Source organism: Manis javanica, chromosome 13, assembly GCF_040802235.1.
Source record: "Manis javanica isolate MJ-LG chromosome 13, MJ_LKY, whole genome shotgun sequence".
Taxonomy (NCBI): Eukaryota; Metazoa; Chordata; class Mammalia; order Pholidota; family Manidae; genus Manis; species Manis javanica.
Window position 1 is genome coordinate 99,838,321 of NC_133168.1, and position 68,537 is coordinate 99,906,857.

A 68,537-nucleotide genomic window follows, 5' to 3' on the forward strand; every position below is an offset into this window, starting at 1 on the left:
GCATAGGTTAGAAAAGAAAGTTTAAATTCAATGATTGAAGCTTTCGTCTTACCAAACTACAGAGAAGAGTAAATTCAACCCCAAAAAGGAGAAATAACAGAGTACCAAGACCAAAGATGAAGCAGGAAAAAAATGAAATACAAAACAAAACTAGCTGGTTCTTTGAAGAAACCACAGCACAACCTTGAAAGAAGAAGAGAGAGAGAGAGAGAGAGAGAGAGGAGACAGCGCCGGCATCAGCAGAGGAAGGGAGACACCACTACAGTTTCTACCAGACACTGAGGAGAGAATCGGAGGGGTTGGGTTTCTCACTAGGATATCACCTGTCATGGCAGACCCACAACGTTAGCTGTTTCAGAACAAAAACTAGAAAAAGTACAGATTTACTACAAGAATCATACATACAAGCAACCACTATGGAAAACAATATGAATGTTCCTCAAGAGGTTTGAAATAGAAGTACCATATGATACAGCAATTCTGAGTGTGCAGCCGAAGGAAATGAAATCAGCAACTCAGTTATCCCCATGTTCAATGCAGCATTATTAGTAATAAAGACATGGAAACCCTCAGACAGATGAATACAGGGAATTATACACACACACACACATTCTTCACCCTTAAAAAGGAAATCCTGTCATTTGCAATGACATGGATGAACCTGGACATTATAATGCTCAGTGAATAAGCCAGGTACAGAAAGACAAATGCTGTCTGATCTCACCTACATGTGCAATCTAAAATTAAAGTCAGAATCTGTGAATTGTGGTTGCCAGGGCCAGGAGTTGGGGAAGAGGGGAGATGCTGGCCACAAGTCCTCAGCGGTGAGATGACCGAGCATAGAGCTTGGCAACTACAGTGACCACGGCCACAAAGGTGACTGTGAGGGGGTGGACTTGCTAATGACCTTGACTGGCTGTCATTTCACACTGCACACGTACATCAGATCATTGCAGCAAGCGTCCCAAGTCAGAAAAAAGAATCTTAACAAAATCATATGTAACTGTAAACATATTAAAGACTTGTGGATGCTAAGAAGTCTACAGGGACTAAATCTCAAGAGAGGAAAGAGCGCCTCCCAGGTGAGCGGAGGCCACCAGGTGCCAGGGGCTGCTGGGGGCAGGGCATTCTCCTGAATGAACATGAGGCTGGGAGGCCGATCGTGCTGGGAGGACAGACCAGGACCTGGAGGCGCCAGAAAAGCTGGGAGGATCCCCCTCATAGTGTCTGGCTGGAGAGGAGGGGTGGGAATTGGGGCGGAAGGGCAGAGTGGAATCCCCTGTGGTCATTCCACACTTGGAGAACAGAGTCCTACCAGAATGTGGGGTTGGAACAAAAACAGGACAGGTCAAGACATAAATATTTGAAAACATTCGAACTAGAGGTGACCTGGAGCGGAGATCCAGCCTCACGGGCCAGCTGGAGGCCTAGGGGCCCGTCGCCCGGCTCCCTGGTCATGGAGGGCATGTGCTCTTGCTGGGGAAAAACGCAACTACTTTATCCTTTCACACACCCATCTGGAATGCAACAAAAATGGAGACGCAGTGAGGAGGAAATGTAACCCAGCATCAGAGGCAGAAGAAACAGCTGATTCAAGTAGACCTGCAGAGGACGTGGATGCTGAAATTAGATGTTGGGGCACATCAAATCACTGTAATCAATGTTAAAAGAATAGGAAACAAATGGGGGCAGGGGGTGATAGAAACCCTACCCCTATAAAGAGCAGGAGATGGAAAACAGAACTAAAAAATACCTAGAAATTATTTATTGGATAGCTTAGAGCAGGAAACAACAGAAAAGAGGATGAGTGTATTGGAGAGAAAAAAGTAGGAAAAAAATGTAAACATGAGCAACTTTTTCTTGAACACCTCTCCTCAGGTAAGGGGAACAAAAGCAAAAATGAACCAGTGGGACAACATGATGCTAAAAAGCTTCTGTACAGCAAAGGACACCATCAGCAGAACAAAAAGGAATCCTACAGTATGGGAGAATAAATTTGTAAATGACATATCCAACAAGGGGTGAACATCCAAAATATATGAAGAACTCACATGCCTCAACAGCCAAAAAAGCAAATAACCTGATTATAAAATTGGCAGAGGATATGAACAGACACTTCTCCAAAGAAGAAATTCAGGTGGCCAACAGGCACATGAAAAAAAGATGCTCCACATCACTAATTATCAGGGAAATGCAAGTTAAAACCACAGTGAGCTATCACCTCACACCAGCTAGGATGGCCAACATCCGAAAGACACAACAACAAATGCTGGCGAGGTTGTGGAGAAAGGGGAACCCTCCTGCACTGCTGGTGGGAATGCAAATTAGTTCAACTATTGTGGAAAGCAGTATGGAGGTTCCTCAAAAAAACTAAAAATAGAAATACTATTTGACCGGGGAATTCCACTCCTAGGAATTTAACCAAAGAAAGCAAGATCTCAGATTCAAAAAGACATATGCACCCCTATGTTTATTGCAGCACTACTTACAATAGCCAAGATAGGGAAGCAACCTAAGTGTCCATCAGTAGATGAATGGATAAAGAAGAGGTGGTACATATACACAATGGGATATTATTCAGCCATAAGAAAGAAAGAAATCCTACCATTCGCAACAACATGGATGGAGCTGGAGGACATTATGCTCAGTGAAATAAGTCAGGTGGAGAAAGACAAGTGCCAAATGATTTCCCTCGTTTGTGGAGTGTAACAAAGCAGCAAAACTGAAGGAACAAAATAGTAGCCGACTCACAGACCCCAAGAGGGGACCAGCAGTTACCAAAGGGGAGGGTGGGTGGGGAGGGAGGGAGGGAGAAGGGGACTGTGGGGTATCGTGATTGCTGCGCATGGGTGTGTGGGGTCATGGGGAAGACAGTGCAGCACAGAGAAGACAAGCGGTGACTCTGCGGCATCTCACTACACTGATGGGCAGTGACTGCAATGGGGCATGGGGGGGACTTGATAATACGGGTGAATGTAGTAACCACATTGTTTTTCTTGTGAAATCCTCATAAGAGTGTATATGAATGATACCTTAAAAAAAAAACTACCCAAGAACAAAATCTCCAGACCAGATGGCTTCACTGCTAAAAAAAAAAAAGAACAGAGTATTAGAGACCCATGGGCTCACATAAGACACCAGTCTGCCTATTAGTGACTGGAATCCTGGGGAAAGGAGAGAAAACAGGGAAAGGAAATATTTGAAGACATTAGTAGCAGGACATTTTCCAAAGTTGCTGAGAGACACCGATCTACAGATCTGAGATCTCAGCATGTGCCCCAAGGGATAAACATGAAGAGCCACGCAGCAGTCACCTAACTTAAAGACAAACATAAAGCGGCCAAAGGAAAAAGTAAAACTCCTTTGAAGCGAACAGCTCACCTCTCCTCAGAAACAACAGAATCTTCTTAAAATGCTGAAAGTAAAAAACAAAACGAAACCAACCACCTGCCAGCCTAGAATTCTATTCCCAGCAAAACATCCTTTGCCCAAACAGGCAAAATAACGATTTTTTCAGGCAACTGAAAGCCGAATTTGCTGCCAACAAACCTGCTACGCAAGAGATTAAAAAACGGCGGTTTGTTCTGACCCCGCTGGTCCTTGTTGACCCCACAGGACCTAGGACCCTCTGCAGCTTCCTGTCTCACGTCTGCAGTGGCATGATTTCTGCTTCGTCACAGGGCTAGGTGGTGCCCTGGCTCAGTGCCCGGGCTCACCGTCCCTTCAGCGCATACATCTTGTGCCATGCTCCCCAGGCAGCTCATCCCTAGTCGGACCCACAGGAGGAGTCCCTGGGCCCGCTGACCCCAGGCTCCAACACGGAATGCTGACCTCCTGCAGCCTTGGCGCTTTGACCCACGCTTTGGTCCACGCTAGCAGCACGTGAACCCCTCGGCCAGGCTTATCTCCCTGGGCTTTTCGAGGGGCTTCTCTCCTGTGCCTCGCCGACCTGGTTTTGACAAGTCTGGTGCCAACGTCTCTTGCCTGGCTAACTGTTCTGTCTTTGCCCACAGGGCTGGGGGAGCATCGCCGTCTTTAAAACGGAATCGTTTTCCTAGGATGTGCTTCGTACTTTGTCCTCTGGTTTCCCCATGTGTCCATCCAATGTGGAGATTTAGGTCATTTTCTCAATCTGTAAAGTTTCCTTGAACAAAAAAACTGCTCATTCCGATTAACCCCTTCAGAGACTGCTGGCGTGTCCCCCCTCTGCCGGCCTCCTGCCGCTCAGCCTTCCCTCCGAGGCCCCGCACATCGCATCAGGTCTTCTCATTCTCCTGTCCTGCTTCCGTGCCTGTTCCCACGTCTCTCTGGGAGGCTGGCAGCTTTGCGGTTTATTCGCTTCTGAAATCATGCTTCTCACCTTTCCTTCCTGAAGCTGATCAGTTGCTTCCAGGTCCACTTTCTGCCCGTTTCTGGCTGTCGCGTTTGGATTTCTGATCCCTACGTCCTCACACCCTGTGGGAACAAACCTTGCCGACACCCGGCCCCAAGGCTGCGCTTCCCCGTCTCTAGTGTGGAGGCGCACCCTCTAGTTGTCCTGTGAATTCACCCTCTGCTCTGGTACCCGTCCTGCTTTGCCCCCAGCATGGCCCTGCAGAGGGACAGGTGGCCGCGGCCCCACGAGGGCATTCAGGGACTTCACATCCTGAAGGGCGGGCAGTGATCGCGCACCCCTGGTCTCCCTTGTGGGGAAACGTCAGGAAGAGGGCAGGGCTTGCTGCTCGTCTTCACTGACCCAGAATTGCCATTAGGCTTTTTCCGCCAAGGGCTGTTGGTTATCGCTGCCTTCCTGGTCACAGCCTTGCACTGGGCCGCCGTAACAGAACACAGGGACTGGGGGCTTCCGCTGGCCTTTTCTCAGGACACTATTTCTCGAGGTCCTGGAGGCTGGAGGCTGGAGATTGGGCGCCAGCAGGGCTGGTTCCTGAAGAGGGGCTACAGATGCCTCTGTCTCCATGTCCTTGTGACCCGGAGAGGCTCTGGTGCGCCCGTCCTTGCCACAGCTCTCACCCCACCACGGGGGCCTGCCTTGTGGCCTCAGCACCCACAGAGGCCCTGCCTCCCCACAGCCTCCCGTGAGGCACCAGCAGGGCGCAGTCAGGTCCCCCAGGGGCGGTCCCAGGGTCCCACCTGTGAGGCACACTCAAGAGCCCACCACCCAGACACAGCCGCTACCGCATCCCCTGCACAGTCGCCTCAGTGTGCGCGCGTACAACCACCAGGGCAGCAGTTCTGCGGTGGCCGCCTTGCTTAGCCCTGCTCTCTGCCAGCCGCCTCCCCAGCAAACCCACGCGGCTCTTACATGGACTGGGCGTCTGTCACTTTGACCACCTCTGGGCCAGGGTGCCACTGTGCCTGTTCCTGGCCTGTCCCCCACCTCCAGGAACGCAGGCCTCTGAGCTGCCACCGGGCTCAGCCGAGCCTCTTGGAAAGACTGGACACCACACTCGAGATTTCCTTCTCCTTTATTTTTTTTATAAAAGCCCCTAAGTTCTATGGCTTCCAGGAAGCATCAGACAAATGAAGTGCCATTTCTGTACACTTTGTAAAGCAAGACCTAGACGCAAACGCCGCGCAGGGCTGCCCCCGGCCCTTCCGCCCCGTGCGGCTGCAGGCCTCGGGGGATCTGAGGCCCCCGCCCGGCAGGGCTGCCCAGCCCGCACGCGCCTCGGGGCTAGGACCCGGCTTTAAGGCGCTTGTCTCCCGCGGCTCTGCGCGTACGGAAGTGAGAGGCCCACAGCACGAGTGGCCATGCAGGCGGCCGCCCTGGGGCAGACCCTGGACGCGGGTCCATGAGGCCCAGGGCCGCCCCAAGGGGCCACCCCGCCGGCCCGAGCTTTGGTGCAGCGATTTGGTTGGGGGGCTGCCCCTACCCGCCTTGCCCTTCGGTTCAGGGAGGCCCGGGGCAGGCTCACCCCCGGCAGCAAGGCCTGTGGCGCCCCTCGAGAAAACGGCCTTTGGATCGAGGAGAAAAGCTGGATTTTATGACCCACCAGGTGGGCTGGCGTGCGGCCGCTCTACTCACTTCAGCGGGCGGGCCGCGTTTGCTTTTCCTTGTTTTAAAAAGTTAATGCTCTCGGAGGGGCGGCCTGGACGGGTGTGGGGACGGCAGCCGGAGTCTCGTGTGGAGGAAGAAGCGGGCGGCTCCGCTGGCCCGGCCATCCGCGCCTGGCTGCGGACCAGCTCGCCCGGCCACGGCAGCGGGGGTTCAGGGCACCACCGCCCCCGATCACTTGTGTCGCTGCAGGGATTTCCTCTTTCTCCTCTTGAAAAAGCAGCAGCACCTGCGGGGAGGGGTGCGGGCGGTGGGTGGGACCGCCCGGGGCACCCGACCCCCCCCCGCCACAGCCCGCGCCTTACTTGGTATCGTCGGAGACCTTCACGTCCGCTGGGGCCGTGATGGGCGCGTTGGAGTGCCCGGCCGTGGGGTCATCCGCGTTCAGCTCCCCGTTGGTGGAGTTCAGCGCCTGGTGGGGAGGGGCAAGGGTCACGCGGCTGCCCCACACCCCACGGGGCAGGGGGGCCTCGCCCGGACCTCACCTGGTTTTTGCTGTGTGGCTGGACTTTATCCCGGGCCTGCGGCTGCGAGGGCAGGTCGGTGTGGACCGTGCCGATGGGCGTCGGCTGCAGGGGATGGACATGGCGCTGAGGCCGGGCTGCCACTCTGCCCTACGAGCCAGGGGTTCCACCTGTGCGGAACGGGGCCCCCCCGCCAGCTACGAGGGGCCCCCTCTCCACAAACCACAGCTCTGGTGGTACCGGGGACCCCCATGTGCCGGAGGCCCCCTGCCTAACGAACCCCAGCCCCGGGGGCAGGGCCGCCCAGGGGCCAGCCGCGTACCAGGGGCTTCCCGGCCCAGTCGTAGTCGTAGTCGAACACGAAGCCGCTGCGGTCCAGGAGGTCGGTGAGCAGCCGGCGCAGGTAGTCGTAGTCCGGCTTCTCGAAGAAGTCCAGGCGCCGCACGTAGCGCAGGTACGTGGCCATCTCCTCTGCAGAGAGCCGGCAGGGCTCGGCGAGGGGCCGGGGGCGCGGGGCGGGGCGGGGGCACCGGGGGGCGGGGCCCTCACCTGGGAAGCCCTCGCAGAGCGCCTCGATGGGCGTGGCCCGCTTGGTGTCCCCGATCTTCTGGTAGCGCTCCTTGAGCGTGTCGGCCTGCGGGACGGCGGTCAGCTCGCCCCGGACGCGCCCCCCTTCCCGCCCCCGAGCGCCTCCCCGGCCCGCGCCCACCTTGAACCCCCGTGGGCGCCTCCCCGGCCCGCGCCCACCTTCCCGCCCCCGAGCGCCTCCCCAGCCCGCGCCCACCTTGAACCCCCGCGGGCGCCTCCCCGGCCCGCGCCCACCTTCCCGCCCCCGAGCGCCTCCCCGGCCCGCGCCCCCCTTCCCGCCCCCCCCCGGCCCGCGCCCACCTTGAGCCCCTGCCAGGGCAGGCTGCCGCGCAGGAAGTACATGAACATGTGGCCCAGCGCCTCCAGGTCGTCGCGGCGGCTCTGCTCTGCGGGGGGGGGAGTAGGTCAGCGCGGCCCCCGCGCCCGCCCGCGCCCGCCCGGCCCCCGCGCCGCTCACCCTTGCCCAGGTGCGTGTTGATGCTCATGTAGCGCGCCGTGCCCGTCAGGCTCTTGTGCTCGCGGTACGGGATGTGCTTCTTGGTCTCGGGGTCGATGTACTCCTTGGCCAGGCCGAAGTCGATGATGTGGATGGCATGCTGCCGCTTGGTGCCCGGGCGCCCCACCAGGAAGTTCTCCGGCTTCACGTCGCGGTAGATGAGGCTCTTGGTGTGCACGTACTCCATGCGCGTGATCTGGGGACAGGCCCGGGCGTCGCTGCGCCCCGCCCCGCCCCGCCCCGCGCCCCGCCCCCCACCTCCCCACGCTCTCCCGGGCCCCCAGGCTCCGCGCCCGCCCGCACCAGCTGGACGGCGACCATGAGCACAGTCTTGAGCGAGAACGTGCGGCCGCACAGGTCGAACAGGTCCTCCAGGCTGGGCCCGAGCAGCTCCAGCACCATGGCGTTGTACTTCCCGCACGGGCCGAAGTAGTAGACCTGAGGGACGCCCTCTGCAAGGACACGCGGGGACACGCAGGCTCACCCCTGCCCGCTGCCGCCGCCGCCACCGCCACCCCCGTGCCCGCCCTGTACCTGCGGCACTGAGCTGCTTGTAGAAACGGTATTCCAGGTGCAGCTGTGGCGCCCGGGACTTGATGGGCTCCTGTGGGACCAGGGGCACGGGACCAGTCACCATGCCCTCGCGCTCCCTCTTCCCGCCCAGACCCTGCCTGGGCTCGGGACCCCCGGGGTAGGCGAGAGAAGAGCCCTGGCTTGGGGGAGGGTGGCGGACTCACCAATTTGATTGCTACGTATTCATTTGTATAGAGATTCTTTCCTACAGAAGAAAAGACGAGTCACTGCAGTGGGGGGACAGGCAAGCGGCAGACCCCCGACCCTCTCAGGGGTGCTGCCCACCATGGGCTGTGCCCAGTCCCAGGTCAAAGTGCATGCCCACAAGGTCCCACCCACTGCCCTCCCCAGGCTCCGGACCAGCCCCCAGCTCACCCCCAGCCCTATTCCCCCAATTTCTCCCATCAAAAAAGCGAAAACACAACAAAGACCCCTAGACACCCCCTCCTTCTTCTTCAGCAACCTGTGCTGCCAAGCCAGAGATGCGCACACCCCTGACAGGTGCCCCCACTCATCCACCCCTTCCTCACTGCCCCTAGCCCTGGGCCGGCCCCTAATTCCAGATGGGACCTTCACCTTGACACCCACTGGGTCCCCAGCCAGGACGTGCAGACAGCTGGCAAGCAGCCCCAGGGCATCCCACTTCCCAGGGGGCTCATCCTGCAGGCCTCTCCCCCCGTAGACCCTGCCCCTGCCCCACCCCGCCCCCTCCTGTGGCACCCACCCTGTCAGAAGCCCCTGGCCAGAAGCCACCTGGGAAGACTGGTCATAGTCCTGTCCGGCAGAGGACTCTCCAGGGCTCCACGCCCACAACTGGCCATCAGGGCAGCAGGCCAGGCCAGACCCCCGGGCCCCAGCTGAGACCCTGCCTGGGAGGCCTTGGCTCACTCCTCCTCCCTCTGCAGTGGACAGTCCACGCGATGCCTGCCCTCGGCCATTCCTGCTCCACCCACGGGGTGGTGGGGACACCTCAGTGAATGACCTCAGAGGCGGAGGCAAGGTCCCCATGGCCACAGCCCCCGCCTGGTGTGCTCCAAGGTGTCTGTATCCTGTGTGCCCGGCGTGAGTCTTGCCATTTGAGGGCCTTTGTTTCCAAGGGTGCCTCTGAGCAGCTTGAAGGTTCCCCTGGCACTGCAGGAATGCCACCGAGTCCACACAAGAACCTGCAGAGGGACACGCCAACTCCAACTGCCCACTGACCACTCGGAAATCTACCTCTGGCCGCGCCCGGGTCCTCGCTGCAGAGCCTGCACACCCTTTGTCACGCCATCCCGCCGGCACTCCATGGGTTTGGGCGCTCTTCCCGCGACTGTTTCGACCTCCCCATCTTCCAGCTGTTCGCGCTCCAATAGAGAAATCCGTTTCTGACTACTTGCCGCGGGCCCCTCGGCTCTGCACGCGCGTCATGCTGCTCAGCTCGGGCCACTGCCGTTTCCTCTTCCCAATCTTTTCATCCTCTGTTCCCACTTACTGACACTGGCCAGAAGGGGTGAGCGGAGGGCCCGTCCCCTGCGCTCAGTCCTGACACCTAGACGCTGTTCACAGACGCTGGCAGGGATGGGAGGCTCCCTGGTCCTGGGTTTTGTCCTGAGTTTTCATAAAGAACAGGTTTGCTCCATGTTCGCCCCAACATTCTGGAGCCCCAAACACATGAGAGAGTGGGAAGCACTGTGTGGCGCACATGCACGTCCTCGCTGCCTGGATCGTGCAGGGAACAGTCTGTCTGCCCTGGGGCATCTGTCCCATTCACCTCCTATTTTCAGATGCATTTCAAAGCTGCAGAGGGTAGTGCCCTGCCCAGGACCATCCCAGAGGAGCTCAGTTTGCTTGCAGCTTGTCTTTGCCTGGGGAGGTGACATTTACCTGTAAAATGCACACACAGCTTAGGAGCAGCATTTGAGATTTGGCAGATGGGAGTCCTGTGCTGTCCCAACCCCACAAGGCAGTGCCGCCCCGGCCTGTCTCCACCTTCACCTGCCGAGAGGGGGCTCCTTTACGTGGCAAGACGCCTAAGGTTCCTCTGTGCCGCAGCAAGTGGGCTTCCTGTCTTCTATTGAGTAGCACGTATGCCACTGCAGGGACGCACCCTGGGTGGCTCACCCGGTCACCTCGGGGACACCCGGGCTGTCCACTGCAAGCAGAGCTGTGGTGCATGTTGTCACACCGGCCTTCCTGGGGGTGGGCCCGGGCCCATGCCAGCAGGGGTGCAGCACACCTCCACAGGTGACGGGGCAGGAGTGACCCTGGCCATTTGACGGTCTGCTCTTGGGAAGGGTCTGTTCATGTTTCTTGCTCATTTTTAACCAGAGTGTCTTTGTCACTGAGCTGTCCTTTCCTGTATCGTGGGAACGGGTGCTTTTTCAACGGTGCTCGGTAAATACTGCCTCCCGATCTGTGACTCGCCTATGTGTGGTCTTGACGATGCTTTCTGATACGGAGACATTTTACATTCTGATGATGTCTACTGATCCTTAATGGTAACGGACCGTTTTATTCTCCGACTTGTAGAAGAAACCTTTGTTCTGACTGCGGCTCTGGGTTCTGGGGGAGCCGGCATGAGATGCCATGGGCTCTGAGAGCCTCACCACTGTGAGCAGTATGAACTGCATGCGCAGGAGGCAGGAGCGCCCACAAGGCCTGACAGAAGGACTCCTGCAGGGCTGTCAGCAAAGCAGAAGGAAGGTCCCGGGGGCTGCAGAGAGCCAGAGCTGCAGCCATGAGCGTGTGGAGGCCTCCCTGAACTCACAGCTGAAAACCCAGAAAGCCCACGCCTTGACAGAAGGGCGACTCCAGGCTGAGTAATGTCTGCTCTCAGCCTGCTCAAGTGAAGCCAAAAACCAGCCCCTGACAGAGTCAAGATGAGTCTCCAGGATGAAGCATAATCAGACTTTAAACATGTTGCGCCCACCATGTCCAACATTCAAAACATCACTAGACAAGGGGAAACCAGGAGGAACATCGGACTGTAAGAAGGGAAACAAAGTCAGAGGCACCGAAGCTGCTGGCATTTAAAAGAGTTGTAAGTGTGTTTAAGGATTTAAATAAAAAGATGGGCAAAATGAATGCGCAGATGGGAAATCTCAAGAGAGAGATTAGGGGATTCAAATGGAAGTGAACATGTATAATTGGGGTCTGAGAATGTCAAGAGGGTAAGACTGATGCAAAAAACAGATCTGAAGAAATTATGGCTGATATTTTTCCTATTTTAATGAAAAAGTGTCAACATACAGATCTAAGCAGCTAAATGAATCCCCAGTATGATAAACACAAAGAAAACCACACCCAAATAATGCAAAATTAAAACCTAAAACCAAAGATAAAAAGGTAATTTTACGAACAGCTCCAGAAGACATTCTATGCAGGGGAACGATGCTCGGCAATGCCAACAGTCAGGGAAATGCAGAGTCCACAGGGAGACACCACTTCACACCCACAAACACGCTTCACACGGGAAAGCCTGAAACCCCAGGCCAGGTGGGGCAGGGGTGCGCAGAGCTCCCACAGTTCCCACAGGCACTGGTGTGGGGCAGTTGGTTGGAAATCAGCCTGGCAGGTCTCGTATGTAACACAGACTCCTGTGACCAGCGCTTCTGTGAAAGCACAGGTACACAGGACCTGAGGCAGGTGCTCAGGGCGGCTTCACTCAGCAGCCACGCCTGGGCTCAGACGTCCCTACGCAGAAGCACGGATGGTGGGGCCAGCCGCGCAGAGCCATAAGGCAGGGCCTGCCACCGACACGAGCGACACATACGCTCAAAGCCGTGCTTACGGCAGAAGCCATGGAAGAGGAGACGCACCTCAAGCCTTCAAGTGTTTTAAACTGAAACCTGACGCTCCCCCACGGCCCCTGTACACCCTCACCTGCCTGCACACACCTGTACCGTGTGAGCTATTGATTCTGACACCCAAGGACAAGTCCCCAAAGCGGGTACACCACCACCCCCGGCTCCAGGTCAGGCCTGGGCCTCTGCACGCACGCACATGTCCTAAGGGGGCGGCAGGGTCGGTTTGGGCCGGTGGGCTCCACCGGGTAAGCTGACGAGCTGGCCACCATGCTGCTTGGGGCCATGGAGCCCAGGCTGGGCAGGAGGGCATCCACCTCCCTGGTGCCTCACGCAGTGTCAGCTACTGAATGACACATGTCCACTAGAGGGCCCAATGCCACCCTGGGCACCCCTCCCACCAGCAGACTGTGTACCCCTAGCCCTTGATGGTCTTCTTGCTCAGAAACCCTAAGCCTGGGGCTTCCTGAGGTCCCGTGGCCCAAGCCCAGTCTCAGCAGCCTCTGGAATGGCCCAGCGGTGGCTCTGGCTCAGGACGGGGGCCCCTGAGCACGTCAGACCGCAGCAGCACTGGCCACTGGATGGGGCCCAGGAGCCCCCACCACTCCCAAGGTCTGGTGCTGGGCAGGGGCTGAGCGAGCACACACGCCTGGACCCACCAGCCTACAGACTGCCAGCTTCTGGCCCAGCCCTCCTGCCTGGGGCCCGGACACACCAACAGGACTGCCCTTCCACATGCAGGCTGCAGCCGGCATCCATCCCCTGCATCTGACTTCACCCTCGGGGAGCAGGCTCACACTTACCTGTGTGCCCAGTCCCGAGGGCTGGGGGTTGTCTGGGCATGGGGACAGCCCCATTTGGTTGGCCTCCAACCACCCCCCCCACGAATGCAAAGGGGTGTGGCTCACCTAGCCGGAGCTCCCCGAAGTTGCCAGAGCCGATCTTCTTCCCGACCCGGAAGTTGGGGCCCACCATCAAGACCCCTGAGCTGGTCCCCGAGCTCCGGACGCCGTGGCTGGCCCGGCTGCCGGTCTTGGACATTCTCCGGCCCTCCTCTGACTCCCCTTTCCCTCCTTTCTTGTCAAAATCCATAAGTTTGTGGTACCCTGGCCTCTCCACGGTGACTCTGCTGCCGTGCGAATCCCGGGTCTGTGGAGACCTGAGGTCACGGGCAGCTTTTCGGGGCTAGTGCCCCATGGCGGCCCAGCAGGCTCCCTGCTAGCGGGACGCGGGGGCTCCCGATGGCCCGGCTGAGGTGCTCATCTCGGTGCCCTCGGTGTCACATGCAAGGGGAGGCCGCATCCTGCTGGCAGGTCCCACTGCCTCAAATCTCACGGTTCCCAGCTGCTGGAGAAACAGAGGCACTGGTTACAAGGCTGCCCGCCTGCCATGTGGCCCGGGCTGCAGAGCACAGCCTGGCAGAGGGACCCAAGAGGGGACACCATGCAGGGCGTGAGCAGTGGGGCAGCATTCGGGGAGGATTTCTGAGGGCACGAGTGTGACCATGACTTTCTGAGGGCGAGGGCTGGGGTGACTCCAGCCGCTGCTAATGGCCTGTGTCCAGGTGAGATACGCTGTCACATGCCTGCACACCCCGACTTGAGGACCCTGTGCTGACAGCTGGTGGCCGGTGGTGACAGAGGCCCTAGCGCACTGAAGCCAGGTGGGGAGGCCCAAGCCTGGGTGCAGAGAGGGACAGGAGCCTCCTCCAAACCTCCCACCAGGCGGAGAGATACCCCTTAGAAGGAAGGAGATGACGAACAGTGCCGCAGAAGGCCCCCAAGGTCAGAAGACAGGCCCCACAAGGAACCCGAGGCCTTGGAGCCACCTGCGCCCCAGCCCCCAGCCCCCGCAGGGTCCTGGTGACACTGAGGCCCCCAGGCCTAGTTCCAGAGGCCTATGGCCGTGGCCAGGTGTGTGGCCAGCTACTAGGTGAGGGCCGGGCTGGCTAAGAGCAGTGAAACGAGGAGCTGTGGAGGGCCCTGCCCCTCACTCAGGCTTTGCCAAGGCAGGCAGGTGCGCTCGGAGCTTGGCAGGGCTGGCCAGGCCTGGGCAGTGCCTGCCACCTCGGGGAGGCCAGACTGGACCTGGGGTGCCAGGCTGTGGCTGTGGCTCAACAGGGACTGAGAAGTCCCAGGACACAGGAAGGTGGAGAGCCCCGCACTGGGCAGCAGAAGGCTGGGTGCTCTGAGAAGCAACGGGGCGCCTGCCTATGGCTCTGGCTCTGCCCTGGCCTCTAGGCCCCCCAGGCTAATTCTTGCAGCAAAGCCGAAGGAAGCTCCCTGAAAAGAACCTGAATCTGCTCCAATACATGACCCCCCTACCAACTCGGACCATGGCCGCCCGAAGGCCTGGACAGGGGGTCCTGCCTGCCCACACTCCTGTCAAGCCCCGAGCAGCCACCACCCAGCTCACGCCCATCCCCCATCCCCACAGTCAAGGCCTCTGACATCTGTGATGGCACAGTGCCCCCTCAAATGCTTGTGAATGGCTACAACGACATGGGGTGACTGGAAATGTGGGCACCAAATTGGCATGGGGACAGATCCTTCACCTCACCCACCAGCCCTAATTAAAGCTGAGGCTGGGGCAGAGGAGGCCACAGGTGCCTGGCCACAGCTCCCACATCGCCCAGGACAGCACAGGGGTCTGCCGCCCAATGCCATGCAGAGGGAGGGGTGGCATCACCTGTGTGGCCGCTAGTGCCCTCAACCACCATCGAGAGCCTGGCCAGCTGCAGAGGGACCCACGGACGGCTGGAACCAGGTCCTGCTGCTCACAGGACCAGGGCCAAGACGCCACAGAGCCCTCAGGAGCCTGCAGGGGCCCACAGTGGGCAGAGCCAGCCCACAGCGCAAGGCTGAGAGGCACGGGTATGCAACAGCCGCCTGCTCAGAGGGCCCTGTCCAGACTCACACCCCCCACCAGCCTCCTCAGGGATCATACTGCGGGGGACCTGGGGACCAGAGTGGGTGAGGAGGTGTGAGGGGCAGACCCATGAGGAGCAGGGCTGGACACGAGAGGGCACAGCTGGGCTGCAGGGACCTGCACTGTCCCAGCACCAGAGGCACCGCACCACGCTGGTACAGCCCGGAACCCGTGAGGGGGTGGGGTGGGCTGGGGCCAGTGGCCTCCCAGGAGGGCGCTCATGCTTCTTGGGCCTGTGGCGCCTGCCCCCCATATGCCCCTGGCAGCCTGCAGGAGTCCCTTCAAGTGCACTCGGGGTTGTGCCTGAAGTTGCCTCTACACAAACACACCAGGTGTTATTAAAATCAGAGCCATGGAGACTGCGGTGGAGGGTCCTCTTCGGAGCCCGGCCCTGCTCCGGGGCACGTCCTGGGGGCGGCAGAAACCCTACAAGCAAAGTCAGCCCCTCTTCTACTTGAGGGGACAGTATGCTTTGTTTCTAAGGCCCTGGTTTATTGTTACTTAAGCTATACAGCCGTAAAGCACGTACACTTCACCCTTTAAGTGTATAAGTTAGTGGTTTCTCATATATTCAAAGCTGTCCAACAATCCTGACTAGTTCCAGAACATTCTATCTTTTTCATAGGTAGATGAAGTAGCAGGGGTGCAGTTGGGGTCACCCCACCCCCATGAGTAGTAACCCTCCCCTCCCCAGCCCCCAGCACCCATGAGCCCACCTTCTGTCTGTGGACGTGTCACAAAAATGGGGTCCTTGTGTGTCCGGTGTCTCACTGAGCACCATGTGTTCAGGGCCCGTCCATGTGTAGCACATGGCAGGGCCCCACTCCTGTTTGTGGCTGTGTGATGCTCCCTGTGTGGGTGGACATGTGTGTCTGTCCACGGACACCTGGCTGTTTCCACCTTTGGCCATCGTGAGTCGTGACATGGTGGACACGGTGCAGGTCTTGTGGACATGGACTTTGGTCGCCTGTGGGCGGCCATCCAGAGGGTGACTGCTGGCTCGGACAAGACTGTCTGAAGCGCCTGCAGAGCGGCTGGCCGCCTTGCACTGCCGTGTCCTTCCCAGCTCCCATTCGCTGGCTCCAGGCAAGGCCACTGGGGGCGGTAGGGTCTGCACTTCCTATGGGCCGCAGGGGGCCTGCAGGGGCTGTGGGCACAGTGGCTGTGCGCACGGCTGGTCTTGGAAACACCCAGGGACTGGAGGAGTGGGAAGGGGCAGGAGGCTGACACTCCACGGACAGTAAGCAACAGTTTTTACAAAAAGTGCCTGTTTCTGGAAATCTCCAAGGGCAGAGAAAACTGAAGCCCCAGCCCTTGTCCATCCTGCAGAGACGGTGCACAGCCGGGCACCTCTGTTCATGGACAACACACCTGGCACGGCAGCCTCACTCCCTTGGAAACCCCAGCCGTAGCTGGTGAGGACAGGAGGCCCGGGGACTGGCAACACTCTCCTCCAGGAACCTGGACTGTGACCGTGCTGACAGGACACATGTGCTCGGTTGGGCTTGTCGACAAACACTTGCCATGCACCCCTCATCCCCCTAAGCTCTCTGTCCCCATGTCCTGGGGGGACCTGAGGCCCAGGGCAGCCAGCAGCAGCGGGCCGCATTCCCACCCCTCTGCGCTGTCTCCTCTGGTGTGTGCCTCCCCAGCAGGCCCCGTTCCTGGGGTCTCATTCCAGAGGGGGATGACTGTTTGTAAGCCTGCTTTAAGCAGCAGGCGGGGTGGAACCACAGGACGCCTCTCCAGGGGGTCGGCACCATGGAGTATCAAGTCTCGGTGTGCGGATACACAACCAACACAAAACCAGACGTGCACACATGCGCTGCCCCACCTGGGGCCTCTCGGCCTGCATGACCCCACAAGACACCAGTAACCGTGAGCACACGATGGCCGGGGCTGGCCCCAGGAGCCCGTACCCCAGGCAGGTGTGTGAGGGGCCTAGCCCCCAGCCCTCTCGGACAGCCCCTGCGCACACTGCCAACAGGAGCCACTGTCCCCAGACCTGGTGGGCAGTGCAGACGGGCAGATGCTCTGGAAGGTGGCCCACACAGCACAGCCTGAGCGGCCCCGCCCCAGGCATTCGGGTCCTCTCCTGGCTCTGCAGGCCGGGCGGGACTCGCGGGATGGTAAGATCAGGTCACACGCTGGCCTGTGGGGAGCGGGGACATGTGCCAAGCCAGGGCTAGGCCCAGAGCCGCGTGCCCACCGGCACTCTTGGTGGGAGCAGGGTAACCTGAGTCCTCCGGGGAGCCCAGTGTGTGGCGACAGCCCTGGCTCAGGCACCAGAGCTCAAAACAATGACCCCAGGGGAGGAGCCTCCCATCTCCAGATAAGCCCAGTGTCAACCCAGGCAGCACAGCCCCGTTCCACCGCCTCTCCCTGCCCCCCACAGGTGCCCCCACACCGCATGGGTCACACAGAGGCTGCTATGGGTCAGGGCTGTGTGTCCCGCAGGTGAGCCTACCTGCCGGGTTCTTCTAGGGATCCTTCATCTTGTCAGGGCCGGCTCTCCTGGCGGAGGCCCCATAAGCCCCACTCAGTGATGTCACGGTCCCTGGCTGACATCACCAATACAGCCCCAGCCCAGAAGCAGGCACCTCCCTTCCCGAGCGGGGGCACTCAGTCAGGGGTGCTGACATGGAAGCGCTAGATGCAGGCGGGATCCAGGCTGCGGCCCCTTCCAGGCATCACTGGATACAGCATGCCCCCTCAGCCCGAGCCCACCTCTGTACCACAGAGACCTATGGCACATCCTTACCCCGGATTCCCCCAGGCCTGGGACCGCAGCACCCCAGCAGCCACATGCCCCTGCACCATGTCTTGGTGTCTATGCACCGCTCCCCAAGAGGGACCCGGACCCTGACGCCACAGCTGAGAAGTCCTAGGTTCCTGCAAGGTCGTGTTCTGACAGAGAGGAAGTAGCCCCCGATGGCGCAGGGGAGGCAGCCCCTGGGAGGAGGCCAGTGGTAGAAGGGACTGCGCAGAAAAGGACCTAACAGGTGGAGCTGAAGGTGAAGGACCCCACCACTACTAGGCAGGGATGGGGAGCACAGCAGCATCGAAGGCGGCAGGTAACAAGCAGGACAGGGCGGGGAGAGCACCTGCGTGGACACCACCACGCCAGCCAGTGGGGTGCACTCAGAGCTGGGCACACATGCCCCCCGAGGAGGGCAGGAGGCCGTGCAGCCCAGCACAGAAGGCGGCTAAGCTAGCACTCCTGGGGAGAGAAGACGACATACGAGGGGCAGGGGACCAGGCAGCAAACGGCTCCTCCCACGCAGACGTGCGCACGTCCCAGGCAGGGGGCCAGGAAGAGCAGGTGGAGCGCAGTCTCCTTACAACCTTTGGTCAGATGTGAGGTTTCCTCAAAGTTAACTTGATTACAAAGGAGGGATGGGGTGCACAGCACCCACTCCGAGCTGGGACCGGGCACGGACAGCTGGGGGGCAGGGACCAGAGTCCATGGCTAGGGCAGGACTCCACAGAGGCGCTTCTGTGGCACGGGTGGGACAGGAGGGGACACCTGAGCCTGGGTTTTAAGATGCAGCCGTGCAAACGTGGGGCTATGCAGGGACCTGCCAGGCGTGGTGCTGGTAACTGCTGGACCTGGGTCAGGGTGGGCTCGTGTACCATCCTTATGTCCCCGTAACAAAGAGCAGAAGCAGCAAAGGGCCTGGGCGGAGGGCCTGGGGATGCCCGCCAGACTCTGCCACAGGGACAGTGTGAGGCACAGGATGACGGACGGGGCCTGCTGCACAGGCAGAGCTGACCCACCAGGCACCCCCAGCTCCACTGACCAAGGGCGGACCCGCTGTCGCACCACGTGGTTCCCCAGCTCAGCACCGCCTGGGTCTGGCACAGTCCTGCAGGAAGCACCTCTGGAAGCTTCCGCCGTCAGGGGCACTGGCCTCTCTCACAAGCCCTGCCCGCACCGAAGCACTGCACTAACAGCCCATGGAGGGTGGAGTGCGACGGCCCCTGAGCGACCCCATGCCGGCATGCCTGCTGGCCCAGGGACTGCCTAGCAGCCTTGCACTAGCCCCTGTGTCCTAACCCTCACTGTCCGGCAATGAGACCTTACTTGCAAATGAGGGGAGACCTAAGACTGGCACCCTCAGGGCCCAGGACACCAAGGCTGCCACAGCTCTGGACACTGGGAGAGGCAGGAAGGACCCTGCCCTCAGGAGGGGCCATGGCACTATGACCCCTGGCTTCTGGAAGGGGGCGGGGCCTCCCGCGGAGGAGCCTAACCAGGCACGGGACCAGCGGCCGCAGGGAGGCTCCGACACGGCTGGCGAGCAGGCCTGCCCCCCAGCGCGGCCATGAGAAGAGCGCCAGAAAACCCTGGCAGGCTGTCCTGCAGGACCCCCAGCCTCCCGGGTCACCCACCCAAGGGACCCGCGGCCACCCTGAGGGACCAGAGTGAAGTGCAGGCTTCTGTCAGTGAGACTGCTTGGGTGCTGACGCAGCGCTGGGGATGGGCGTGGGCACTTGGGGTCTCTAACCTATTCTCCCTGCAGGTCAGTGAGTCAAAAGCCGTTCTAAAATAAAGTTTATCTAAATATAAAACCCCCAAACCTCCATCTCCCCTGGCAACCCCCAACCAGGCTCCCAGTGGCTAGCAGGGCACACGCCTGCCTCAGGATCTTTGCACCTGCTCCCCCAAGCATGGACAACAACTCGGCCTCCTCATGGACCTGCAGGCCATCTGAGCAGGGCACCAGGCAGGGCTCAGGACTGCACAGGGCGTTCATGAAACAGGCTGAAAGGTCGAACAGAAATGGGTGGAGCACCGAGGAAGTATGAGCCCCCTCTGCCTCCTGAGCATCAGCTGACAGGTCGGTCGCAGAGGCCTCCACCAGGTGATGGAACAGAGCACGTGCCCACGCCGCGCCACACTCCCCACGTGCTATGTGCCAGAGGAAGCAGGCTTCCTTGTCTGGAAATGGGCTCCAGGCTCAGTTCTGCAAAGGCCAAGCAGGGAGATGACCCTGGACTGCCCCTCTGTCCCTCTTGCTGGACTCTTTCCCCTCCTGGTGACCACATGCCAACAACTCAAACACTGGGGAAGTGGTGGGGTCCTCAGCACCCCAGGGGCAAGCAGGGGAGCCCCTCAGAGCTGTCAGGATGAGTGGTGGATGGGAGCAGGTCAAAGCTGCAGCCGTAAGCCCTGCAGGAACAGCCGTGGGAGGACAGGAGGCGGCCCCGAGGGCCCTGCCAGCCAGCATGCCAGGGGAGGAACCCTGCCCTGCCCACCTGCAGGAGTGGTGGGGAGCTCCAGCTCCCCCTGGAATGGAGGTACTGTGCCGCCCACCCACACGACAGCCACCCTTCCGGCGCCACCACGGACCTTCCCACCGTCCTCACCCCCGGGTATCCCCACACACAGGCTGCCCCTCTTTCCCAAGTCAGAATCCCCACCCAGAATGCACAGAGAGCAGGGGAGGGCGTGGGGGCTTCATTTTCCAAGGCTCGGCTGGGATGACCTAGGCTCCCTGAGGGCGGTGGCCCCAGTGAGGGGCTGGCCCCAATTCTGCACTCCCCCTGCCAGCCTTTGGGAAGACGCCGAGTGTGAACAGAGCCACCAGATCCTGGATGCCAAGTGATTCTTCCCGAACGTTGCTTACATTTCGCTGTGGTTGCACTTTGCACATTATGCACGCGTAGCTTTTTGTTAGTTAAAACACCAAAACCAGGACCCATGCCTAGCAAGGCCAGCTCCAGGGCCTGTCACTGGACCCCCTGCTCAGAAGAGAGGTGACAGAAGTAGGGGGACCATGACCCCAGCCACAGGCCAGTATGCCTGTGAACATGACCACGTGCAGGACCCGGGCACCAGGTACATGCTAACGACTCTCAGCTTTCTAGGACATTAAGGGCAGCAGTCAGGGCTCCCAGACTCTGAGGAGGCAGAGAGGCCATGATAAAGGGTCAGACCCCAGGACAGGAGAGGCCAGAAGGCAGAGGCTGGCGTGAGCAAGTCTGGAGGCTGGGGAACAGCACAGCTGCTGACCCCTCAATCGGTTCAGTGCAGGACCGCCCGGTTCGCATCCAGGGAACCCGAGTCCCACGCATGGGTCCGCAGCAGTACGGGTCACGGGGGCCAAAAGGCAGACAGGGCCCAGGTGTCCATCAGCTGATGAGCGGACACACTCATGTCCGTCCACATGCAGAGCACCATGCAGCCACGAGGAGCAGGGATGCCCTGCCACATGCCACACATAGACGGACTCTGGCCACACGTGCTCAGTGAGACGCCACATCGGCCACAGGGTGTGACCCCTTTTCTGTGACACGTCCACAACAGGCGGATCCACCAACAGAACATGGGCTCCTGGGTGCCGGGACGGCCAAAGGGAACGTTCTGGAACTAGAAGTGCTGGTTACACAACACTGTGACGGCACAGCCCTTGGGGAGTCTCACGGTCTGTGAGCTGTATCTCCAAGAACGGGGAGTGTGGTACCTCAGCAAAGCCATGCAAGAGGACTTGGAGGACGGGGCTCCCCCGTGCAGACCACAGTCTGACACACAAGGCGGCCGCGGCCGGCCACACGTCCTGCAGTGGGGTGTTTGGCAGGCTTCCACGACAGACATGGCCCGACCGCATTTCAGAAGCACCAAGAGGGGTGTCCACACGAAGCACAAGGCAGACGGCAGCCTGGCAGCAGGCAGAGCAGCATGGAGCTCGCAGGCCCCCCACGACCTCAGGCCCCAGTGCCTTCCAGACCTGGCCCAGGATGCTTGAGAGGCTGCCCCCCAAAACCGTGGGCCAGGCAGCACTGGCGACGGTGAAAGAACTGGAGGGACCCTGCCTCTGGCCAGATGCCACAGAGCAGTCGGTCTGGGCCTCGTGAACAGGCAGCACCCCGACTCTAGCCCCACAAGGCCATCCTGGAGGCAGAATGGCCCCCACCGCCCCGCCGCAGCCCCACCCAGCCCTTTCCTGGTTATGTGGCCTGACGCCAGTCTAGGGGGGCCAGATGCAGCGGGTAACGCACAGGGCACCCAGGGTAATGCTGAACTTCAGATGAGCAATGAACAACCTTTGGCGTAAGTGGGTCCCGGGACCTACTGCTAATAAGCATTTTCAGTTGCTTCTCTGACACTGCAGCCCTGGCAGAGCCAAGCCAGCAAGTCCTCAGCAGAAGCCCCTGGTGGCAAGGGCCATGTTTTCTACTCAACTCTGTGTGTTTCTCAGAGTAATTCTAATGAAAACTTAGCTCCCATGTGACGGTGCGCCACGTGTTTGACATACACCTCAGCATCCCAGCAGTACTCTCACCCCAACCACAGGGCTGAGCGGCTGCCACGGACACACTGACTTAAGTAAAAGGAACCTCAGCTGCTGCTTCTCGCGTTCAACCATGTCCACTGTGTGTTGCCAGCTCCCCATGTAGCCAAGTCTGTTCCGAAGGGCCAGAGGCCAGCACCCTGGGAGATCTGAGCACCCATGCCTCCAAAACACCTGTCACCACCCTCAAGCTGGTACCAGAGCAGCTGTGGGACAGGAAGCTGGGCCTGGGGCATGAGAGGGCCCCCAGCTTTGGAGACGGGACAGCAGAGGGTCTAGGGGTAGGGCCCACCGCTCTCTGTGGACAAGGAGAGGGGCCCTCCCAAGCACCCTGCCTACCAGCTATGGAGGCGTCCCATGGGCCTGTAGACCCCATAGCACAGGCAGCTTCCTGCCGTGGACCCCAGAAGGGAGCATGACCGACACAGGGTAGCGTGGGACCACAGCACGTCTGCGCCTGGTCCACACTGCGGGACCTCAGCTGGGCCACCTGCACAGACCTGCCCCAGGGTCCTCGCAGCTGCCTCCATCCACACAGCTCATTGGACCTAAGAGCAGGCTTTGCACCACAGGTCTGGTGCGCTAGTCACCGACTGCTGATACCTGCCCAAGGGAGCGCTTGCAAGCACACGCGGCCTCCCCTAGGACGCCTCTGAGCTCCAGAAGAGAAACACCTGCCAGGGGTGCCTCTGGGTGGGGGTTCTGAGGAGTGGCTGTGTGCTGCCCTGAGTGAGCAGAGCACACGCGAGGCCTTCTGGAGCAGGGACCTTGAGTGGGGACCACTCCTGCAGGCAGGGCGGGGCATGATTCCCGAGCCAGGAAGTGGTGCACGGCTCTCCATGGCCCTCGGCCTACCAGGCGGGTGCAGGACCAGGAGATCATGCAGAAGGTGCTGCCACTGCGGGATAGGGCAGTAGGCAAGCAGGTGCTGAGAGCCACCGGTCACCGGGATCCCCACTCCCATGCCAGGGCTGTTCCCAGGGCACAGAGTGGCCATCATTAGAGCTTTAAGAGCAAAGCCTCAGGCCTCAACTTCCTCATCTGTGGAATGTCACAGGCCCTCCAAGGCTCCCAAACTGGGGGGCAGATGTGGAGTGTCAGAGGCGGGGCTTTCCAGCCCAACCAGACCTGGGCCCCACCCCCTCCCTGGCAACCCAGAGCGCAGCACGGAGAGACACAACCTTTGGAGCATTCCCCGAGCGCAGGCTGGACCGGCCCCAGTGCAGGCTGGACCTGCCCCAGCGCGTCCACCACCTGGAGGAAACAGCAAGGCCTCCACTGGGTGAGTGCAGTCACTGCACCCTGGCGACACAAGACCAACCACAGCCCCAACCTGCATGCCTGGGCTCCTTCCCAGGGCCCATCTCCCACTCAGGGCAAAGCACAAGTGGCCAACCCACCCAACAACCCCGGAGACCTAGGGCTGGCACCCTGGTTGAACTGCGCCCCCAGGCCTTCTGCCTGCCCCTGGGAGACAGCTGCCAAGACAGGGACCTGACCCCCACATCCAGTATGAGGGACCCCATGGCTCCTAAGGCAGCCTGGGGCAGCTCTGTGAGGACTCAGGAGGGGCAGCAAAGTCAATGGGGAAGACGTTACTGGGTGTCCCCACGGTCGTCTCTAAGTATGGTCTTGTGGTGACTGGGAGGGTGGGGGCACACAGGCCTGCCCAAGAGCTTGCTCAGACCCACCTGTAAACCCCCTTGGATGCAAGTGGCCCTGGCCACCTTTCCTCCCAAACATCGGGCGTGCTGGCTTCCCCAAGGCTGGAATGAGCAGAGAGGAAGGGTTTTGATTTTAAGAAAACCTCACGTTTCCTCATGCAACCCAGAGGTAACTGACAGATAGTAAAAAGGATGAGGGAAGGCAGACGGGGTCGAACCAGCAGCTCAGAGGAGTGAGTCTGTGCAGGGTCTGTCCTCAGAGCACGGGGCTCCCAGAGCCAGTATCAGCTGCTGTCCCCACGCCTCCTCACAGACATCAGCGAAAATCCAAGTCAGACAAGAAGCCACTTCACACGACAAGGCTCCAAGTGCAGTCAGAAAGCAGGCCCAGGCAGTGGCCAATGCAGAGCCCCAGGGGGTTTGCCCATTGCTTGCAGGGTGGGCTGTGGGGATTTGGGGGGATCCCGCCAGCTCCTTGCGGAACCCCCCCACCCAACCGCCAGCCGTATCTCCATCTGCCCAATGCAGCTGATACAACCGGCTCCCTAGCCCAGGCCCTGGCCCTCCCCCTGGGCCCCCAGCCACCCCCAACAACAGGCCCATGGACACCAGAAGGGGGCAAACAAAACATGTGGGGCCCAGGAGAGGCGAGGGGGAGTGAACAGGCCTGAGTGTGCTCCTGGGGGCACTGCAGGAAGCCCCCGCCCCAGAGCCCAGAGTGTGGAGACACAAGCGAAAAACAGAAACAAACTACTGGTGCCCGCCGCAAGCTTCCCCCTCCCCACCTGGGGGCCGGCTCCCACCCGCTCTCCTCACAGGGAACCCCTCCCAGTCCGAGGAAGTCCCCGGCGGCCGCTTTCCCCCTGCACTGGAGCCTCTGCTTTCCACCCTCTCACACCTACCAACTACAGGGGCCAGGAAGCACCGACTGAGCCTGTCTGTGTTGGAGGGCCAGGAGCCCCACAGGATGGCATGTGAACATCCCCGAGGCCCAGACACTGGACAGGCCTGGGTCCCTCTCTGGAGGGACTAGGGAAAAATTCTGGGCTCCACCTACGCCTGGGCTGTTTCCTGAAGACAATGCCATCCGGAGGCCAAGGGGATAACCCAGCCACCCCGCAGCCTGCCTAGGCCGACAGCCTAGACGTCACTGCCAGGCATCTTCTAAGACTCCCCAGCACCTCACATGAAAGCTTCCCCAGAAAGCTGGGCAAAGGGGAGCAGGGCAGGGAGGGGACCAGTGTGGCTGGGGCTTGGGGCCACCGGCAGCTCACCCCCCCCCTCCCAGATCCGAAGTGTTTCCGGAAAACAAAGCTGGTGGCGAGGGCGGAAGGGGGAGGGCGCAGCCAGGCCGAGAGCTGGGAACCCCTAAGCCGCGCCAGGCACCAGGTCGCCCCCGAGGAGACCCCTCCTGATGAAGGCCCCTGCCCACAGGCAGGGAGCGGGTGTGCCGGCGTGCGGAGGGGAGATGGACAGGTGGACAGGGGTAGGGACCCAGGGGTGAGCGCTGGAGGGTTCGGGGACAAGGGGGGTCGGCAGAGGGCTTGGGCTTGGGGGAAAACAAAGGAAGACGTGGAGTGGGGCCAAGGGGACAGTAGGGACGGCAGGATATTGGAGGAATTCGTGCGGGATAACGGTCTTTAGTGTGGGGACCGGAGGGGATGAGAGGTGGAAGGGTGTGACTTGGTGGTGGGGGTCAAGGTCTGGAGTGCAAGAGGGCGGGGGTCAGGAGTTGGGGTCTACAGTGTGGGAGTCAGCAAGGTGCAGGGGGACCAGGGTTGGCGTGCGGGATCACTGGCGGGTGCAGGTTAGGAGGGTCTGGGCCGCAGGGTCAGCGGGGTTTAGGGGCGGTGAGGTGCGCGGGTCCAGGGCCTGCAGGGAGTCCGGCGATCCGGGGCGCGGGGTCCGGGGGTGGTGGAGGGGCCCGCGAATCCGGGGTGTGGGGGCGCGGGGTCCGCGGGCTGTAGAGGCGGCGAGGTCCGGGGCGCGGGAACAGCGGGGTGGGCTCAGGCGCGCGGTCGGGGCGGCTGGCGCGGGAGCGCGCGAGTCGTTACCTCTCGGCCTCCGCCGCGTCCGTGGCCGTGGCCCGAGGCTGGCGGGCAGCGGCCGGGCTCCTCAGCGGCGCGGCGCGGGACCTCGCTCCGGGCCCCGCTCGCTCTTCGAGTGCGGCTCCGGCGCCCGCTCGGGCCCCCTCTTCCGCTCCCGCGCCGCCGGCCTCCGCATGTTGGCGCGGGCCGTCCCCGCCGCGCGGGCGCCCGGCTCGCCCGTCTCTCAGCGTCGCCCGCGGCCCGCGCTCACGCCCGGCGTCAGGGAAGCCGCGCCCACTGCGCAGGCGCCGGTCGGCCGCGCCGCATGACGTCACAGCGCGGGGCGGGCCTTGAGCCCCCGGGCGGCTCTGTACGACGGCCGCCGCGCTTTGCGGCCGCTCCGAGGTGGGTAGGTGGCTGCTCACGGGGCCGTCGGAGGCGCGCGATTGCCTAGGCGCGCGCGAGGGGAGGGAGCTGGGTCTCCTCCACCCTCCGGGGGGCGGGGCTCTTGCTGCCAGCCCGGGCACGCCCACCGTCGCCATGGCGACGCGTGGCTGGCTGCCCCGCTGAGCTTCGGTGGCGTCACAGTCTCGCCACCTGCCGTCACGGCCGGGCGGCGCCGCGGGGCGTGGTCAAGGCTGGGACGGAAACTTCCGGGGCGGGGCCGCGCGGCCGGGGCTTGGGTGGCGGGCTGGGGGTCCTGGCGCGTGGGTACGCGTTGGAGCGGCGTTGGCGCGGGTCGAGTCTGCCGAGGCCTCCCAGGGCCTCCGGCCCATGCGCCGCTGCCAGCCCACTTGTCGCGCCCAGGAAATTTAGGGACTGCTGCCCACGGGCCCCGCACCCGGCACCGCCGCCCCACCCAGGAAGCCTCTTCACGTGGGTGGAGACGCCTCCGCTCCCGCGTCTGCTCAGTGCCCGCCAGTGGCTCTGAGACGAGGATGGTGAGCTGGACTTTTGGCACGGCCTCCGGGGCCCTCTGTCCCGGGAGGGGGGGCTTGGGGGCAGGACACAATAACTGGAGACGATGGCTTCAGATGGGGTTCCATGTGGCCTGGGGCACTGGCGGAGGGCCGGACCCGAAAGGCTAAAAGCTAGACGTGGTCAGACGCCAGGAAGAGCCCGAGGTCCCTGATGATGGTCCTGTCAGTAGCCAGGTGGGCACGGGAAAGTGAGGAGGGGTCCCGAGGAAGTGGAACAGCTGGGGGGCCCCAGGGTAAGGGGCCCAGCCCTGCACCCCACCCTTCCGCAGTCCCACCTGCAGTGTCACTTCCTCCAGGAATCCCAAGACACATCCCCTGGTGTCCTTTCTGCTGGCATCCTGACCCTCACCAACCAGAGCCTTACCATAAACGACTGTGCTTGTCTAAAGTCAGCGTCCTCCACCAGCTGTGCCAGGCTGGGTCCGTGTCTGCTTTGTTCAATGCTCTGCCCGCGCACACAGTAGGCACTCAGTGCGGTCACCGTGGGTGGTAAATGATGAGTGAACGAACTCTATACGCTCGTCCCAGATTCTGGAGAAGTCTCGCTTTAGTTCCTCAGTCAACCAGGCCCAATCTCTCAGCTTCTCTCCCACTCGAGGTTCAGGAAAATCTTCTGAGGCACTTAACTCCCAGGGTGGCAGGGAGCATGGTGGCCTCTCCTAAGGTGTTTGAGCCTTAAACCCCAGCTCCAGCCTTGTCCTTTGAAAGGCAGGGTAGCTCATGTGGCTGAAACGCAGAAAGGGGGAGGCCAGGTCTGGGGTTGTGCCAGCACAGGCTGTGTGACTATGGTTAGGTCATTGACCCTTTCTGGGCCTCTGCTGCTTCATCTTAAGACTAATGACAGCCCCACAGGGTATACTGCGGGAATGCATAATGAATAAAGAACTGCCAGCGTAGGGCTTGCTGCCTCGAATGAACATAGTTCTCTCTAATCATTTGGGATCTTTGAAAGACCAAAGGGCCTTTAGTGCTTCCTCGTTTTTAACCCTCTTCAAATGTGGTCCACACGTTCTGCTTTCTTTTGGCTTTGGTCATGGGGACACCATCTGGAAAGCTGGGGTGGGTGACAGCCCCCTTGGTGCATTCAATAAAGAACACTGTAGGGATGAGCTGGCCTCCCCATGCCCACTCCACCCCCTCCAGCCCCACCAGAATGTCACAGTATCCCAGCCTCCCCATAAATCCCAAACAGCTGTGCGTTTCTGGGAGGCACAGGGCACGAAGCGCCCCCTTCTGTTTGTTCCTGTGCTCTCGTAAGAAGCAGGTCTGTCATCACCTCCTTGGAGACCCCAGGACAGGAACAGGGCTGCGTAGTCCTGGTGTCCAGCGCCAGCACACAGGCGTAATCAGGTGCCCCGGGTCACTTGCGGGATCGAACTAGCACTCCCTGCAAGGGGAGGCCTCTCCTGCCATGGGGCAGGGACTTGGGCACCCACATTCCCATTTTCTAGTGTGGAAACAGGTTTACCAGGGCAGGGTGACCTGCCTACTATCCCCTGGCTTTGCATCGCCAACACTGCTGCCCATCACCAGTGTGTAGTGCCAACTCCAGCTGTGGGGCAGGATGCTCGGCACTAGGCCAGGCCCTGCCCCACATGCTCGCACGTGTTTGGAACATGTCAAAATCCTCTTTGGACAGTGTGAGCTATGGGCGGTGGGGAACTGAGGCCAAAAGGCCCACGGAGAGACAGTGAGGCACAGCCCAGAAGAAACCCAGGCCTGGACAGTGCAGAAGCTCCTGGGGGTCTCCCATCCTGAGAACAGACCCCCAACCCCAGCAACCGGGTCTGTGCCATGTGACAGCCTGGCCACCTCTGGCCAAGTGAGCTGATCAGATCTTCCTGTGGCGCTGCTGCGCTCCTTACCCCCTGCTCTCGGAGGCCAAGGCCTGGGCAGGGTAGAGGGCTGAATAGCATCCCCCCCAGAATTCACGTCCCTCTGGGAATAGCTAATCTGCAAATGTAATTAAGCTCAGATGAGATCATACTGGGGTCAGGTGGCCCTAACCCAGTGGGACACATGAAGACAGAAGCAGAGACTGGGTGTGGGGGGGGTGGGGGGGCAGCCACAAGTCAAGCCAACACAAGAGCCCCAGAAGCTGGGAGAGGCAAGACGCCCTGCCTCACCTGGACCTCACTAACCATCTCCAGGATGTAAGAGGATCAGTTGTCCTGCCACTCAGTTTGTGGCACTATTATTACAGCAGCCCCAGGAAACTCAGAGATGTGGACCCAGATTTCACCACTGTTGTGGGGTGAATCACAGTCCCCAAAAAGATATGCTGAAGTCCTGAGCCCTGGTCTCTGGGAATGTGGGCAGTTTGGAAATAGGGTCTCTGCAGCTCTAAGTTAAAAAGAGGTCACCCTGGAGTAGGGTGGCCCTAATCCAAGGACTGGTGTCCTCATAAAAGAGGGACATGTGGACACACACAGGGAAAGAGTCAAGTGGTGACAACAGATTCAAGTGGTGCACCTACGAGCCCCGGGATGCCAAGGGCTGCCTGGCCGGCAGGAGAGCGCCGGAACCGAGGAACCCAGCCCTGCTGATGCTGTGCTCTCCACGTCCAGCCTCCAGAGCAGGCAGGGAGAAAATCTCTGCCGTTTTGAGCCACCCTGTCTGTGGGGCTGTCAGTCCTCCCAGGGGATGTGGCTCCCAGACGGTCCTTCCTGGGGTCTGGAATCTGGAGCGCATGGTGGTAACGAGCCGGCTCACGCTGAGGGAAAGGCCATGGGCCGTCCCTCCGCCCCACGGCACGCTCGGCATGTGGACGTGCCGCTCACACCTCAGTCCTCACGGGTTTGCTCCTGGTCAGGGTCTGATTCAGAGCCCCCAGCCACCCATCAATACCATGGGCATCTGGTAAGTTTCTGTAATAACTTACTCTGGAAAATAAATTCCAAAGAGCTGGCCATGCTGGAACACCTGGTGGCGCCTGGTCCCTTCAGCTGAGGCATCGACAGACATGAAGAGCAGTGGGAACGACTCTCGGCTGTGGGGGAAGCTGGCTGGCAGACACAGGGGCATCCGTAGGCTGCAGAAGCTCCACCCCATCCCTGGCTCTGTGACCTCCCCATGTGCTGTGTCGACATGTCCCCTAAGGGCTCCAGTCCTGTTGGATTAGGGCCCCTGCTCCAGTGTGACCTCACCTTAGCTCATTACACCTGCAATATCCTTAAATACAGTCCCGCCAAAGATCCCGAGGTCAGGACTGCAGCCTGAGAACGGGGTTGAGGGCACCTGAGCCACCTGCTTTGGGCTGCCTGGTTCCCCTGGAGCAAGACAGCACCCTCCTGCCTGCGTCCTCAGGTGTGCACTCGGCGCCACCAACAGGCCACCAGGAGCCCCGGGGCCTCTGGAAGCCCACCCTGTTGCTGTTCCAGCACCCCTGCCCCCTGCTGCCATTACTTTTCTCTGATGGCAAGCAACAGTGGTCTTCATTTTCTGTGAATCTCCTTTTCCAAACAAAAGCTGATGAATATGAAGAAACCCAGTTAATTTGAAAGATGCACAAAACTACAGTGGTGGCACAGGGCCGTGGCCCGAGAGTGAGGCTGCCTAGCTGCCCACGGGGGTGGCCCAGCAGTGAGGCTGGACACTGGGCCACCACAGGGGCAGGCTGGCCCTGGTCTTAGCCCTGCCAGAGGCCACGTGTACTGGGTTGGGAGGAAGGTCCAGGTGGGGCCCACACAAAGGAATGCAGAAAAGATGTGTTTATTTACAGGCTATTTCCATGTAACAAAACCACCAACGTAACTAAGAGCCACGTTGAGCGGGGCACAAGGTCCACACGCGTTCCTCCACCTGGTTCACAGCTGTCACCATCAGTGGTAAAACCATCACGAGATCCAGCCCCACAGTGACCAGGAGGCTGGCCTGGGGACGTCACAGGGGCGCCAGGGCCTCCAAGGCTTGGCCTTCTGTCCAGGGGGTCATGGCCACCTTCAACACTACAGGGCACTGCGCACACGTGGCCAAAGCAAACAAGGGTGAGCGTGGAGGACATCCCGTGGCCACCCAGGGGCTCCTGGAGACCTGGGCATTCCAGGGAATGGGGCCTGTCCTGCGAGGACAGCACTGGAGACCTGGCCAGCAAGCTGCACGGCCTCCTCTGGCCCTACCATCCACAGGGTGACGGGAGGCCACCACAGGGTGTACGCTTTGTCTGGGAAGGAGCTAGAACCGGAGGGGAAGAGAAGTATAGGCTGTCTTGATGTCTCACTAAGGCACAGATTTGCCCCATGCTTCCTTCTGACAGGCCGTTCTCCTGAGAAACCCAACCACCTGCCTCCAGCAGGGCCACAGGTCCCGAGCTGGCTGGCACATGGCCAGGGCAGGCGCTGAATGCTGCTGTGCCGCCCTGACACACCACCTGTTTTTGTCCGCCTGGTGCAGAAGCTGACAACCCCTCCCCCGCCTCAAAGGACTCCATCCCACGTCTTGGCTGGAGATGGATGTCAAGACAGGCCCTGCCGAGGCTCCCAGGACTTTAGAATGCCCGGGCCACTGGAATTTGGAAATTTTGGTCACAAAGAAGTGACTGTGGGCAGGGAGGGAGGGCAAGCTGGCAAAGGGCAGCAAGGAGCCACCAGGATGCAGGGGCAGGCTGACAGGAGGGACAGGCAGACGGAGCTCAGATCTGGGTGTCACGGCAGCAAACCCGCCTCCGGCTGACCCTGCAGGCTCGTGCAGAAGCCCTCCAGTGAGGGCGGATGGGGACTCAGGGACAGAGGCAGGGAGCACCTGGCTGCACACCGCGTCCCTTCACTGCCTGTGGGGACGAGAACCCAGGCGGAGGGCGACTGCCCCACCAGAGCTGCCTCCACATCCTCAGCTCCGAGGAGCCAGCTGGCCTCCTGCCGTCTTCTCCTCAGGGCCATGCCAGGGGCGTCAGAATACCAAACGTTTTTGGGGAGCAAGAGGGGTGTCGTCCTGCTGGACAGCAAGGCCACACAGCCTCTGGGCAGTGCTCACCAGGAGGCCAAGAGTGCCTGAGGTCCAGTGTCCCACCTGAGGGCACCCTGGACAGCCACCAAACCTTTCCACTGGGCCAGCTGGGAGAGGGCCCAGCCACCACCAGGGACGGACAGGGGACAGATGCTTCGGGACCGGGAGTGGACAGGGAGGCGGCGGGTGGGTAGTGGGACCCGTGGGACCCCTTGGCTCCCTCTAAGGCCACTGGCTGCCGGTGCCCGGGTAGCTGGGCACAGTGGGGTACTCTGGCAGGCTGTTCCCCGAAAAATTGTTGTACTGGGCCTCCCGAGAAGGTGGGTTCCGCCAGGTGCCTGTGCTCCACTCAGTCTGCGCCTTCTGGAAGCTTCCGCCCCCCCCGCGGTAGATCCTGTGCACCTGTGGGCAGCAGGTGGGGGAGAGAGGTCAGGTCATCAGCATAATAGAGGCCCGCTCCCATGTGCTCCGAGGGAGGTGCGGAGGTCAGGATGACCTCGGAGGGGCCTCCCTGAACTGCAGATCCCGGGGGGCCTCTCGGGGTCAATGCTGCCGCCAGCGAGCTGGTGTGCAGCCACAGGGCTTCTTCTGTGGGAAGGGGCTCATCCTGCCGCTCTCTGTGGGCTGCCCACCTGACATGCACCACACGCGTCACAAGTCACCTCTCGGTGCGAGTGGGCCTTTCCTCAGCAGAGACCCTACTGCCTGGAGGGCTACACCAGCTGCCTGAGGCACCTCCAGGAACACCAGGCCGTACTATTTCTAGAAATACTAGCATATTCAGTAAGTGAAAACATGCATTTTGTTTACGTGATGCTTTCAGCTGTTGAAGCTGAACACTGTCTTTCTCCTGCTGGAACTGCTCATTAAACACCCGTTTCTCTGTCCTTCCTCGGGGGACGGGTGTGCAGGTAAGAGCAGACCTGACATTTCTGTCCTCAAATAGGCTGGTATGAGAGGCTGCCCTTGGCAGGACCTGGGACCAGGGCTCCCACCGCCCTGACCCGGGGCTTGTGCCCCTTAACCACCTATGCAGACATGTTCACACTGGGCACCTGCTTTTCTCTGGAGTCGGGGACCGCGGTCTGTGCTGGGCGCGCGGCCTGCGTGACCTGCCCGACCCTGCTGGACAAGCTGGATGCGTGGAGCATTGCCGTCCAAGGTCCTTGCCGTGACGGTGGACATGGTCAGCCCCATGCGGGCCAACAGGGCCACTGAGCTCAGGAGGTGGGCACGATAACGTCCTTTCAGTTTTACTCAATTTTGCTTATTTTGAATTTAACTGTAAGTGGCAACAAGGGGCTGAATCGGCAGTGTGGACACCCTGGGACACGTGCCGGGGGCTCTGTGGCGGCACCCCCACCAGCTGTGGTGTTCCCTCCCTGGAAAGCTGCAGGCCCTCCCTACTGACACTCTCTGAATTGTACAATGGGGACAGACAAGCCCCCGGGGCAGGGAAGAATGCGACAGGATGCATGGAAGGTGGCAGGGCTGCCCCAGGACCCAGAGAACCCACCTTTATGATCGCGACGGCCATCATGGCAGCCGACGCGGAGAACATGAGGGCCGGGAGCAGCATGAGCACGGCAGCCCCGACACTGGTCTGGAAGAAGCCGATCGCGGCCAGCCAGCCACTGCAAGGGGCGAGAGAGCGCGGTGGCCGCCAGCCCGTCCGCTGGACAAGGCCTGCTGTCCTCCACAGGTACCGGGCCCCAGCAGGTCAGCAAGGATAAACGACTAGCGATTCCAGCAAGAACCACCAGCGCCACCCACCAGGAGAGCGGCCGGCGGCGCGGGGAGTGGACCTGCCCTTCTGCAGGGCAACGGTGCGCTCATCCCTTTTACCTCAGCTACTCTCCTGCTGAGAATTTATGCTTCAGCAACTGTTCATGGTAACGAGAAGCTAGGAGAACCTGTGTCCACTGGCTGGGAGCGACAGAATAAACAGACACAGCGAGCCCCACACGGGCCGCTAAGGAGATGTCAGAAAAACCGGGCGGGGGGGGGGGCGGGAGAAGTTAACGATCACTTGGCACAAGGTCCTCTGAACCCCCAACGCCGTCTGTCCTCACACGAAGAGCCACCACCTTGCTGTCTGCACCTGCTTCTGGGAGGGGCAGGCGGGAAATACTGTATGTATGAGATGTTCTTCCTTAACAGCTAATGAAATCACACAGTTCCCAATTCCGGGGACTTAGAGTATGTGACACATGGGAAATGAGCACCACTACGTCCCAGTGACCTAAACCACACGTGTGCTCTTTCTGTTCCAGGACCCCTCCATGTGGCCACGTTCCCTGTGCACTACAGGCACTCGCTTGGGCTGCGTCCAGGCACCCATGGGAGGGCTGCCCATCAACCCCCAGGCCGAGACAGTGCCTTAGGGCTCCGTTTAAGGGCATCCCCGTCACGTGACGTGGAGCAGCGTCTCTCGAGAGGCCACCTGTCTTCCTGTCCGTCCCCCGCTTTCTCAGCTCAGGCACTGGTGCTCTCACCTGCACACAGAGGTTTCTCATAAGAAGTTTAGGGGGCTGCTGTGCTCTGACCGAGGAGGGGGCCTGCGTGCTGCCTTCTGAATGCACGCAGGGGTCAAGCCAGAGGACCACAGGGACAGCAGGTGCATTCTGTGCTGGGGACCTGACGATGAACCTGGCACTGGGGACAACTTGCCACCTGTCCCACTCAGCCCAGGGGGCAGCCAGGGAAGCCACTGGAGAGGGGAGACTTGGCTGGGTATTCAGGCTGGAGGGAAAGCAGGTGCCAAGCCCACACTGAGCAGTCAGAGGGCTCAGTGGGCACCAGGAGGGCTGGGCAGACAGCTGGCATTGTCCTGTGGGCCAGAGGCCCCCAGAAGGCAGAAAGTGCTGGGTCTACCAGGGCATCGCTCTGGAGATGAATATCCTACCCCCAGACCTGGGGCCCTGGGACAGGGGGCCGGGAGGGTGGGGGCCCAGCCAAGGCTTGTGGTGTCCCGGCAAGTGAATGCACCCACAGGTGGACATGCAGGCCTAGGAGCCTGTCCATGGCACCCACCTCTCTGCAGGCTGGGGATGAACGGGTGGCTGCCCGTTCCCCAAAGCAGTACCACTGGGACCCAGGGAGACGTGGACTGGCTCTAGAAGCGGTGGATGGTAAACTGGCCTCTGCTGGCCACAGCAGACATGAAGGAGCCTGGTGCACCCACCGCACCTGAGGCTGAGGTATGCAGTGGGGACGGACACAGGCCTGCACACAGAGGGCAGACGCTGGGCGGGGACCAGGGGCCACCAGTTGGTTCCCCAAGGCCACTCAGGGGTGCCTCAGGGCAGAACGGGGACAGACAGAATAGGCAAAGGCCACAAAACCCACGGGCGCCTGGCAGACTGCGGATCTAGATGGTTACCCATTACCCAGCCACCCCACCAGGTGTGCCTGCAGGGAAAGGACACCCCCGGGCATTTCCTAATAGCACGACTACCACGGCAGCAGAGGGGGACCCAAATGCCCAACTGCCTGCAGAGCATCACGCAGCCATGAGCGGAGCCCTGCCACGAGCCATACGTGAGCAGGCCCTGAACACATGGTGCTCAGTGAGACGCCAGACACACAAGGCCGCACAGTGTGACCCTGTTTCTACGGAACGTCCACAACAGGCGGAGCTGCGGACAGAGCATGGGTTTGTGGGGCCAGGTGCTGGGGAGGGTGGGACTGCTCGTGAAGACAGGGCTGCTTTGGGGAATGGAATGCTCTCAACAGAGGCAGTGGGTGTACAACCTTGTGCTAAATGTGAACTGTCCACCTGAAAGGGTGCCTTAGGTCTGTGACGAGGATCTCAGCAAGCCATTCCTCTGGAAACCCGGCCCAGGAACTCAGGGCAGTGGGACCTGCTCCTTGCAGGAAGGGCAAGGCGAGGCGGGCTGGCAAGGCTCAGACACCAGGCCCTGAACCGCAGGCCTCACTGGGGGTGTGACTCAACCAGCTGGGCTGGCGGGAGATTCAATCAGCCTGAACCAGAAAAGGCTGCTGTTGGGGGCGGGGACCCAAGCGGCCTGTGGCCGGGACGCTGCTCCGCGCACGCCTCTGGCAAGCACGGGGCCCAGGTGGCTGTGGCGCTGTGTCCTCCCCGCAGCTCGCTCACACCCCAGAGCAGCCCAACGCAGCCTGGTCAGGGAGATGCGGACAGTGGGGAATCCCCGTGGCTGTCCGGGTGGGAGTGCCGTGGTTCCCCGCCAGACACACGAAGGCCCTCTTCCCTCGGAGGCACAAGGCAGCGTCTCCCCAGGAGACGCTGAGTATCTGCAGCAACAGATCCATAGGACACAGGGCTGGGAGCCAGTGTCGGGGCACAATGACCAGTCTATGCGGGAAGAAAACCTGTTCCTGCTCTCAACCCAGGAGGCCCACCCATGTGGGAGCCCACCCCTGTGCTGAGCTGGGGCCCAGCAGCACCCGGGGCCCTGAGGGTGGTCGGGGGAGCCCTGGGCTGGACTGCACGGGCGAATGCAGCACCCTGACTCCCAGCTCCCAGCCCAGGAGGCCTAGGGCCCAGCGATCCCTCCACCCACCTCACCCCAACCCCACCCCATCTGGGCTGCATGGGCCGAGTCCTCATCTGCAGGGTGGGTGGGTGGCACCCCAGCAGGAGCACCCGCATGGGGGGCAGGGATCAGGCCCCACCCCCACAGCCTTACAGAGATGAAACCCCTTCTGAACCACCCCTGGCCCAAGGCCACCAGCTGGTGGGGCAGCTGTGTTACAGCCTGCTCGGCCTCAAGTTCCCCTCCTTCCAGCTGGGGGAAGGCCCACAGTCCCTGACCACTATGGAGACCGGGGTAGCCAGGGGGCACCGGGCAGGAGAGAGCTCGTGGGGCAGGCCTGAGGCCACATCCCCGACAAGGGTGGCCTGCAAGGAACGACGCTGGGGGCTTGTGCCCCGGTCTGTCTGTACAGACACGTTTACTCTGGGCCCTGGTCCCCCTGGAAACCCCTTGTGCGCCCCCAGGGACCCCCTCACGTGCCCTCAGGTCCTGTGGGACCTGGGCCCCCCGCCTGGGCTCATTTGCCTCCTGTTCTTTCCCGGTATAAACCACAGCCCTGAGGACCGCCGTACACTGAGGCCCGGAGTCCTCCCGGAGAATCCTGTCCCTGGGGTGCTCCTGGGGTGCTCCTGGGGGCCCCAAGACAGCACCTCAGGGACCCTCTAGACACCACTCAGGAGGGCGCAGGCCTGGGGAACCAACGTTCAGGGTCCCGCTGAGCTCATCTGCTCCCCGTACAGTGGCAGCCCCAGGCAGGAAGGTGCAGAGACAAGCTCCAGAAACAGCCGGGGAAGAAGCAGATTTGGAGACTCAGCCAGAGGGGGACGGCAGGGGACACAGGAGGGTCAGGCAGGGGACACACGAGGGTCAGGCAGGGGACACAGGAGGGTCAGGCAGGGGACACAGGAGGGTCGGGCAGGGGACACACGAGGGGTCGGGCAGGGGACGGAGCTGCAAGAGCGGCTCAAAGGCCAGGAAGCCCACAGGCATCCTGCAGCGAGAGAACGCAGCTCGTGAGGGACAAGGACAGGGGTCCGCAGCTCCCCAATGGACAGAGGGGAGAGGGACAGCAATGGAAGCCACTGAAATGAGGGCACGGGGCACCCCAAACCGGCTGCACGAGGTAGACTGGAGAGCATGGCAGGCAGAGGGACCCTGTAGGGGGATCAGTCAAGGCCCCTGAGATGGGGGTGACGCTGGGGTCCCGGGGCCCAGGCTCCTCACGAGGGTCCCTATGAGGGGAGTGGGCGGGCAGGAGCTCAGGGTCAGAGAGATGGGAAGGCGTGGCCCTGCCAGCCTTGCAGATGGAGGAGGGGCCCCGAGGTGAGACTGCGGCACCTCTAGAAGCTGGAAGAGGGGGACACGGTTCTCCCAGAGCCCCCGGAGGAGCTGGCACTGCCCGCCGGGATTTAGCCCCGTGAGAACCGAGTCAGACCTCTGACCCCAGAACCGCGAGATAGGTTTGTTTTCAGTCACTAAGGTGGGAGTCACAGCAGCCACAGGATCCTTGTGTGACACCTTAGAAGTGGACAGGAGCCTGATCCCGCCGGATGGCAGGGCCACGGGCAGGTGTTCAGGGCAGGCCCTCCAGCTGGTCTCGGAACCCCTCCTCCTGAGACACATCGCTGCCGTGCTTTCCCCACCCTCACCGTGGCCGGTGGCCACGTCAACCAGGAGAACACAGGCAGAACCCCCAGCACCCGGGCCTCCGCCCCCACCCCACGACCCGGCACCTCTGGGGAATGTTTGAGAGTGAGGAACAAGCTTGTATTCAATTTTGGCCGTCACACTGCCTGTGCCGACACGTACCAACCCATGCCCACGGGCAGCACTGACGGACCAGCCTCCCAAGGGCCCGGCTTACCACGCGCCCCATCCTGAGAGGCCGACTGCCTGGATGACTGTCAAGACAAACTGGGCGCCAAAGACGAAGAAAAACACCATGAAGTTAAAGGAGCTGTCGGCTCTGGGCGGGGAGAGAGAACACAGCTGTCACTGCAGGGCCCCAGCAGGCGACACCGAGAGGAGGCGCAGGGCTGGGAGGGGAGCGGGATGCCTTTCGGAGCCAGCACACACGCCCAGCCCAGGTTCCGACCCAAGGGGCCCCAACACAGCTCCCCTGGAAGGACGCCGCACCCCGACAGCTTCCTTCAGGCAAGGAGCTCAGGCTGTGGTGCTTCTGGCGGCCCTGCTGCCGGGGGCTCCGCCAGCTGCCGCGCGGTTATGGGGGTGAGCGAACTGGGGGAGGCAGCGTGTCCCACCCTCAACACGCTCCCCACACTTGACCCTTTATGCCACTGCCCCGAGGCTGCGGGCGGCTGCTCAGGAGCCTCGCCCAGGCCCCTCCCACTCAGTGAAGGGAGGATAGGCACGGGGCCCCCAATGGGGCGGGGGGGCAGGGCTTCAGGGGCTGCTGAGCCCACTCAGGACCTCAATTAAAAGCCCCTCACGGCTTCAGCCAATGTGGGGCGGTTTCCAGTCCTCGTCTCCAAGAAGGGCCTCAGAGGCCCTTTCTGACTCACGGCGAGCCTGGGATTCAGGGACCACTGAGGGGCAGCATGGCACACCCAAGCAGCAGCGGGCCACCTGGGGTGGGTGTCCACAGCAGCACGATTCTACAGCCAAGAGGGGGGATCACCTAAATGTCCACCAGCAGCCGGATGGGCACACTTGTCCACCCACACATGGACCATCACGCTGCCACGAACGGGACAGAGCCCTGACACACACCGCACATGCACAGACCTCGACACGGTGCTCAGTGGGACGCCACACAAGCAACACCACACGGCGTGTGTCACCATTTCTGTGACACATCCCCAACAGGCAAATCCACAGACAGGACATGGGCCCATGGGTGCCGGGAGTAGGGGATGCAGAAGGTGACTATGGGGGGTGACTGCTAAGGGGAAGAGGCTACGGAATGTTCTAAATTAGAGGTGGTGCTCCTACAACCCTACAGAAACACCAGAACCACTGGGCTGCTTGCTCAGTGACGTGCACCTCAGGAATGTCACCAAAAAGCAAAGCAGGCCAGTCTGAAGGCCCCTGGCCTAAGCGATCAGCCAGATGGGACGAGGGACAGGGAGTTACTGACACTGGGCCAGGACACAAGCTAAGCATGCACACGGTGGCATCCTGGGAACTCTGAGCCGACTGTCAGCTCCATACATCCCCTGAGGCCCCTCAAGGGTATGGACCCTGCATCCCGACTCACCGGAAGGCCTTGTATGCGGGCCGGAACCAGCACACGTAGCCGCAGGGGGAGAAGAGCAGAAGCCAGACTAAGGCCAGGCCGAAGTTGGCCCCTGAGCCACCAGCGATCCACCAGGCCAGGCAGGCGACGAGGTTGACCCCCAGGGTGGCGCAGTAGACTGGGTGGAGGGTGAGGAGGGTGAGTCGGGACCCCTCCAGCTGCCGGGAGGGCTCAGGGGCCGGGGCCTCCCACCCAGCCACCCCAGCTGCTCCATCCACTGCACTGTGGTGCCCCCGGGACAGAACTTTGTTGGGAAGACAAGATTCATTACAAAACCCTCAGGCTCCCACCACCAGAGGGGCGGCTTCGAAGCCTGGCCCTGCCCTGGGCCTGGGCCTCTGGAGGGCAGTGAGGCCGCCCCGCCGCCCGCCAGCTCACACAGCCACAGCCGGTAGATCCTCTTCACCAGAACCTGGTGCTCGATGGGGACCTCGTCAGAGAAGTTCTGGTAGAAGCAGGGCTTCAGAGGCAGGAAGCGCGGCAGTGGAGGGAAGTTGTTCTCCTTCCCTGCAGGACGGGGAACCAGTGCTCAGAGCCAGGCTGTGAGGCTGTCTCATCTGAAATGTCCCCAGTCTGGCCCTGGGACCCGAGGACATGTCACCTCACGTAGCAGAGGGACCCCGCACAGGGGATTAGTCCAGGCCCCTGAGATGGAGGTGGCACCGGGTTCCCCGGGGCCCAGGGTCCTCACGAGGGTCCCGAGGAGGAGCACAGGGGCGTCAGGGTCAGAGAGACGGGAAGCTGTGAAGAAAGGAGCCTAGTGCTTGGGGGCAGGTGTCAGCCACTGAGAAGCCTCAGGCATCTACCCAGGGACGCGGGAGGTCAGGGAGGGGCCTGAGCCGCCCACTCTGGGCCTCTCGGCTCTCAGCCCCATCCTACTGCTCCCTCGGCCACCGGCAGCCGTCTTCGCCAGATGCAGGACCCCACGTCCCTGTCACCTGCGGCCAGGACAGGACCACCACTCCAGCACTCAGGCCTGCCAGCTTGTGCCGTGGCAGGAAAGAGGCACCAACTGCCCACCCTGTGAGACCCTCTGTTGTTGGCACACTGTTCCGTGAGGACTTGGGAACGGGAGCCTGGGTTCAAATCCTACTGTGCCCCCAAGCAGCAGCCCTCAGCCCGCTGCCTCAGGGCAGAGACACAGGGTAACCTCACACGAAGTGCCAGCACGCACTCCCGCTGCTCCGAGAGCCTGCCTTGCAGCCCCTGCAGCCCAGGCATCCCGTCTCCGAGCAGGATGGGGTGGGCAGCCCCTCAGGCCCTTTGCCACCGGCTGCCTGCCTCTTTCCGGGTAAGGATATCATCTCAAGTGCGCAGACGCAACGCTAGGTGCCCGAACCTCACACTCACTGTGTCAACCACAGAATGCCTCCCAGCCTGGACAGGAGGCCTGGCCGGACACTCACCATGACAATGGCAGGTTGGTGCCAAGGGCAGGGGTGGAGATAGCATCTCCCTGTCATCTGGCTCAGTGTCACCATGGGAGGTGTGCCCTCAGGAGTTGGTAGTGGATTGGGCCACTAGGGGACACTTCCCAGAGGGACAGAACAGCCAAAAACTCCTACTGCAGGGCCCCCACAGGACTCACCTGACATTTCTGCTGTGATGACTGTGTGAAGACAGAAGCCTGCAGCCACCTGGAGGGGAGACAGCCACAGTCAGGGGGTCCCCGCAGCCACTGGATGACCCCAATGCCAGCTGGGCACCCAGGCAGCCACCACAGACGGTCCTTGCCACCGGCTCGTCCACGGTGGGGTCACCCCAAAGCCCAGCCAGGGTGTGTGGCCCCTCCCTGCAAAGGGCCCTGGGCAGTGTCAGGGCTGGCGGGAGGGGAAGGGTCAGGCGGTAGCCCCCTTGAAGCTCAGCTGTTCCTGGGATCCTGGGGACCCGCTCCCATGGCCCTTCCATCTTCCTGTCCTCCCCCACCCCCAAAACGTCCCCGTTATCCACGGGTGGCTCTGAGCACTGCCACCTTAGGGCGCAGGATCTGACTCCCACGCCCCCAAGGAGTGGGTCCCAGCTCCCACAACCCCTCTTCTCTTCTCTGGGGTCTGCACCCCAAGCATTACAGGCCTGATGCCCCATCACAGCCCAATGTGGGCTCCCAGGATGGGCCTGAAACCTACTGGCCCTTCTGAAGGAGCTGCGGGAGCTCGTGTCACAGGGCAGCCCATGCACCAGGCCGCCACCGAGGCGCACAGCTGAGCAGAAGCAGCGCTCCTGCAGGCCCGCAGGCGGGTGGCGCACCTTCAGGGGCCAGGCCTGGCTGGCGTGGCCATGCTGGCGCTCACCCGGGCCTCAGGGCCCCGCTAGCCCTCGCTGCCAGCACCTGGCCCCAGCTGGGTGCAGGAACCGAGCCCAGAGGCCGGCCTGGGGTGTGAAGCCCAGCGAGTTTCTCACCCGCAGCCCAGGAGACAAGGCTGCAGGGACACGGAGCTCCCAGGGTCTACCCCGTAGCCGAGGGAAGGCTCCGCCTGGACCTCACCCTGGCCCAGCCTGGCTCTCCCTCCCTGCCAGCCCGCAGGGCTCCTGGCTGGCTCCCAGCATGGCCCTGGGCTGGGGGCTGGGGCCAGGGACAGCCTGCGCAGTCAGAGGGATGCACACCTGCTGGGTGGACAGACGCAGCGGGTCCTAGGGCTAACTGCTCCGCGGCAGACCCACAGGCCCCTGCACGGGACAGGAGGCGGAATGGCCTGGCGTCCAGGCTAGGGAGTGCGGGGTGTGTATGCCCCGGAGTGGATGCACCCTGGCCAGTCACATCCCGCTGGACCCAGGGCGCAGGCAGGCCGGTGCCCAGCAGGCCCGCTTCACGCTGTGCTCAGAAGGCTCCTCCCCCTGTACGAACCCAGGCCCTCGGTGCTGGTGGCCCCATCCCATCAACAGACACCAGCCTGGTTCTGGGGTTGTTTATTTTCACATCAGAACCGCTTTCTAACACCTGAGACAAAAGGGACATGATCCCGGTGGACCTGTGGGCTCAGGGCTGAAAGTAGCAGAAGAGCAAGGCCCAGGGGCCTGGCTGCGAGGTGCCTGCTGCGCTCGAGCCCAGTGAAAGCTGGGTCTGGGCAGACGCACAGCTGGGGTGTGCGTCTCTCTGAAGTCCACAGCCTGGGTCTTCTTGCCAGGGACGGCATCTGACAGGAGGCCGAGGAGGCCGTGTGCGGGCGCCTAGGCACAGGGGTCCAGCTGGCGGCACTGGGCCTCCAGCACACCGTGGAACACCTGGAAGCGGTGGTTGAGGTCGGGCCGGGCGTGGACACGGAAGCGGGTCCCCAGGGCACCATCAGGCGAAGGCGCCCCATAGAAGACACGCTGCACGCGCGAATGCACCAGGGCCATGGCGCACATGGTACAGGGCTCACGGGTGATGTAGAGGTCATAGCCAGTGCACACGTAGGGGAGGCCATCCACGCCTGTGTCCGCGTCTGCGTCCAGCTTGCGCACGGAGCCAGCCCGTGCAGCCTGGGGGGTGGTGGCCGGGGCAAAGGAGCAGGCGGGGTGGCGCCTGAGGTTATAGGCACCGCGGCCCTGGCCCTGGGCCACCAGGTCAATGCACACCATAGTGGCGTGCAGCAGGGGGCTGGCTGAACTACTGCAGTCGTGGCCCATGGCCAGCACGTGGCCTGCAGCCGGGTCCACCACCACGGCCCCCATGGCCCTCAGGCCCCTGGCGGCTGCCTGCCGTGCGGCCCACAAGGCCCGCTCCATGTAGCCCTGCATGGCAGCCCGCTCCTGTGCTGAGAAGAGGCACCCAGCCAGAGCACGGGCCACCTGCCTGTCCTCGTGGAAGGACGTGGGCCAGTGGGCCCGTGCCTTCTCAAACTGGCGCCTGGTCAGCGGTGGCCAGGCAGGCACAGGCACTAGGAAGGGTGGGCCCAAGCCACAGGGATCCACGGCCGGCTGCGGGAGGAGGTCGGCCAGCGATCGTGCGCCTGCAGCCGGCCCTGCCAGGCACAGCAGAATCTCCAGTGTGTGAGGGCAGCTGGCGTCACGGCTTGGCCGCACTCTCTTGAGGTGAGGCTGGGCGGGCAGCGGGTGGACAGCCGCCACCTCCTTGAGGAGGCGTGAGGTCTGGCGCTGGTCGAGGATGGGGGCGGCATAGGCCAGAACCAGCTCCACGTCCCCAGACTGCCGTTCAGACAGGACGGGGAGAGCTTGCCAGGGCGCGGGCCCCCGCTCTGGGCTCCCGGCCCCCTCGGCCTTCCCGTCCTCGTCCCCAGGCTTCTCCAGGGTGCCCAGGCTGGGGTCCATCCTCTCGGCGGGGCTCCGACTGTGGAGACAGAGATCGGAGCAGAGCGTCATCTGTCAGCCGCAGGAGGCCTGGCGAGCCGAAGTCCATCCTGGGAGCATGCCGCATCTCAAGGCTTGTCCGCGGGCTCCAGCCCAAGGACCACGTCACTGGTCCTGCTCTCACTCACATTCTACCGACTCCCGGTTTGCACGGAGCTTAACCAGCCTCTGATATCTCCCCCCTTTGAAAGGTGTGCTGTGAACAACAGTACACGCTGAATATTGGAGACTTAATCCACGACAATGTGAACTTTCTCGTTAACTTTCCTAACGTTGACCACGTGTTGAAATGATAACAGTTTACATGTTTCTGGTTAGGTAAATGTATTGATGCCGCCGATTTCTTCATACTCTTTAACGTGGCTTCTGAAGGACATTACGCGTGTGCTCACTGTGTTCCTACTGCCCAGCACTGCCTCGCATCACTTCACAAATAAGTACCGATCACTTGGCGCAAATCCAGGGGCTCTCAGGCACTGGTGCCAGCTGCCCTGTGCACAGGGGCATACCACAATCATTTAACAACTGTGGGCCTTTACTGTTTGTGATGCACCCGCCTTATCAGCCAGGCCCTTTGGAGGGCATGTGAGGTCATCACCCACCACGATGGGCCCTAAGCTCTCGGTACGAGTCTGGCCAGGGTACAGAAGCGGGGTACTGGTGGAGGCTACAGGAGGCAGCGCGCCTGGAGGGGCCCCGTGCAGCTAAGATGCCTGTGCCAGGCAGAGCCCTGGAAGGCTCCTTGGCACGGACTCTGAACCCACTGCCGGTGCACACCAAGCCCAGGAGCCCACAGTGGGCCACAAAAGCTTCCACTGTCTCCAGGACAAGACAGACACAGTCTCGTTTGTCCCTCCAAGAGTACAACCGTTGTCTGATTAAAACAAGCAACCAGTGAGAGAGGCTGTCGTCAGGACACTGCTGTGCGGGCTGCCCACTCCCCAGAGTACAGATATGCCACGGGACACTCACCACGTACCCAGTAACTCCACTCCTAGGTATGCGCCCAGAACCAAAACACACATCCACACAGAAGTCTGTGCACAAGTGTCCACGGCAGCAGGATGCATGGCAGCCAAAGGGGAGACATGGCCCAGGTGTCCACTGCCAGCAGATGAATGGACACAAGTGTCCATCCGCACACGGAACATCACACAGCCATGAAAAGCAGTGGAGTTCTACCCCATGCTACACAAGGATGGATCCTGGACACGGTGCTCAGTGAGACGCCAGACACACAAGGCCACGTGGTGCGTGACCCCATTTCCACGACACATTCACAGCAGATGAATCCACAGACGCAATGTGGGCTTGTAGGGGCTGAGGGAGAGGGCTTGGCTGCTCGGGGGGGAGGGTCTTCTTTTTGAGGAGATGGAATGTTCTGGAACTAGATCAAGCCCTGATGACAGCTGCTGGCACCAAAACCAGCAAGTGTCCTAAGTTTCCCCGCAGATGGGCTCCCCCACTCCTCCTGTGACCCCAGAAGAGCTCATGGGACGTCCCCTCTCTGCTGGACAAGGCTCCCTGAGGTAGAGGGACTTGCCCCAGTGACGTGGCTGGGACCTGACCTAGCTGCCGTCCCCAGAAGCCAGCATTCAACAGCTCACCGACTCTGCCTTCCCAATCCCCCACAAGACCGAGAAAAACACGGTTTTACAGCAGAGGACCCGCTCAACGCCCCCAACCCCACCTGGGAGCACCAGGCCACCTGCAAACAGCACGCACAACTCCAAGTTCTGCTGCGATGCGTCTGGAGACCTGAAGCATGGCCGGAGGCAGCTGCTGCCTGGGGTTCCCCTTTTGGTTCCTCCAAGCCCCCATCAGCCCCCAGCTCCGGGTGCCCGGCTGCCCCTATGCCCCTGCACGCACTCTCTGCTGACCCTGCCCGGCTCAGTCCCTTCCTTGGTGCGGCTCCAGGGGGCAGCCACAGACTCCTCAGAATGTGACCCCGACTTGGGCAGCAGCTGCTGAAGGGTCTGGTGGACCAAGGACACGAGACACCCAACAGCAGGTCCCCTCTGGCCACTCAGGATCACCTGCCCCACCACACACCCCACCGAAGACAATGGGCAGCCAGCAGCAACAAGAGGCTGTGGCCTGGGGCCCCTGCAGGAGTGGACTCCAGCTGCTGCTGGTGGGGAGATGGGAAATGGCGCTTATTCAGTGAGCCCGGCCAAGCTCTGCAGGCGACATAGTGAGAGCCACCGGGCAAGTCGTTAACACAGGACTGGGAAGGCAAGAGGCTGGGCCAAGGTGTGTCTGTGTCCTGGCTCTGTCCTCCCCACCAACCCAGCCGGTACTTTCCTGGTTGTGAGATACCAAGCGCCCTAACCCCCGCCTCCAGCGGCCCCTTCTGTAGAACGGGACTCCATCAGCACCCCCCAGGGACAGAAAGCAAGAAAATCCATTCAAAGCGGGGAAGCACCACCACAGCTACTCAGTGGAGGGGACCAGGGCCCTGACTGTGTGGGTGCAGTCCAGGAGGGCTACTTGGAGGCAATGATCCGCAGCTGCTGGGCCTAGAAGGCAACAGGGTAGTGAGCCCTCAGGAAGAGGGGCAGCCAGTGGCAGAGCGGGGACACCCACAATCAGGGAGGGTGAGGATGGTCCCCCCAGAAGAGTTAGAAATCTTTTCTATCAAGATCCGCAGTGGAGTAACCTGGGGCCTCCAGGTAACACGCAGGACGCCCCTTTCAGTTCGGATTTCCGGTGAGCGCTGATTATGTTTGGGGTGTTCCAAGCAATCTTTGGGATGTATTCATGCTAAAACACACAAAGTTTTTTCGTTTTCTATATAGAACTCGAACTTAACGGGGCGTCCTGCATTTGACTTGCTGAACCTGCCCACGCTGCAGCGGGCGCGGCCCGGGGGCAGTGGGCTGCCCGCGATGGCCCTGGGCCAGGGCGCACCGGAAGCGGCCGGCGCACGGGGCCTCCGCCGAAGGCCGCAGGAGCACGCGCACTAGGGCGACGGGCGCGAGCCGCGGGGTCGCCGGTGATCCGGCGCGCACGCGCACACGCGCCGCGGACCCCGCCCGCCGAGGCGCCCCCTCACCCCTGGCGAGGCGGGTCGGCATCCCCGCTTTGTAGCCGGGACCCCCGTCGCCATCCTCCCTCCCTACCTCCCGGGGAGCCTGAGCCGCGAGCGCCCACGACGCGCGCCGCGCCTTTACCTGAGGAGCCAGGCGCGAGCGTAGCGCTTCCCTCAGGCTTAGCAACCGACCGACCGCCCCGCCTCCGCCTCCGCCGCCGAGGGGCACGACGGGAGCGTAGTTCCAGGGGCTGGGTTGGCGCGCGGCGGAGGCAGGGCCAGGACTACAAGCCCCAGGAGGCCGCCTCGAGGTCGCCTCGCCCCGCCCCTCTGCCGAACGCCGAGCGCGTGACCAGCCCGAGCGCGGCGCCGGAGCTCGGTCGTGGGTTCGAGACCTATCGGGGCCGCTGCGCAGAGTCGGGCCTGAGGCGTCCTCTGGGAAGTCGGCGGAGCGGGGAGGCTGAGGCGCGCCCGACGCCCGTTGCAGTCACTCCCAGAGCGCGGTCGGCTGCTGCCGCGTGGCTCCGGAGAGGCTGTCCCCGCACACGTGGGTGGAGTCACCTTCCAAGGCTGGGCTGCGGCCGGGCCCTCGGGGCTGTGCTGTCGGCGAAGGGTCTCTCCTGGCCAATCAGGCTAAATTGATGAGCAGATCAGTGATTCGGTCTAGTTAAACCGGTTTCACCCAGTGTTTCTCAGCCCGGGGCTGTGGGCCCCCGCCCCCAGGGGACGCTGGGCGATGTCTGGGAACATTTGTGCTGGTTGCTACAGGGGACGCACCTGGCAGCAGATGGCAGCAGAACCTGGCGGTCCTCCAGTGTCCAGCATGGACCCCAAACAAAACAGGCCCCAAATGCCCACAGCGCAGACGTTGGAAGAGTGTGGTTTAACCCCGCTGCTAAGTAAGGGGAAAATTCAGGTCTAAAAGGGCCCCGAGCAAGTACAGCACCGAGAAGCATCTCGGTTCGCTGATGGACAGTGGGGGTGGGGGACGGGGACTTGATGATATGGGTGAATGTAGTAGCCACCATGTTGCTCATGTGAAACCTTCGTAAGATTGTATATCAATGATCCCTTAATAAATAAAATAAAGGAGCTTAGGACGGGAAAAAAATGAAAATAAAAATAAATCCCTGAAGGGGAAAAAACTGTCAACTTGCTTTTTTTTTTCCTCTGTGCTCTCTTTCTGCAGGACCCAAGGAATTCCCCAAGTTCTGTCAAAGGGCTCCCCTGGGAGAGGGTGGTTAGAGGAAACAGCCTTCCTCCTGGTCTTGCAGCTACTTTGCTCCTCAACCCCGTGGGAGGGTCCGCCCCAGTGCGCTGCCCCCCTTAGTTTGCAAAGTACCCCTGACGTCCGGATCTATTCCTGCTAAAAATTCAGGAAACCGTTTTGTTCACAGTCAGTCACTTTCGTTTTTCTTTTGTAAGTAAAAACTCAAGATTAATTTGCGCTTTGGTTATACACATCTCTCCATCCCCGGAAGTCCCACTCAAGCTACTCTTAGAAGACCGTGTTTTGATTTTTTGTTGTTGTTGAAACGATGGTCTTTAATTTGTATCTGTCAAAAGCAATGCCTAGATTTTGTGCATCTAAAAAATGAATCTGTTCAATGTGTTTTTCTGCTTCTTTTTAATCTCTCAAGATACGAAAAGACATACAGGTAGGGATGTAAAATGGTGCAGCCGCTATGGAAAACAGTTTAGCGGTTCTTCAGAAAGTTGAACATACAGCATATCCCTATAACCTGGTAATTCTGCTGGGGGGAATCTGCACGAGAAATCAAAAGCCGCGATTTCAGATACTTGCCCACCCGCGTTCACAGCAGCACTGTCCACAATAGACAAAGGGTGGAATCAAAAATTCATCAACACATGAATGCGTACACACAATGCTTCCATCCGCACACAGGAGTATCACTCGGCCTTAAAGAGGAAGGACAGCCTTGGTGGAAATGGCAAAGAACTAAATGTGATTTATTTCCAGAGGAATTAACGTTGAAACAAAACGGTATTTTGCCAAGAAGCCCGCATGTCAGAACGTGTACCAGGGGGTCCCTCCGGCCGGGAGTTGTGGGGGGGAGACTAAGAAAGAGCTGGTGGCTGTGCGGCACTAAAGGAAAATGCAGAAAAACTTTTGAACCAGCCAATACAATTAAGACAAATGTAGGAGAAAGCCTATCAGGGATATAAACTTGCTCAGGCAACGACGGGGAAGGATGAGCCCTGCAGGAATCAGCCAATGAGGAGGCAGGGGCGGGACCCGGCGCCCGGGAAGGAGCCGCTGGTTGGCACGCCCGGGGCGCGCGCGCTCCCAGGCCCCGCCCGCCGCAGGGCCACCGGGAGGGCCTCGCCCCGCCCTCTTCTCTGTCCCGGTGTCCACCTACTGAGCTCGGGCCGTCTCGGGGCTCGCTCGGGACCCTCTGGCCCGTGCGCGGGGGACCGAGCGCAGTGGGACGACGCGTCCCTCCCGACCTGCGCGCGCCACCCGAGCGCGGACGGGACTGGAGTGCGGGGACCGCCTGACCCGCGCGCGCGCGGAGGACACCCAGGCGCCGCGGCAGCAGGGCCACCTCGTGCGCCGGCCAAGGTAGGAAAACTGGGCTGTGCGTGCTGCCTCGGTGGCCGGGCGTCTGTTGGAGGGCCCGGGTATGGGGCCCCAGATCCCGCGAGGGAACCGGCCGGAGGCGGGCGGAGCAAGAAACCTCCGTGATCCCGGGGGTCGAGTGCACCGGGACCTCCTGAAAGACGGGAAATAGAGATGCTGGGCGTAGGGGAACCGGGAAGGGGAACAAGAACAGCGTCCTTGGTTTCCCCGACAGCCCCGCGGGGCGAATGTTAGGGTCCCGGGGGCCGCTCCGACACCGGGGATGGGACAGACAGACGATGATGAAGTTCTGTTGTTTTCGTCTGGACCAAAGAAACGATCCGTCGGCCATCAGTTTTCCGACCGCAGTGCGGCCCGAATGAAGGCTGCCTTTGCGGGGGGCTGGTCCTCCGCGGATGGTAAAACCTGCAGGACGGCGGGGGAAAGGGATCACGGCCCCTGCCGGTTCCAAGGGCTTTTTCAATGTTTCCCCTTAATACCAAAGCAGAGAATGCTAAGGAGGGGAAGAGAGCCAGCCCCCAGACGCTGCAACAGAGAGGCCCGGGGGCCCTCGCTCCTGTCTTCCTCCCCCATGTGGCCCTCCGGCTGGAGCTCAAGAAGAGCAGGGGCGGGAGGGCATGACAGGATGCAGGCCCGTCCGAGGGCCGGGGGCCTTTGGCTCCCGCAGCCTCCTGTCCGAATTTCAGGAGGAAATGGGAACAGTGCACAACGGATCTAGAAAACGACGACCCCCTTCCCTCCGCGAGGTCAACCGGGAGCTCCTAAAATGTTCCCATTGAGAGAAGCCCCGCGAGGGCAGGGAGAAATTGGCTTCTTCAATGCTCCTCCCACCAGCACCGAAGTGGGGAATTTAAAAAAAAAAGAGACAGATGAAGCCACTATTATAAGATCCCCTTGGTTTAGCAGACCAGGTGGACCAATATATACCCCTGGACAGAGCTGATTATTTTATTTACAGGTGAAGAGAGAGAGGATGACCAGAAAAGCCACCATGTCTATCTGGGAATGAGAACATCCATCAAGATGTTCAACCAGGCAAGCAAAAGTCCCCAAAATGTCTATCCTGGCTGAGATAATAGTGACCCAGGAGATAGAACTAAAATGCAAGATCTCAGAGGATTAACTGTTAAAGGAATCCGAGAATCAGCCCCAAAATCTCAGAAGGTCTCCAAAGCCTTTGAGGTGCAACACAAGAAGGGAAAAACTCCCAACTGCCTTCTTACAAACACTCAGAGATCAAATGATGAAATACTCTGAGCTAGACCCCAAAGAACCTATAGGGCATGGTGTTTTTGGAAGTAAACTGTAAAGGAGTGCAGAGACCATCAAGAGTCAGGAAACCCTAGAGCAATAGCCACCCAGTTTTCGTAGAAACTACCCGAAGCTAACACACCTGCCCTAAGTCAGATAACCAGAGGTGGGCAGTAGCCTCGGGACATAACCTGTGATAAGTCAGGAAAACATGCTGTGTGAGGTAGAGATAACGGGAAGCGGTTAGGTAACCGGGGGCATTCCCGTTTCAACTCCATTGGCTAAAATGTAGAATGTGTTTTTAATTCATTGGTTGTGGTAATGCGCGGGCTTCGGTGCAAGGGCTGCGAAAACCCTATATATTCCCTACCTAAAGTTGCTTGGGGGTCGGCAGCTCGGACGCGGCCTGCATGTCAGGGGAGGTGCTGTCGGCCCCAGCTTGCTGGCTGAATAAAGACTTTGCTTGGATTTACATCTCCGTGTCCGTGTGGCTTGTTCTCTGGGGAAATCCTGGAGTCCTGGACCCTAAATTTGGGGGCTCGTCCGGGATCCGAGCGGCTTCCCTGAGAACAAAGGATGACTGGAGGCAAGGTCTAATTGTCTGGACGGGGCAGTGTAATTCGAGGATCGCCCCCTCGTGTCTGCACAAATCCATTATAAAGCGGGAGTCGCCATCCCGTGTATGGTCTCGGGTTAGTGACCCCGAGTGAGGAAGTCCGGGCTGGTAGTCCCGGCCCCCAGGTTAGTGACCCTGGGTGAAGTCCAGGTAACCAATCCTGGTCCTAGGGTCCAAGTGACTCGGCCTTAGGAAGGCAAGTGCGATCGGTAGGAACCTGGTGCCCGAGGAGGATGAAATCGAGCTCGTCACCCTGTGGCAGTCCGAGTGGACGCCTTTCGGGAGAATCACAAGAGTTTTTGAGGATCCTGAAAGTGGTGAGTGTGGTGCACACCAGAGTGAGAGAAGGACTGGTCCGAGCAAGTGCGATCAGATGTGGTGTATGTGCTTAGTGTTATCATTGATTGTTTTATTGTGTTTTGGTTTCGGTCTATATTTCTGCGCTTTTCATTTTAAGTTTCCCTGTTCTAAGGTTCTCCTGTTCTTTCCGTTCCTCCTTTCTGCCACTAAATCATTCCCCGCGGGCATGGGTCAGGCAATTAAGAGCCATTAGGGCGCCTGCCGCTATAAGACTCCCATGACAGGATAAGGGGGTCACAGCTACGAATCCCAGATAAATTCGCGTCCCCCGCAGAAGAAAAACTGTGCAACAACAGGCACCCGTTCAGAAGCACATACACCAATCATCTTGTTAGAGTGGCATCTCTATCTTTTGCCCTTGTCTTCCTCGTATTTTTCACTATGGGCCAGACTCAGGCTACTCCTAAAGGTCTGATCCTTTCCCATTTCCCGAAGGTGAAGGAACGGGTCTTAAATATGGGCCTTGGCATCAAGAAAGGTAAGCTCGACACCTTTTGCTCAGCCGAGTGGCCTTCCTTTGGAGAAGGCTGGCTGACCCAGGGATCTCTTTCCCTGAATCTTATCGGCAAAGTCAAGGCCATTATCTCCCGGCCAGACCCTGAGGGCCACCCTGACCAATTTCCCTATATCCTTGTCTGGGAAAATCTGGTTGACAAACCTCCTTCCTGGCAGGAGCCCTTTTTGGTGGGGAAACCTCACACTGACCCACTAAAGACCTCCGTCCCAGTCGCCCAGGAAGAATTAAAGCCCTCTCATCGCAGGGCCAGAAACCCTGTGCGCCCGAGTGCGCCGCCTGTTCTCCCTGACAGTTCTCCCCTCTACGCCCCTCTGCCGATTGAGCGACCACCCCCGTATGCGGCTCCGTGGGAGGGAGGGGGTGAAGCCGCCGAGGGGGTAGAAAACGAGGTTTTCTGCCTAGCAGGGACCAGGCAGCTGCAGCTTCTCCAGACTCTTCAGCAAGAGAAGATAGGAGGCCAGGGAGAGCGGGAGGAATGCAGTTAAGGCCTCGGGGGGCCAGGGAACAGGCAGGGGAGGCCCCCTCCTCCACCTCAGAAGGAGCAGTGCCGGCCCTGCCTGTGCGTGCCATCGGTGCAGGCAGTCCGGACGGGAGCTCAGCAGTATCAGTACTGGCCCTTTTTGTCTAGTGACCTCTATAATTGGAGGACTCAGAACCCTCCCTTCTCGGAGGACCCCAAGTGTCTTATAGGTCTGGTGGAGTCCATTATGTTTACCCATCGTCCCACATGGGATGACTGCCAGCAATTACTCCGCACCCTCTTCACGACGAAAGAGCGAGAGCGTATCCTCAGTGAGGCCAGCAAAAATGTCCTCGGACAGAATGGAAGACCCACTACCCTCCAGCCCATCATCGACGAGGCGTTCCCACTTACGCGCCCGGATTGGGACTTCGGGACTGCAGAAGGTAGGGAGCGTCTCCGGGTCTACCGCCAGACTCTGATGACCAGTCTCCGGGCGGCCGCCAGACGGCCCACTAACTTGGCTAAGGTAAAAACTATTGTTCAGGGGGAAATGGAAAGCCCAGCCGCGTATCTGGAAAGGCTGTTTGACGCTTACCGGCAGTACACCCCCATAAACCTGGAAGCAGAGGAACACAGGTCAGCTGTGGTCCTCTCATTCATCAGCCAGGCAGCCCCCGATATCCGGAGGAAACTCCACAAGCGGGAGGACCTGGGGGAGATCTCTGTTAGGGAACTGCTGCAGCAGGCGGAGGAGGTCTTCAATGCTAGGGAAACTCCGGAAGACAGAGAAGAAAGGCTGAGGAAAGAGAAATGGGTAATGCAGGAGAAAAATAGGAAGGGAGACAGGGAATTTCAGAGGAGGGAGAACAAGAAGCAGAGGGAGGAGATGGCCAGGATATTCCTGGCCGGGGTGAAGGAGGGCCCTAGGCCACCTCGAGGAACGGGACCCCGCCAATCCCGACTAGGATGAGATCAATGCGCCCTGTGTAAGAGATACGGACATTGGAAGAGGGAGTGCCCCCAAAGGGGGGAACAAGGGAGAGGGAACCCTGTTAAGACCCTGCACCTAGGAGAGGAGGATTGACGGGGACGGGGCTCGGCACCCCTCCCCGAGTCCTGGGTAACCCTGTGCGTGGAGGGGACTCCCATTGGGTTCATGGTAGATACTGGGGCACAGTATTCAGTTCTCAACCAGGCCCACGGCCCCCTAAACCCAGGACGCACAAGTATAGTCCAGGGAGCGACAGGGTCCAGGAAATGTGCCTGGACTACTAACAGAAAAGTGGACCTAGGAAGGCATCAGGTCTCTCACTCATTTCTGGTCGTACCCGAAAGCCGCGCACCGCTGCTGGGCAGAGACTTACTAACCAAGGTCGGGGCGCGCATCCATTTTGAACCCAAGGGGATAAAGATCATGGACAAAGAGGGGCAGCCCCTACCACCGGTGCATGTGTTGACTCTGTCCCTGGCCGATGAACTTCGTCTGTTTCAGGCAGATCAAGAAAAGGGGGGCCAGGGAGAAATGGACTCTTGGTTGCAGAGGTTCCCTTCCGCATGGGCCGAAACCGGAGGAATTGGTCTCACCAAACATCTGCCCCCGGTTGTTCAACTCAAAGCCGCAGCCCTACCCATCTGGGTCCAGCAGTATCCAATACCAGAAGAGACTAGAAAAGGGATAGCACCCCATATCCACGGACTGTAGGAGACAGGAATCCTTAAACCCTGCCAATCTGCATGGAATACGCCCCTGCTTCCAGTAAGGAAGCCTGGCAGTGGAGATTACAGACCGGTGCAGGACTTGCGAAAGGTCAATGAGAGGGTAGAAGACATCCATCCTACAGTGCCCAACCCTTACACCCTACTCAGCCACCTGCCACCCGCACATGTGTGGTATACTACTCTGGACCTAAAAGACGCCTTCTTCAGTATCCCACTCTCTGAAGTTAGTCCGCCTTTGTTTGCCTTTGAGTGGCAGGAGCCAGGGGGAGGAAGAAAAGGGCAGCTTACCTGGACTAGACTGCCACAGAGCTTCAAGAACTCTCCCACCTTATTCAATGGAGCCTTAAGCCAAGACCTGGAGCCCTTTCGCAGGAGACACCCCCGCGTGACACTGCTGCAGTATGTGGATGACCTGTTGCTGGCCACAGAGACCCGTGAGGAGTGCGATGAAGCCACAGGGAACTTGCTGGCTGAACTGGGCAAACTGGGATACCGAGCCAGTGCCAAGAAAGCCCACATCTGTCAGAGGTCAGTGGTCTACCTGGGGAACAAAATATCTAATGGGGCCAGGTGGCTAACGCAGGCCACGAAACAAACTGTCCTGGCTATCCCCGTCCCTTCCTCACCCCAGGGAGTGAGGGAATTTCTGGGCTCAGCTGGGTTTTGCAGGCTCTGGATTCCAGGGTACGCAGAAATAGCCCGACCGCTATATGAGGTGACCAAAGAAGGGCCGGGCTGGCAATGGACTCAGGAACAAGAGGCCTTTGACAGACTAAAAGAAGCTCTCCGAGCCCCCGCCCTATCTCTGCCAGACCCAGAAAAACCCTTCATCCTGTTTGTACATGAGAAAAAAGGAGTGGCTAAAGGAGTCCTGGCTCAGCAGCTGGGCCCATGGAAAAGACCTGTGGCCTATTTGTCCAAGCGGCTAGACCCAGTGGCCTCCGGGTGGCCACCTTGTCTACGTATCCTAGCAGCCATCGCTCTACTAGTAAAAGAGGCAGACAAGCTGACTTTTGGCCAGAACTTGAGAGTAACAGCCCCACATACTGTGGAGGGGATCCTCAGGCATCCTCCAGGAAAATGGATGACGAATACAAGACTCACCCACTACCAAGGGCTCCTACTAGACTCTCCACGAATTGCCTTCTCCGACCCGGTGACCCTAAATCCTGCCACCCTTCTGCCGGACCCAGATCTGACGACCCCCATCCATGACTGTAGAGACATCCTTTCCGAAATTATCCAGGTGCGAGCAGACCTGAAGGACACACCGTTACCGAACTGTGAGCTAAATTGGTATACAGATGGGAGCAGCTTTGTGCAGGAGGGGGTCAGGAAAGCAGGGGCAGCAGTAGTAACCCACGAAGGGGAAGTTGTCTGGAGCGCAGCTCTGCCCCCTGGCACCTCAGCACAGAAGGCGGAACTTATTGCTCTCGCTGAGGCCCTGGAAAGAGCAGAAGGCAAGCGGGCCAACATCTACACAGATAGCAGGTATGCCTTTGGCACTGTCCATGTCCACGGTGCCATCTACTGAGAAAGAGGATTCCATTCCGCTGAAGGGAAGGAACTGAGGAATCTACAAGAAGTCCAAAGACTACTAGCCGCTATCGAAAAACCCAAGGCGGTAGCAGTTATACATGTACCGGGCCACCAATTAAAGAAGACACCTGAGGCCGTCGGCAACAACCATGCTGATGCAGAAGCTAAGAGGGCAGCCCTCTCGGACTCTCTTGTGCTTGCAGCCCTTGAAATACCCATACCTGAACTGCCCGCACTGCCGCCCAAACCTGAGTATTCCCCCCAGGATCTTGAGTGGATTAGGAAACAAGTCTCAGGGAAAGTGTTTGGGGAGGGAAATTGGAGTAGGGACCAAGAAGGTAGGTTGATCCTGCCAGAAGCATTAGGGCAGTACATGCTTGCTAATCTGCACAAGTCCACCCATCTAGGCTGGAAAAAGCTACTCAGCCTTTTCCAGTCTGCGCAGTTGGTGTTTCCTCACCAGAATGAGGCAGCTCATCAGATCACGAATGAATGCAGTAGCTGTGCAAGGCTAAGACCAGCCCCAAGAGGGCTGCACCCGGCAGGTACCCGGGAAAGGGGGAGGGCTCCAGGGAGGAACTGGGAAATACACTTCACCGAAGTAAAACCAGGGAAGTACGGATTTAAGTATTTGCTGGTTATGGTGGATACCTTCTCAGGGTGGATGGAGGCTTTTCCAACCAAGCATGAAACCAGCCAGGTGGTAGCAAAAAAATTAATTGAAGAAATCATCCCCAGATATGGGGTCCCTGGAGCCATAGGTTCCGATAACGGCCCGGCTTTTGTTAGCAAAATCCTGCAGGGATTAGCCCTGGCTTTGGGGGTAGATTGGAAGTTACATTGTGCTTGCAACCCACAAAGCTCTGGGCAGGTAGAGAGAATGAATCAGACCTTGAAGGAGACCCTTTCTAAATTGGTATTGGAGACTGGCGGGGACTGGGTGACCCTCCTTCCCTTAGCCATCTTCCGCACTCGGAACTCCCCCTATGTACATGGTTTAACTCCATTTGAGATAATGTGTGGGGCCCCTCCACCTATAACTCGGCGAGTGCAGCTTCCCGATGCAGAGGACCCGGCCCCTGACTATGCGATTGTGTTGCAAGCTCTCGCTAGAGTACAGCAGGAAATCTGGCCCCTGATCAGAGCATATTAGGAGGGCGGGAAAATTCCGAGCCCGGAACATGGCATAGTCCCAGGAGATATGGTATGGGTCAAGAGACACCAAGTAAGGACTCTTGAACCCAGGTGGAAGGGACCTTATGTTGTATTGTTTACCACCCCCACTGCTCTCAAGGTTGATGGTATCGCTCCATGGGTGCACTACACCCACGTTCGGAAGGCTCTACCTCAGAGTACCTCAGAGTGGAAGGTGCAGCAGCATCCTGTGGATCCCCTAAAACTACACCTAAGCTGAAGATGAAGGAGATCCTGCTAATAAGCGCCTTAATATGGACCATCAAGGGAACCACATCTGTGGAGCTGGGGGCAGGCATCATCCCCTGGCTCGAAGGCACCAACCCTCATCAGCCATGGGACCTGACCTGGATGCTGGTTAACGGGGCAACTGGGGAGGTCATCAGCACCATAGAACACACTGCGCCACTTGGAACCTGGTGGCCTGACCTGTTTTTCTGCCTCCGACAGATCAACCACAGTTACCGAACCGTCCCTCCAAACTTGGCTCGCTCCCATGGATTTTATGCTTGCCCAGAAACAGGTAAAGGAGCGTCATGTGGGGCGGGAAGAGACTTCTGGTGTGCCAAATGGGACTGTGTGACCTCGAACGATGGGGATTGGAGATGGCCAGTTACAAAAAAGGATGCTGTCAAATTTTCTTATGTCAACCAGGGCATCCCTCGTCACGTGCCTATGGCCCTTTACAAGGACAAGGCTTGTGACCGAAGGGACCAGGATTGGGTACGCATTCAATTCACCGAGATGGGCAAAAAGACTGAGGTATCGTGCTGGATAAAAGGACTAACATGGGGGATAGCGTACTATAAATATGGGGGGCATGAAGGCTCAAACCTCACCATCAAATTAGCCTTGTCAACTCCCAGCAGCGTCTTCATAGGGCCCAACCCGGTTGTACGTCTCCAGCAACAGGTTATACATCCCCAGAAACCTTCAAATCAGAACAAGGACCTGGGCCAAAGGGACGAGAAAATGTTGACCGGACGTACGCCTGCACCTCACACCTGGCTCAGCTCCCCGAGGGGCACCTTGGGGGGCACCAACAGCCACATCTGCCAGCCAACTGCTGGAACGCATGCCCCGGGCCCATCTGTAGTAGTAGTCGGGGCTGTAGCCATAATAGCCATGGGGCGAGTAGTCGGAGCCGCCATAGCCTGGCCTGTAGCCCTGCTGGTAGCCATAGCCCTGGTTCCAGTAGGTGCTGTAGCCCTGATTCCAGAGCCCACAAGAGGACCGAGTCTGGGTCCCTCCGGGTCAGATAACCCTATGTGGGAAATGGTGCAGGCAATAGCAGAGACTCTTAGCCACACCAATCCCTCCCTCACCGATCCCTGTTGGCTATGCTACCCAGGTTCACCCCCCTTCTATGAGTCAGTCGGGATAAATGGCTCCTACACTATCAGCAACTCCCATCCCACTTACTGGGACGGGAGACCGTGGGGACTTACAGTCGCTCAAGTCTCAGTCGCTGGTACGTGTGTAGGCACAGTCCCGACGACCCAGAGCCAGTTATGCTCCTCCTATAATAACACTACGTGGGAGCAGGGAAAGTGGATTATACCCTCCTGGGGCTGGTGGCTCTGCTCAAAGACAGGCCTCACTCTGGCCCTATCCACCTCTGTGTTCAATGCTAACAGTGAGTTTTGTGTGCTGGTGGCCCTTCTACCTCGCCTAATGTATCATTCTCATGAATCTCTCCTTTTTTATTGGGAAGAAAGGCCGAGCCCCCACCGGAGCAAGAGGGAGGTTGTTACCGCCCTGACCACTGGGACCCTCTTCTCCCTAGGGATAGCAGGGGCAGGCACTGGGGTCGCAGCCCTTGTAACTCGGGAGAAAGGGCTCACAGCCCTGAGGCTGGCAGTCGACAGGGACCTAGAACAACTCCGACAGTCAATATCAGACCTGGAGCAATCCCTCACCTCCTTGTCAGAGGTGGTCCTACAAACTGAAGGGGCCTGGACCTCTTGTTCTTAAAGGAAGGTGGACTGTGCGCAGCCCTAAAAGAAGAGTGCTGTTTCTATGTGGATAAGACAGGTGCAGTCAGAGATTCCTTAGCGAAACTAAAAACGGATCTAGAGAAGCGGCATAAAGAATATGAAGGTAACGAAGGCTGGGTTGAGTCTTGGTTCAAATACAAGCCTTGGTTCGCTACCCTCCTCTCGGCCGTTGCGGGGCCACTGGGCATCCTGCTGTTGTTGTTTACTATTGGTCCGTGCATAATAAACAGGCTGCTTAGGTTTGTACGGGAAAGGATTAACACCGTCCAACTTCTGGTCCTTCATCAAAAGTATCAGGCCCTAGATGCCGCTGTGGAAGATTCCTCAGTCTGATCAAGAAAAGGGGGGAACTGTAAAGGAGGGCAGAGGGCATCAAGAGTCAGGAAACCCTAGAGCAATAGCCACCCAGTTTTCGTAGAAACTACCCGAAGCTAACACGCCTGCCCTAAGTCAGATAACCAGAGGTGGGCAGTAGCCTTGGGACATAACCTGTGATAAGTCACGAAGACATGCTGTGTGAGGTAGAGATAACGGGAAGCGGTTAGGTAACCGGGGGCATTCCCGTTTCAACTCCATTGGCTAAAATGTAGAATGTGTTTTTAATTCATTGGTTGTGGTAATGCGCGGGCTTCGGTGCAAGGGCTGCGAAAACCCTATATATTCCCTACCTAAAGTTGCTTGGGGGTCGGCAGCTCGGACTCGGCCTGCAAGTCAGGGCAGGTGCTGTCGGCCCCAGCTTGCTGGCTGAATAAAGACCTTGCTTGGATTTACATCTCCGTGTCCGTGTGGCTTGTTCTCTGGGGAAACCCCGGAGTCCTAGACCCTAACATAAACTTTGTAACTAAAAGCTGGCCAGATATTACCGAGAAACTGCAGAAACTAGATGGATGGAATGAAAAGTCTATCAAGGAACTGCTTAGAGAGGCACAGAAAATGTTTATCAAAAGGGATGAAGAAAGACGTAGACAAAGCAAAAATGATGATGACTACTACAGAGGAAGTGATTGAGGAAAAGAGTAGGGGGGCCACCTCAGGGAAAGGCAGGGAATCAGAGAGGACCACAGAAGGTGGGGGGATGTTATAAGTGTGGAAAACCAGGCCACTTCAAAAGAATGCTCTTTATGGAAAGGGGAAAAAAAGAAGTGACTTCCCTCGTGGCATTAGATGAAGAACAGGGAAGTCAGGGGTTCCCCCTTGTTAGATGCCACCAGGAACTCTTGATAAGTCTAAAGGTGGGGCTTAAAGAAGACGACACAACCTTTTTAGTAGATACAGGGGCAGCCCATTCCTCCCTGATCTTTCAGCCACAAAATGAAATTTTTGACCCAAAAAGCTTTTAGTCTCTGGAGTCAAAGGGGAGGGATTCCAAGTTCCTATTTTTGAAAAAAAAACTGTAATCAGATTAGAAAATGAGATTACAGAGGGATCATTCATATATCTTCTGGAAGCAGGAACCAATCTCTTGGGAAGGGGCTTAATTATTCAGTTAGGCGTGGGTCTAGGAATAGAGAAGGGCCGAATAAAGGTTCTAATAGCTTACATACCTCACAGAGGAGGAAGAAAAGAGACTAGACCTTTTTGCCTTTGAATGGGAAAAATCCCATAAATGGAAAAAAACCCAGCAATATCACTGCACCATGTTGCCACAAGTTTTCACGGAGGCCCCCAACTTGTTCAGTCAAATGTTAGAATCCGTCTTAGAAGAACTTAGAAATTTGGGGGAATAGTGGGTTATTGTAGATTATGGATTGACTCTGACACACAAAAAGCTAGAAGCTTGTACTCTTAAATTGTTGGAGGGAGAGCCAGACCCTCTCCAGTGGACTCCAGGGGAACTGCAAATCTAGAGCGATTAAAGCAATCCTTAGTCACCGCCCCAGTCCTGGCACTCCTGTCTTCAGAGACGCCATTTCACTTGTTTGATGCGGTTGAACAAGGTTCCACTGTAGGGGTTTTGACCCGAGCCTGGGGAGGAAAGAAACAACCGGTGGCTTTATGTCTAAACTACTGGACCCTGTCTCTTGAGGATGGACTGAATGCGTTCAGGCCATGGCAGCCACGGCCTTACTCGTGGAAGAGAGCAGGAAATTAACTCGGAGGAACCCTCTGGTCAGTAGTCCTCACCAGGTTCGGGTCATACTTAACTTAATCAGTGGGCTGGGCGCTGGATAATAGATTCTCAAGTTGTAAAATATGAAGCGAGTTTACTTGAAAAAGATGATCTGATCTTAACCACAGACACCTGTCTCAATCTGACCAGCTTCCTATGTGCAGGGGAGGCTGAAGGCCAATCAGAACTGAGTCACAATTGCATGGACCTCATAGAATGATTATCAGACTAAAGTCAGGCCTAATTTAAGGAGAACACCTCTAAATGTGGGTATATGAAACTGTTGATAGCAGGCCCTCTCAGATGATAGATAGCAAACGCCATAATGGCTGTGCTATCATTGATGACAATTATCTGTCTGTGAAGAGGGAGATTACCCAACAATCAGTCAGCCCAAACCTGAGTTGTTTGCCCTTAACATGCCTTAAAACTACTTTCAAATAAGGAGTGCACGATTTACACAGACCTCAAATATGCCTTCCGAGTGGCCCATACCTTTGGAAAAATTTGGACAGAAAGAGGTCTCATAAACAGTAAAAGAAGGGAATTAATTCACTGGAAATGAATTAAGGAGGTTCTGGAAAATCTCTTACTTCCAGCTGAAATATCTGTAACCCATGTAAATGGTCACCAGAAAGGAAATTCTTACAAAGCAACAGATGATAGAATTGCTGATGTAGCCGCTAAAGAGGCTGCATCTGAAGATGAAATGAGACTTTTGAGTCTCCTGATATCCTTAAAACTACCTTGATCCCAAAGTTTTCCAAGAAAGAGATTAAGGAGCTACAGGAGGTGGGGGCGTCTCGAGATGAGACATGACAGTGGCCTTTAACTGGTGGGAGAGAAATGATCGTAAGAGAGTTGGGAACATGTACACAGAGGGAGCCACTGGCCATCTGTGACGCTTTGCTAAAAGTTTCTGGACGCCCTGGTATTTACACCATTGCTAAACAGGTTTGTAAGAGTTGCATAAGGTGCCAAAGAATTAACCAAAAAAGTATGAAAAAAGCCAGGACCTGGAAGGAGACTCCCGGAAATAAGACCATTCCACAGTATGCAAATTGACTTTACTGAGATGCAGAAAGTGGGAAATCTTAAATATTTATTAGTGATTGTTGACCATCTCACTGAATGGGTAAGGGCTCACCCATTAACAACTGCAATGGCAGGATTAGTAATAAAAGTACTCTTACAACAAGTGATTCCTAGGCTTGGGTTAATAGAAAATGTTGGTTCAGACAATGGGAGTCATTTTACCTCAAAAGTATTACAAGGAGTAATGATGGCAGTCTAGGTACAATGGGATTTCCATACTCCCTGGCATCTGCCGTCCTCTGGAAAGGTCGATAGAGTGAATGAGACTCTCAAATATTTAACCAAGTAAGTATTAGGAACTACTCTGCCTTGGACTAAATGTCTTCCTATAATTCTCCTAAGGATTAGAACTGCTCCCCGAAAGGATTTAGGAATTTCCCCTTATGAATTACATGGGCTACCATACCTAGGAAGGGCAACAGACTTGCCCACCATGGAAACGGAAGATCAGTCGCTAAGGGGGTGTGTGCTGGCCATGCCTTCTACCTTATCTTCTCTCAGGTTGGAAGGGCGCCTCGCCCAGACTCCCTCTCTTGAGTTCTTCACTCACTGTGTCCAGCCCGGAAACCTGGTGCTGATAAAGTCCTGGAAAGAAGATCGGCTTCAGTCCAACTGGGAGGGTCCCTGCTGAGGGCTCCTGACCACCGAGACTGCTGAAAAAGGGTGGGCTCACTACACCCGAGTAAAACGGCTGATAAACAAAAGGGGTCAAAGATCAGTGGTAAATAACATAAATCCCCAGAAGAACCTTTAAGAGTGACCCTAAGAAGAAAGGCAAGTAGTGGGATGGGCTGGCCTCTTGTTTGGTGGGTGGGGTGGGTGGGGTGGGCCATCGCACATACCACTACGGCGGCTAGCAGCTGGCAAGCCCTAACCTCAATATACACAGCCTTCAACTCATGGGGATTTCCAATTAAACTAGTAGTTATTGTGACAAAATCTTCAACACCCCAAACTGATGCATGACAGGTTTTGCCCTGCAGGAGCTTAGAAAATCAAAGCAACTTTCACAGGCAGACAAATACCTCTGCCCTGAACCAAGTCCCAGCCAGGGCCGCCTATGCAGCCTATCCTTGCCGAAGCTGGAACGATGTGTGGTGGACTTCCGAATCCCAGGGGTGGACTGCCAACCTAAGGTGGGGATCTCAGAACTCAAGACCCTTAAAAGCCAAAATACATTTGTCCAGAGGAAATTCCTCCTGAGAATTTCCAGGACAAACACTGTAACCCCTTCTTGTTAACTATAAGTAAACCTCAAGACTTAGACTCAGACCCTGTGATCTCTCCTCATGTTTACAGGTTCGGTGCGGATGTACCGGTGCAGATGTTACCAGCCCTAAGGTGTAAAGAGTGAGCCAGAACCTCCCTGGAATGATCCCAAATTAGTTACAGTATTGAAGTCAGAAATGTAAAACACTTGAAATCGAGACAGCTCATGGAGACACCGATGCCTGGGTAGAATGGGTCAAATTTTCAGCACTAGCTTTGAACAAAAGCGATTGTTATGCATATGGTGCAGGACCACCACAGGTGCAGGTGGTCCCGTTCCGTCTCGGCTGGGACACGGACCCCACTGGGATGAACTGCATGTCGGCCCTATGTCAGGACAAGGATGCTTGGGGAGATGAGACTTGCAAGAGCTTGTCTCTACTCTTTCCTGTACCATAGAAGTCAGCCCCGGGGGCAACCCCCTCTTTTTTCATAGGGACAACGCATCTCTCCTCATGTCTCTCTAGGCAAGGGGAAGGTCTCACCACTCCTGTGGGGAACTGGCTGACTTGTACCCACTTCCTGAGTGTCTCTAGAGAGGGCAACTTCTCAAGCCTATGTATTCCCCGAGCAGATGTTTGGTGCTACTGTGGAAGGAGGAACCTGCCCAACTTGTGGCCGTCCAACTGGGCTGGGCCTTGGGCCTTGGCCCGGTTGCCTATTCCATTTGCCCTGGCATTTCTCTCCACACCCACAGGGAAGGGATTTCTCTAGAAATTGTAGAGCATGACAAGGATCCTTTGATGCATATGTATATAGACATTGACTCTACGGGAGTCCCTGATAAATTCAAAACTGCGGGGTTCAAACCAGCACCCTTGGTGGTCTGCCATCAACAAAAACGTAGATTGGATCCATTATATTTAATCAACAAAGGTCTATTAACTATGCCAGGGACGCTCTTCAGAGAGCCACTAGCCAACTGGATGGTGCCAGCAGGTGGCCTGGGAGAACAGGAGAGGAATGGGCACGGTGTTGGCAGGAAAAGGGGGAGTGTGTGTCATGTTGGGGGGAAAATGTGCTTTTATTCCAAATAATACTGCCCCTGATGGTACTGTTACTAAAGCTCTACAGGGACTCACCACTTTAGCTAATGAATTAGCAGAAAATTCTGGCATCAATGGTCCTTTTACAGACCGGTCAGAAGGATGGTTTGGAAAATGGAAAGGTCTGGTTGCCTGTTTTAACATCTGTTCGTTGTTTCAACCGCTGTGGAGTGCTGGGTCACCCCTCACGTGAGAGGCCTGGCCCAGAGGCTTCGAGAGGCAGTTACAAACAAACAAATACCTATGGCATACACCCAAAGCCATCTTCTGTTATTGGAAGATAAATTTGACTGTGAAGAAGAGAGCAAAAATATATTAGAAATGTTTGAAAAGAACTGGGCATACATCAAGGCATATTACTGGGAATAAAATTAAAAATTCTTAAGTAAAAAGAGGGGTAACTGTTAGAAATGGCATACAACTAAATGTGATTTATCCCCAGAGGAATTGATGTTTAAACCAAAGGGTCCTGACAAGAAGCCCTCACGTCAGAACACATACCGGGGAGTTACTCCGGCTGGGAGGGGAAGGGAGACTTGAGGGAGAACGGGCTGTGCGTCCCCAGACAAATGCAGAAAAAATTTTGGACCAGCCAACAAAGTCAAGACGAATGTAAAGAAAGGCTTATATGGATGTAACTTCCTTAGGCGATATCTGGGAAAGAATGTAAATCCTGCAGTACTCAGCCAATGATGAGCCAGGGGAGGGGCTTGTGTGCTAAGGAATAAATTGCTAGTTGTAACCGCCCTGAGTGCACCCGCTTAGCGGACGTGCGATCTTGCAGGTTCGCCATTAAAGCCTCGCTCTGCTGTCCACTGTCTCCATGCCTACCTGCCGAGTTTGGACCAGTGAGGGTATTTCTCACATCCTGACACCTGGTACAAGGTGGATGGACCTTGAGGACACCGTGCTCAGTGGCATGATCCAGACCCAAAAAGACAGACCCCGTCTGATCCCCCTCCCAGGAGGTCCCTAGAGGAGCCTCATCCACAGAGACAGAAAGTGGGTGGCGGCGCCGGTGGGTGTGTGTGTGTGTGTGTGGAGAGTGACTGCTAATAGGAGGGGTTTCCTTCTGAGGTGGAAATGTTCTGTAACCAGATGGGGCTGACGCCTCTCTGCAGCCCTGGATGCACTGGATGCCAGCTGGATTGTACCCTCTAAAGCGGCTAATTTTGTGTTGTTTGAAATTTACCTAAACGAAAAGATACATCTTGTCTATATGAAGAGAAAGAAATCCTTGTGTAACCACGTCCTATCTGAATGCTGTCCTCGTCTTGCCGGACAGGAATGGACAAGCTTTCTGAAATCCTCTCCACAACCCAACAGTGGGTGACTGGCTCCCAACTAGTCTACGCTGGGAGGCCCCTTTGCCCAGGGGGCCCTGCTGTCAGGCCCTGCATGTCAGGGGCCATGCAGACAAATGGACTCCTACAAAATGTACCCCCTGTGTCAACACAAAAACTGCACTTGGGGGAGGAAAACGAAAGGCAAGTCCCTAAATCTAGTGAGAGTAAAGCGCTGCGTCTGCACGAAAGGGCAGCACTGAGTGTGACCAGTGGTCAGAGCTGGGGCAGGGTGTGTGTGTGTGGGGGTCAGAACCTGCACTGGAAGCCACCCAAGGGTCCATTAGCTGATGGAAGAATGAATAACGTATCAGCCACCCTAGCATGGGATTCATTCTTGGTCCCCGGTCAGTAACAGGGGGAATCCACTTACGTTGCTTATGTTTCCAGGAGTCGGATTGGGGTGGGAAAGGAAGTAGCTTGGCATGTCCTATGCAGAAGCCCCAATAGACCAAGACCCCTGTAAATGTTGTGCTCTGCCCATTTAGCACCCAGCTGCCCTCCTGGATGGCACCCCAGTTTTTTGTGGAGGACTGTCCCTCCCCCACTCTCAGTTCATGTAGTTCTAGGTGCCCCAGTGCCAGCTCAGCCCTGTCACTCAGAGCATTTCCCCTCCCCTGGCCACAGTGATTGGTTTTGAAATGGACATGTGACTCGGCAGGGCCAATGAGAGTCAGGCCTGGAACTTGGAAATACAAGCAGTAATTTCGCTCTCATCTGCTGTAGGGTTAAGCCTGGAGTTTCCTGGAGTCATTTTTGCTCCCCAGCAGGGAGTTTTCCTGAGGATGAATTAGCATGCACTCCCCACCCCCTCCGCCAAAATAGAAGAGAGCAGATCCTAGGAAAAAAAAGGTCCATGTTTAGACAGTGTTATTTAAGCACCTTGATCCAGCCATGCCTGAAGGGCTTTCCTGTGGTCTTTGGTTTTGTTTTGTTTTTTGGACTTAAGATATTTTGAGTCCTTGAGAAACCAAGAGCCTCGACTGATAGATGCCTTTCTGTTTTGACGTTGTTCAGCATTTAGTGCCTTTTCCCAAGTAACACCGCCCTCAAGGCTCAGGTTAGGTGAGAAAGGCTAAAGAGTCAGTTCCCCGAACGAAAGCTGAATGGCTGCAGAAAGAGCCCATGAGTCAGCCAGAAGCCTGGGTCGCCTGCTGGTGGGCTGGGTGGCTGAGAGCGTTCCCCCGTCTGCAAGGCAGTCCTCGAATGAGTCCTGGGGAAAGGAAGGGCTTCCCGACAGCCTCCTGCCATGTCCATGGGGCCAGGGCCAAGGTCAGCACTCCTGGAGCCAAGTTGTACAGCCTTTGTTTAACCAGCTCATCATCCTGTTGACTTTCTGAGGTTGCTACAGGCAGGTGTAAGAGCCCCGGGTGTTTCCTACCCCTGTGGTAATCCTCAGACAAGGCTCTTCCTGGAACTGGGGTGGGGGGTTCCTTCAATGCCCAGGGAAGGCAGATGAAAGCTAGTACAGCCTGACCACGAGGGAAAGTTGCCATCTCCTGTTTCCCATAGATTACAGGGCACTTTGCTGCCTAACTTCTCAGACTCCGAGAGAGCTCCATGACTGTGACACACGCACAAGTGCATGTGCAGAATTGATCCCCCACCAACCATCCGTCCCTTCCCCGAGGCAGGAAAACCTTTGTTTCTGGAAAGCAAGCTCAAGTGACCCATAGTTTAAACCCAGCCTCTTTGCTCACTTCCCTTTAACTCTCGGTTTGCACACAATTATAACCCACCCTTTTCTAAGTAATCAAGTCCCAGAGGCTGAGACTGATGGCAATAATTAGTAACAGTTAATATTTCCTGAGGGCTTATTTGGAACCAGACACTGTTCTAACCACTTTATATCATCTCATTTAGTCCTCGCAACAATTCTGTAGGATAGAATTGCTCATATCCCCATTTTAAAGATGAGTAAAAAGCCAATCTGCTAACCACCCAGCTCTTTCACTGCATCCGCTCTCCTTAGATTGTTTTACATTTATGTTTAGGTTGTGTGTACCTGCCCCACAAACACCCCAAAGCAGAGTTTGCGTCTGTCTCCACATCCACCGTGCCCCCAGCACAGCCCAAAGTGGAGTCTGGTCCAGCAGAGGGCCTGTAAATATCTGTCCCTCAGGGTCCCACTCTTAGGATGACCTCTTCACGTGTCTCAGGGCTAGAAATACACCCCATGGGGCACCCACTTCTAGCTGATTCTCCCCAAATCCCTGGCCACATGGGACTGGAGTATCAGGGGGAGCCCCCATTTCAAGTAGCCCCTATTCTTTCCTGACCCACGCACGCTTTTTTCATTTGTCTTCCCAGTGCTTACTGCCTGATGGTATTGTCCACAAGGGCTGGAATTTTGTTCACCGTGGTGTCCACATTGCCTGGGCCACAGTGAGCCCTCAATGCATGCGAACAGAAGATATTATAGTTATTATTATTGTGGCACGACAAGATTGTCTGCCCACCCCTAGGGAGCCATGTGCCCCCTCCCTGACCCCACAGGGATCCGGTGGGCACTGTTGCTACCTGCCG

General features: G+C 58.5%; 3 protein-coding genes and 2 long non-coding RNA genes across 9 annotated transcripts; 2 read left to right on the plus strand and 3 right to left on the minus strand.

Moving 5' to 3' along the window:
* Nucleotides 1-5,447: 5,447 nt before the first annotated feature.
* CSNK1G2 (casein kinase 1 gamma 2) lies at nt 5,448-26,111 on the minus strand. 3 transcript variants are annotated; one of them, XR_012124585.1, is made up of 12 exons: nt 25,900-26,111; nt 12,867-13,305; nt 8,341-8,381; nt 8,138-8,207; nt 7,907-8,055; nt 7,565-7,799; nt 7,408-7,488; nt 7,069-7,153; nt 6,842-6,990; nt 6,541-6,624; nt 6,361-6,467; nt 5,448-6,284 (listed from the first exon to the last, which is right to left on the minus strand). XR_012124585.1 is itself a non-coding variant. In XM_073220663.1 (12 exons), exons 2-12 carry the CDS (start codon nt 13,048-13,050, stop codon nt 6,230-6,232), a joined length of 1,191 nt encoding a protein of 396 aa, XP_073076764.1. In that variant the 5' UTR covers nt 13,051-13,305; nt 25,900-26,107; the 3' UTR covers nt 5,448-6,229. The 3 variants fall into 3 exon arrangements, 2 of the variants coding, with proteins under 2 accessions (XP_073076764.1, XP_073076763.1); XM_073220663.1 differs by having other exon boundaries at nt 7,408-7,493; nt 7,565-7,745; nt 25,900-26,107; XM_073220662.1 differs by having other exon boundaries at nt 7,408-7,493; nt 25,900-26,104.
* A 192-nt stretch (nt 26,112-26,303) lies between these two features.
* Nucleotides 26,304-27,257, plus strand: LOC140845735 (uncharacterized). The gene is made up of 2 exons (XR_012124586.1): nt 26,304-26,813; nt 27,149-27,257. It is a non-coding gene; the product is annotated as an uncharacterized lncRNA (long non-coding RNA).
* A 3,290-nt stretch (nt 27,258-30,547) lies between these two features.
* Nucleotides 30,548-47,126, minus strand: SCAMP4 (secretory carrier membrane protein 4). Its single transcript, XM_037018323.2, has 7 exons — nt 47,033-47,126; nt 41,158-41,206; nt 39,948-40,076; nt 39,531-39,687; nt 38,178-38,279; nt 33,313-33,430; nt 30,548-32,198 (listed from the first exon to the last, which is right to left on the minus strand). The coding sequence occupies exons 2-7, from the start codon at nt 41,162-41,164 to the stop codon at nt 32,019-32,021; spliced, it is 693 nt and encodes a 230-aa protein (XP_036874218.1). The 5' UTR covers nt 41,165-41,206; nt 47,033-47,126; the 3' UTR covers nt 30,548-32,018.
* ADAT3 (adenosine deaminase tRNA specific 3) lies at nt 42,461-47,157 on the minus strand. Its single transcript, XM_037018320.2, has 2 exons — nt 47,033-47,157; nt 42,461-43,839 (listed from the first exon to the last, which is right to left on the minus strand). Exon 2 carries the CDS (start codon nt 43,818-43,820, stop codon nt 42,738-42,740), a length of 1,083 nt encoding a protein of 360 aa, XP_036874215.1. The 5' UTR covers nt 43,821-43,839; nt 47,033-47,157; the 3' UTR covers nt 42,461-42,737.
* A 1,349-nt stretch (nt 47,158-48,506) lies between these two features.
* On the plus strand, nt 48,507-59,920 carry LOC118972397 (uncharacterized). 3 transcript variants are annotated; one of them, XR_012124587.1, is made up of 3 exons: nt 48,507-49,474; nt 50,451-53,142; nt 57,252-59,920. It is a non-coding gene; the product is annotated as an uncharacterized lncRNA (long non-coding RNA). The 3 variants fall into 3 exon arrangements; XR_012124589.1 differs by having other exon boundaries at nt 50,451-52,197; XR_012124588.1 differs by having other exon boundaries at nt 48,519-49,474; nt 50,451-50,527.
* Nucleotides 59,921-68,537: the final 8,617 nt, after the last annotated feature.

Coding starts and splice junctions, on each gene's coding strand:
- CSNK1G2 (XM_073220662.1), bottom strand. CDS start 13,050: ATGGATTTTGACAAGAAAGGAGGGAAAGGGGAGTCAGAGGAGGGCCGG. Junction 6,468..6,540: donor AGCCACACAGCAAAAACCAG/GTGAGGTCCGGG, acceptor CCTCCCCACCAG/GCGCTGAACTCCACCAACGG. Junction 6,285..6,360: donor AAGGTCTCCGACGATACCAA/GTAAGGCGCGGG, acceptor CCCTCCCCGCAG/GTGCTGCTGCTTTTTCAAGA.
- SCAMP4 (XM_037018323.2), bottom strand. Junction 39,688..39,947: donor GATCTACCGGCTGTGGCTGT/GTGAGCTGGCGG, acceptor CCCTCCACCCAG/TCTACTGCGCCACCCTGGGG. Junction 32,199..33,312: donor TGGCCGTCGCGATCATAAAG/GTGGGTTCTCTG, acceptor TGCTGCCCACAG/GTGCACAGGATCTACCGCGG.
- ADAT3 (XM_037018320.2), bottom strand. CDS start 43,820: ATGGACCCCAGCCTGGGCACCCTGGAGAAGCCTGGGGACGAGGACGGG.